This window comes from Phodopus roborovskii, unplaced genomic scaffold (assembly GCF_943737965.1).
Source record: "Phodopus roborovskii unplaced genomic scaffold, PHOROB, whole genome shotgun sequence".
Taxonomy (NCBI): domain Eukaryota; kingdom Metazoa; phylum Chordata; class Mammalia; order Rodentia; family Cricetidae; genus Phodopus; species Phodopus roborovskii.
The window spans coordinates 23,929,359-23,986,558 of NW_026126540.1; the positions used below are offsets into that span (position 1 = coordinate 23,929,359).

General features: G+C 47.8%; 2 protein-coding genes and 1 non-coding gene across 4 annotated transcripts; all 3 read right to left on the bottom strand.

The window, feature by feature from the left end:
- Positions 1-7,414: 7,414 nt before the first annotated feature.
- Positions 7,415-12,166, bottom strand: Slc27a3 (solute carrier family 27 member 3). Its single transcript, XM_051198728.1, has 10 exons — positions 11,380-12,166; positions 10,907-11,116; positions 10,561-10,719; positions 9,730-9,854; positions 9,316-9,510; positions 9,141-9,231; positions 8,821-9,019; positions 8,521-8,618; positions 8,287-8,417; positions 7,415-7,710 (listed from the first exon to the last, which is right to left on the bottom strand). The coding sequence occupies exons 1-10, from the start codon at positions 12,002-12,004 to the stop codon at positions 7,534-7,536; spliced, it is 2,010 nt and encodes a 669-aa protein (XP_051054685.1). The 5' UTR covers positions 12,005-12,166; the 3' UTR covers positions 7,415-7,533.
- A 1,302-nt stretch (positions 12,167-13,468) lies between these two features.
- Ints3 (integrator complex subunit 3) lies at positions 13,469-54,580 on the bottom strand. Of its 2 annotated transcripts, none has more exons than XM_051199410.1 (30): positions 54,424-54,580; positions 46,458-46,541; positions 44,185-44,268; positions 36,041-36,154; positions 35,701-35,785; positions 34,035-34,101; positions 31,528-31,672; positions 30,020-30,149; positions 28,452-28,549; positions 26,369-26,560; positions 24,806-24,893; positions 24,286-24,365; positions 23,806-23,897; positions 23,397-23,503; positions 22,639-22,758; positions 22,218-22,347; positions 21,833-21,887; positions 21,519-21,574; positions 21,111-21,155; positions 20,857-20,976; positions 19,279-19,432; positions 18,208-18,276; positions 17,168-17,243; positions 16,705-16,818; positions 16,364-16,412; positions 15,235-15,402; positions 14,955-15,055; positions 14,690-14,762; positions 14,366-14,522; positions 13,469-14,272 (listed from the first exon to the last, which is right to left on the bottom strand). In XM_051199410.1, exons 1-30 carry the CDS (start codon positions 54,568-54,570, stop codon positions 14,195-14,197), a joined length of 3,078 nt encoding a protein of 1,025 aa, XP_051055367.1. In that variant the 5' UTR covers positions 54,571-54,580; the 3' UTR covers positions 13,469-14,194. The 2 variants fall into 2 exon arrangements, with proteins under 2 accessions (XP_051055367.1, XP_051055366.1); XM_051199409.1 differs by having other exon boundaries at positions 21,519-21,622.
- LOC127233133 (U1 spliceosomal RNA) lies at positions 50,075-50,238 on the bottom strand. The gene has a single exon (XR_007835440.1). It is a non-coding gene; the product is annotated as a U1 spliceosomal RNA (small nuclear RNA).
- Positions 54,581-57,200: the final 2,620 nt, after the last annotated feature.

A 57,200-nucleotide genomic window follows, 5' to 3' on the forward strand; every position in this document is an offset into this window, starting at 1 on the left:
TTCAGCTGAAGTGTCTGGAAAAGTAAACATTACTCGTGACCAAGAAAGTGAACTTGGGAATTGTGAACACACCTAGACAGAAAGTTGATTTGGTTTTTGTTCTAATTCAGGTGGTGTCTGTGACTTTTTTCCTATTGGCTGGGGTCGAGTGAACAATCTTACTCAGTTGACTACTCTGGAAAGAACTAGCAATGAAGGAAATGAAGAAGGAAGAGGAAACAGTCACAACTTCAGGCCATCTGATTCCCAGAACAGAGCAGTTTGCTTTTGAATAAGGGTTTTATTGGGTGGGAAAGGCTAAAACATTTGCATAAAGTCTTACAAGGCAGGGAAGATAAAGATTTTAATTCTTTGTCCTTAACATGGATTTTATAGTATTTGGGAGAAAAGACTTGCCAGGGCTGTTACACAGAGAAACTCTATCTCAACCCCCCCAAAGAAAAAGATTTATTTTATGTATAAGTGTTTTTTCTACATGTATGACTTTATGCCAGAAGAGAGCTTGAGCTATTATAGGTGGTTGTGAGCCACCATGTGGTTGCTGGGAAGGTGAAAGTAGCCACGGCTCTTAACCACTGAGCCCTCTCTCCAGCCCTCAGTCTTTCTTACTTTCTCTTTTTTTTTCTTTTTCTTTTAAAGATTTATTTAGCTAGGTGGTGGTGGCACACACCTTTAATTCCAGCACTAGGGAGGCAGAGGCAGGTGGATATCTGTGAGTTCAAGGCCAGCTTGGTCTACAGAGCAAGTTCCAGGACAGCCAGGAGTGTTCACAGAAAAACCCTGTCTCAAAACTAACCAAAAATTAATGATAAAAAATTTTAAAAGTCTGTTTATTATTGTATATATGGTATTCTGCCTATGTGTATGCCTGCTGCCCAGAAGAGGGTACTAGACCTAATTAAAGATGGTTGTGAGCCACGATGTAGTTGCTGGAAATTGAACTCAGAACCTCTGGAAGAGCAGCCAGGGCTCTTAACCTCTGAGCCATCTCTCCAGCCCTGTCAGTCTACTTTCTAATAGCACCCAGGGCCACCAGCCCAGGGGTGGCATTGTCCACAGTAAGCTGGGTCCCCTACAAGAAATGTGAATCCCAGCACTTAGGGGCCAGAGGCAGGTAGAGATCTCTGTGAGTCTGAGGCCAGCCTGGTCTACAGGGCAAGTTCCAGGACAGCCACAGCTACATAGACAGACCATGTCTCAAAAAAAAAAAAATATTTTGCCTGAATTATGTCTGCATGCCTGGTGTGCACAGACACCAGAAGAGAACACTGGCTCCCCTGGAAATATAGTTACAAATGGTCATGAGCCACCACACCATTAGAATTGAACCCAGCTTCTCTGCAAGGGCAGTCAATGCTTTTAACCGCTGAGGGTTATCCCTCCAGCCCGTACTTAACTGGAATTCTTCTATAAACAAGAACTTTGCAGGTTCAGGGAGATGGCTTGGGCGGTAAGGTGCTTGTCACACAAGCCTGAGAACCTGAACTTGACCTCCAGTGCTCATATAAAAGCACTTATAACTCGGAAATAGGAGTCTATCTGGGACTTGTTGGTCAACCAGTCTAGCAGAATGGGTGACCTCCAGGTTCAGTGAGAAACTATGTTTCCAAAAAAAGAAAAGTGGAGAGAGATTGGAGAATATGCTGTGTTGACCTCTAGCATCCACAACATGTACACACACACACACACACACACACACTCACTCACTCACACTGGAGAACTCGGAAAAAACAGTTGGGCAGTGGTTAATCACAATACTTGGGAGGCAGAGGCAGGTGGATCTCTGAGTTTGAGGCCAGCCTGGTCTAAAGAGGGGGTTCCAGAACAGCCACGACTACACAGAGAAACCCTGTCTTGAAAAACAAAAAAGAAAGAAATGGATAAAAGAAGCCAGGGCCTCTTATCAGCTAGGACAACCTGGTGACTCCCAGAGTTTACAGAGAAGGGACAAAGGCTGTGTTCTTTCTTAGCGTCCTTCTCTCTGTACCTCCCACGTCAGTTTCACTCTCAGAGGACACTCAGTGTTAGTGTTTCCAGTGCCTCCACTAATCAAATGGTCAAACTGGCCTTGGCGGGCCGGCAGGAGCTGTGTTCTTTGCTCTCTTTGTTTTCTGGCTCCTGTTTCCCAGACCTGGGAATCAACCCTTCCTCCAAGGAGCTGAGTTCTCAGAGTGACCTGATTGTCTTCATTGTTGGCCTTCTCAGTGATATTTATGGGGACACCCTGCTACCACCACACATACTTGCTCGGCTAAGCAAGAGTTCTTTTCTCCTTTTTTTTTTTTTTTTTTTTTTTTTTTGTAAAGATTTATTTATTTTGGGGCTGGAGAGATGGCTCAGAAGTTAGGAGCATTGGCTGCTTTTCCAGAGGACCAGGGTTCAATTCCCAGCACCTACATGGCGGCTCACAGCTGTCTGTAACTCCAGTTACAGAGGAACTGACATCTTCACACCAAAGCACATAAAATAAAGTTAAATAAATTTATTTTAAAATAAATAATTTATTTATTTGTATGTCTATGGATGTTCTCCCTACCTGTAGGTCTATGCACTATGTTCACGAGATGCCTACAGAGGAAGGCCTCAGGTCTCTAGTACTGGAATTGCAGATGGTTGTGAGCTACCCTGTGGGTGCTAGGAATTGAACTCAGGTCCTTTAGAAAAGCAGTCAGTGCTCTTAAATAAATAGTTTTATTTAAAGATTTGTTAACTTTTTTTTATATGCTACATGTACTCCTGCATGACAAAAGAAAGATCCCATCATAGATGATTGTGGGCTACCATGTGGTTGTTAGGATTGAACTCAGGTCCTCTGGAAGAGCAGCCAGTGCTCTTAACCACTGAGCCATCTCTCTGCCCCATAATTTATTTTTTTAAATCACATTTCGAAATTATGCTTCAAAGGGCACTTCCAGGCTGGAGGAACAGATCAGTGGTTAAGAACATTGGCTGCTCTTCCAGAGGCCAGGCCCAGGTTTGATTCTCAGCATCCACATGGCTTCTTACAACTGCCTGTAATTCCAGTCCCAGGAGATCCCACACTCCACAGGCTCTAAGCATGCATATGGTGCCCCAAAGTACACTCAGGCAAAACACCATACATGTGAAGATAAATAAATAAAATATAAACAACAAATATTAATGGTTAAGGGGAGAGCATTTCCAAAAGGAGGGTGTGGTGGTGCCTTTAGTACCAGCATCAGGAGGCAGAGGCAGGCAGATCTCTGAGTTCAAGTCTAGCCTTGGTCTACAGGTGAGCTCCAGGACAGCCAGAGCTAGAGAAATCCTGTCTCAAATAAATAAATAAATAAATAAATAAATAAATAAATAAATAAATAGAAATGATAATAACAAGTAAATAAATTAAAATATGCTAAGCGGAAAAAATATAGCTTTCCTGTTGTTCCTCTGAAGGGGCAGGCAGACTTTTTTGTCTTTTCTCTTTCTCTTTTTCACTGCTTGTCTGTCTCTCTCTCTTTTCTCCCCCCTCTCCCTTCTCCCATTCCCTTTCCTTTCCTTCAATAAAGCTTCCCATTTTAAAAAAACAAAACATAAAAGACCACATAGTCTCACTTATATAAAGTGTCTAAGCTGGTGTGCTAGCTGATGCCTATTGCACAGCAGCTTGGGTTACACAGTGACTTCCTGAGTGAGGTTATCCTGTCAATAACTTACTAACTAATTAAAACAAACACAAGTATCTGGAATGCACAAATCTACACAGACTAACAGTAGATGTATGACTTTCAGGGCATCATGAAGGTAAAGTAGGTAATGGCTGGTAATGGATAGGCTGTTCTCTTTAAGATGATGAAAATATTCTGGAGTGCACTTTCTTTATTTTGTTTGGAGATGGGATACCGCTGAGTCCTGGACCTTCCCATTACAGCATCTTGGAGTGGCGAGGACAGATGTGCCACAGTGTCCTACTTGAAGGGTAAACTGTAGCACTGTGAGGCATTCACTGTGCTGGGAACAGGGCTCTGTGAACACTTGTGTACATTCCTGGGACCGGAGGTGCCAACTCACTTCCACAAAGACATGTCTGGTCTGCATCTTTCGTCCCTAAAGACCTAGGCACCAAGTGCTTGGGTCCTGCCCCTCCATTCAGCTCTCAGCTTCAGGGCCAGCTAGCAAGATGATTCCTCCAGCCTTCCTGGCACTGTGTGCTCTGAAGGTTGGACCAGGAGGAGTCTCGGGTGACCAAAATCTTCCTGAGAGAAGAGGCCCAGGAGCTAGGAAAATGTCAAGGCCACTTACTTCCAAATGGTGAAGCTTTGCAGGCCCTGAGGTCTAACTCAAAATTACAAAGTCACGGCCATGCCTTTGCTTAGAGACATTGAAAATCAAACTCCTGGAATCTTACACTTCTTTTGATTTTTCTCAAGCACCTAAAAATATAAAGTGTGTGTGTGTGTGTGTGTGTGTGTGTGTGTGTGTGTGTGTGTGTATTCTGTACAAAAGCAGAGGTCACAGGTTTTGGATTCCTGCCTTGAGATGGAATGCCCTTCCTCCTGGCCTTAAGTGTTCCAGTAAAGACTTCACAGACACACCACTGAGAGACTGGGCAAATTGCTCTAGTGCCTAGCTGGATGACCCAAATTTGATCCCTAAGACCTATATGCTAGAAGGAGAAAACAGAATGGACACCAGCAAGTTGTCTTTTTTTTTTTTTTTCTCTGTATTGCTTTGGAGCCTGTCCTGGAACTCACTCTGTAGACGAGGCTGGCCTCAAACCCACAGAGATCCACCTTGCCTCTGCTTCCTGCAAGCTGTCCTTTGATTTCCGTATGTACACTGTGGCTTTGCTTCCGTCACAGTAAATAATTAAAAAGACAAAAAAAAAAAAAAAAAAAAGACCCCGGAGAACACTGATTCTTCCCACTGTGGCTTCTCAGGGCATCGACATCCCTGATAAAAGAGCACCAGCCAGCACATGTGCAGTTATCTCATAGTTCTACTTAACTTTGTTTCAACTGTCCGTGCCCCCCCCCCCCCAGCCAGGAAAACCTAATTCTTTTGAATTAAGTCAGACTGAGGCAGGGAAGTTTAAAGCCAGCCTGAACTACACAGTGAGTTTAAGGCCAACTGAGTGAAACGTAAGAGTCTATATGGAAGGCCTCTCCCACTAAAAAACAATAAGGCTTACTTGCAAGCTCCACCCCTCCCCGCTTTTGCTTTTGTTTTTCCAGACAGGGCTTTTCTGTGTAACTTTGGAGCCTGTCCTGGGACTCACTCTGTAGACCAGGCTGTCTGCCTGCCTCTGGGACTAAAGGTGTGCACTACCACCACCCGGCCCAACTTCACCCTTTTATCACTATTGCAGCCTCTGAGATAGGGCTAAGCAACAGCCAGTTCCAGGACTCCAGGCCACAGTGCTAGAGTCCACCCCTGGGTCAGGCTTCTGTGCTGAGTCCCCTTCCTCCCAGGCTTGAGTAACCGCAGGCATCCTGAGCTCACAGCTAATGTTTACCTCAGAGAGAGTTTGAAGTCAGCATTTAGGCCAGCACTGTGCAGCAGAAATGTGTGAGCCATAACGAGAAAAACAGTGAATAAACTGAATGATTTGGAAAATGGAGAAAACTCAATCAAACCATGTAATTCTAAAGTAGCAATGCTTTAGCAATGCAATATTAAGGTTTTGACTCCATAAACTTAAGGTTGTATTTCATCATGTAAGCAATATATAATGTAAAAGCATTCTATTCATTTTTTTTGAAGAAGGGTCTTATGTAGCCTAAGCTGGACTTGAACTCACTCTGTAGCCAAGGATGGCTGATTTCCAATCTTGCCTCCACCTCCTGCGTGCTCGGATTATAGGCATGTGCTACCACACCAGGCTTTATGGTTTTATGTGGTGCTGAGCATCAAACCTGGGCTTCCTGCAAGCTAGGCAAGCACTCTACTGACTGAACCACACCCCCAGCCTCCTATTGCTTTTGAGATAGGCTTCTGCTGTTTCCCAAGCTGACCTCAAATTCCTGGGCTCAATTCTCCTCCCAAGGGCTGGGAATACAAGTGTACATCACTTTACTTGACTATAATACAATTACCAGTCTTCTTCATGTGGTATGTATTGCACGTGTCTTTACAGTAGATCCCATTTTGAGTAACCATACGGAGACCTCTCTCTCATGTGGTTTGCAGCTACCCCAGCAAACAGTGCAAATCTGTTTGAGTCAGTGATTCCACAAGGGAGGAGGTGTCCACTCAGTTTCTGGGCTGGGAAGCCCTGGGCAGAGGTTGCATGAGCGCTGTCATAGAGGAGAGGGCTACTGTTAGCCAGCTGGCGTGTCTGCCTACCCCTCCACCCAGCTTACCTCACTGTTGTATTCTTTCTGGGGCAGACTGGAAAAGTGAGCAGCCAGCCAAATTCCTAATGAATCAGTCAGTGTGTGGATGCTGCCTTCTTCTCAGTTAGAGTGGGCTCTACTTTCAGGGAGGCTGAACTGGGCTCGCTGGTGAACATGAGGCCGGATGTAGGCGTTGGATCGAGAGGGCTGGCAGTAGGGACCCAAGCTTTAGAGGTGAGGCCTGTTTCTTCCTTTATAAAAATAACTAAGAAACCCTTCTTATTTGAACTTTATGTGTATATGCCTTCATGTACGTATATGTATAGCATCCGTACAAGCCTGGTGCCCACAAGGGCCAGAAGAGGGTGTTGGTTCCCCTGGAACTGGAGTCACATGAAGTTGATTAAGTTGTGAGCTGCCTGATGAAGGTGCAAGAACTTCTCAGCAATAACAGCAAGAGCTCTCAGCGGCTGAGCCCTCCCCAGCCTTTGGAGGGTGTTTCTGACAGCTCATGCTGGGGAGGGAAGTGGAAGGAGAGAGAAAGCACAAAGGCCACAACCACAGCTCAAAACAGAGAGGTGCCCTGGTTCCTGGAAGACAGTGAGTTTCTAGATTCCTCCTTCAGGAGTCAAGCACGGCCCTCTTCCCTCTTTGCTTCCCACTACCCGTTACTGCACACCTGCAGGGTCTCAAACTCTCCCCTTCTTGTGTGACCATGGTTGGCCAGGGACCCTGGAGTCTTGGGGCTGATGGCTCCCTGCCCCCATGGGCTTCTCTAGATCACTGTATTGCCTTCCTCACCCTGCCCACAGTTTTTCCAGCCACATGTAAGCTGCGGGGAAGTGTGAGCAGCCCACCAGGGCTGGGGAGGGGGTGGGGAAGTGTGTTTCTGAGTGCCTCAGATCTGAGCCAATGCTTTGGGATCCTACAGCTCCTGAGACAGAGCAGTGTAAACATCAGAGCATAAACATCAACCACCAGGGATTCTCCAGGACCAACCAGGGTCAGGTGTGGTTATCAGAGAGGCTCATCCACAGCTCAGGGTCTCACAAAAGGTTAGGATAGGAATGTGGAGCTCGGGCTCCATGGGAAAGCAGCCCACAGATACACCAAGAGCCAGATAAGGTCCAGCTCTTTATTATAAAATGATAATGACTCCAAATACAAAAGATACCCCCAAGCCCCTGGTACAGTCACTGGTGGCCTGTGCCCCCACAGCCCCTCCCTTAAGCAGAGAGTCTCAGATTCTAAGATCTCCAGATAGGACAGCATTGTACCGGCCAGGTGTGAGGGGCAGGTAGGCACCTCTATCCTGGTCCAGAATGTAGAGAGGGTCAGATAGTGCACTGGGGTCAAAGCCCTCATCCGCCATCCTCACCTTCTGCTGTTTAAAGGTCTCTGTAGTGGCCAAAGATTCCTGGGGAGAGACAGAGGTTTTCAAAGAGAGTTGGAGGACATTATCTAAAACTAAGATGAGGCGGCGACGGAGAGGAGTGAGCCAGGCCTAAAGAAGGAGGGGGGGGGGGCAAGAAGGGAGGCAGCAGAGCTTGCAAGAGCCATGCAAGCCTGAAGACCTGGATTCCATCACCAGAACCTATGAAAAATGCTGGGAGAAGGTGGAGATGGGATCTCTGGGATTCACTGGCCAATCTATCCCAACTGATCAGCCGGCAAGCCAGAGAGAGACCCTGCCTCAAAGGAGGTGGCTGGTGTTCCTGAGGATGACACCCAAGGTGGGCCTCTGACCTCCATAATCACACATGCACAGTGCACACATGAGCATGCACACGTTAGTACACATACATACACACACACACACACACACACACACACACACACACACACACACACACGATAAAGGGGAAATGAGGAGCAAGGGGAAGTGTCCTTTCTCATCAGGGAGTGTTCTACCTGGGGTTCCTTTGTGAGGTTTAAGAACCACTAACAGTGGCAGACATATGGGCAATGGGCCGGGGCAGGATTGGCAGGTTACCTGGAGTCTGAGGAATCGAGGTCGGGCATAAGGCGGCAAGTTGTCAGAAACATGGGCGTAGAGCTGCACAAGGTCCAGAGCCTGCGGGGGCCGCAGGGCCAAGGCCGCCATGCCAGCCCTGCCTTCGTGCCCTGGTGGGTGTGGGAGACATCTAAGCCCTTCCAGCCCTTGGGCCTGAGCATTACTTTGTGGGGTAATGTACTAGGTGACTCCCCACCTTCCATGCCTAGGCACCTGGCACAGTGACTCCGTAGACGTTCACCTCCTGAAGGAAGTCCAGGGCCTCGAGGACCTGTGCCACCTCAGTTGTGGCTACGTTCTCTCCCTTCCACCTGTTGGGACAGTAGGCAGAAATGAGACGGGTGAGGGCTTGGAATGCTGCCGACGAGATAAAGAGGTTAGGAAAAAATGTTGCTGGTGAAGCCTGAGGGCGAGAGATGGGGTTGGACATGGGGTGGGAGAGTGTAGAGCTGGGCTTCTGAGGTTTGACTCACTGGCTTTGGAAGTCTGGGAAGATCGGAAAGTTACAGATACCTGAAGGTGTCTCCGGTACGATCATGGAAGCGGAGAAAGCCTCGCTTATCACAGACCAGGAGGTCCCCAGTATTGAAGAAAACATCCCCAGGCTGGAAGACATCCTTCAGCAGCTTCCCCTGGGCCAGTTCTGGAGCCCCAGCATAGCCCAGAAAAGGGGACTGCTGGCTCACTGGGGCCACCAGTAGCCCTGGCTCATCTGGAAGAGTTCTGGGGTTAGGAGTGGGTTACCCAATGTGGCCTGAACCTCTAGGCCTCACCCCACCTCAGCTGCCAGGTCCAACCTTGTCTGCCAGCTTCACCCCAAACCAAATACAAACCTGGAGATGTGGCCACACAATGCCCCTGGGCATTCCGAATAGGCTCCCCTGTCATGACATCATATCGAATCAAGGAGAAGGGGAAGACGTGCTGGGGAAGGGGAGAGCCGCACTTGGGTCACCAGCTTCCAGAGCCCCTCTCTCACTACCCTCTCATGTCCTTCCCACGGCTCACCTTGTAAAGCCAGGAAGCGCGCCCCACAGCACCCTGCTGCCCTGTGTAGTTGAAAGTAGCCACGTTGCCCTCCGTCATTCCATATGTCTCCAGTATCTGCAAAGGTCCAAAGCGCCGCACAAAACGCTCCCAGGTGTCCGGGCGCAGCCCACTGCCCACTGCAAGCCGGACCTTGTGGCCACGTTCTGCCTGGCCCTGAGATGAGGGAGAGAAACGGGGGCTACATCATCAAGCTTCCAGATCCCCACAGTGGAGTTCCGTGCCTCATTCTCCAGAACCTCCTCCCACTGTGCTGTCCTGGGTATAGTAGGCCTGCCTGTCCCGCTGTGGGCTGCTGGCACGGCCGTAGGCCTTCTCCTGGCTCCCTCTCTCCAGCTTCTGGAGGACAGTCTTGGTGTCTCTGTGGCTACTCACCGGGGGCTGGTTGACCAGGTACCGGCACAGCTCCCCAATGTACTGGAACACTGTCACTCCGTGCTGCTGGCAATCTTCCCAGAACTGGCTGGCTGAGAACTTGGGCTTTAGCACCACTGTGGCTCCTGCCAGAAAAGGGAAGAGTCAAGAGGTGATCTTAGCCACCTCTGCTGCCCGAGGAGGACCTGCTGGAGTCCAGCCTTTAGCAGGTTGTGGTGGCTGAATCCTTCCCCCCTTTTGTTTGCTGAGGCTAATATTCCTTTCTGGATCTTCCCTGAAGTCTACAGTCTGTGAACTGTGCAACCTCCACAGTTGCCCAGCCCGTGGTCCTCAGTGGGTAAAGTTTCTCACTATACCAGGAGTATCTCTTTCTTTCTTTCTTTCTTCCTTCCTTCCTTCCTTCCTTCCTTCCTTTTTCTCCCTCTCTCCCTCCCCCCTCCCTTCTTTCCTTTCTGTTCCCAGACAGGATAGCTTTGGTGGTAGGTTGCCCTGGCACTTGCTTTGTACACCAGGCCTCGAACTCACAGAGATCCGCCTGCCTCTGCCTCCCGATGCTGGGATTAAAGGACTCAGGACACCTCCCCAGCAAGGCAGGCATAGAAGGTACTTCAGCACTCACTGAAGCAGTGGTTCTCAACTAGTGGGTTGCAACCTCCTGGGTCACAATCAGATTTTTATATTATGATTCATAAAGGTAGCAAAATTACAGTTACAAAGTAGCAATGGAATAGCTATGGCTGGGGTCACCACAGCACGAGGAACTGTATTAAAGGGTCAGGGCATTAGGAAGGTTGGAACCCTGTGCTGGAGGAATATGTGAAGGAGACTAACCAATGCCCAAGCAGCCCACAATGCCCAGCAGGGAGCCAGACATGTGGTACAGTGGGAGGGCCAGGTAGATCACATCCTCCTGGTGGACTCCACACAGCTGGTAGAACCCCTGGCATTGCAGAACCTTCAGATGACTGATGCGAGCAGCCTTGGGCAGGCCTGAAGGGAGGCAAGAGGGGCACAGTCAGGTGAAGGGACCGAGCTCCCTGTCCTGGAAAAGTGGATAGTTTGGGGAGTGGAAGGAGGGAAGCTGTGCCTGGGATGGTGTCCAGGGTGACCTGAAAGTCTCCCCAGACCTTGCTAGCCTCTGCCTCAGCATCTCAGAAGTATTTTGTCCAGTCCTCACCAGTGGTGCCAGAGGTGAAGATGTACAGGCAGGTGTCCATTATATTCTTGGGGGCAGAGAGGTACCCAGGCACTGGCTCATCCACTTGGGCTGCTGCCTCAGACAGAAAACTGCTGATTCCACCAAGATGAGTTTCAGGGCCCGTCGCCCACAGGCGGAGACCCATGGCTCTTATAGCCGGCAGGTCAGGCTCCAGGGACTCCAGGAACTCTGCAGGGATGGGCAAATTGAATTTCATGGCTCTCCAGCTATTCTAAAGACTTCATCACCCATTAGTTTGCTCTCTGTCCCTGTGCAATGCTCTAGGGTGAGGGTGGCACTATGGGTATCACACCTGGGACATGTAATCCGACGGGCCTGGGAATCCTTTGGGTTCAGAACCATCCCTTTCCAAACCCAGGTCTCTTATTCTCACTTACTTCTGCAACTCTCTCCCAGGACTAGACACGCCCCCTTTGGCGCAGCAGTCTTACCTGGCGCCAGCACGAGCGCGCTTGCTTGGCAGCTGCGGAGGCAGTGTAGCAGGGGTCCTCGGCGTAGGGCGGTGGGCACGAAGGCTGTGCGCAGGCCGGCTTTGGCCAGTCCGAACCAAAGCCAAAGGAATTCCGGGCCCGCGGGGAGGAGCAGTGCCACAGTCGCCCCTGGTACCAGACGGGGAGCGGTCGTGCCTCCTCCAGGCGCCGAGTCTCCGGCCGCAGGGGCCGCCGCGCCTGCGCCTTCCTCGATGCTCCCGGTGCCCAAACCGCCTCGGCCCCCGGCCCAGCCACATGCGAGCAAGAAGGCGCGGGCAGCCCGGTTGCTCTCGCGCTCTGCTTCTGCGTAGCTGAAGCGCCGTTCTCCGTGAATGACGAAGGTGTGTGTGGGACGTTCCCGAGCCAGATGTGCGAGGCGCCAGGCCAGGCTGCAGCCTCCCTCAGGACTCTCCGGGTCTGCGGCCGCTGCGGCCAGCGCGCGATCTCGAAGGGCCCTTTTGCAGCGGATGGCGCGCACTGTGAAGGCCAGGTCCGCCAGCAGCCAGCGCAGCTGAGGCCAGAGGTCCAACTTCAGCAGCAGAGGCAGCAGCAAGAGTAGCGGCGGCAGCAGCAAGAGGACCGCCATGGTGCCCTCTTCCTCTGGTCCACCCCGGCGGCTCGCATACACTCCGGGTGGTCCCTCCTGAAACACTGATCTCGGTCGGGCTCCTGGGAGTGTGGCGCGCGTGCGCTGGCACCCGCCCTTCCCACCCAGCTTCGGTGGTGTGGCGCGGGAGCCAGGAGTGCGAGTGGGGACCAGCCCGGCCCTCCCCACGCCCCAGGCCCCGCCCTAGGCGCACTCCCACTGGAATTTGACTGCTGGTGGCCAGTAGCCTGTCAGGCCTAAAGAGCCTTGCATTTCAGGCAGTCTAAGTAACTGGATGGCTAAAGGAGTCCAGGAGCCAGAGCGTGTCTGTCATTCTTTCCTTTGGTGGTTATCACCCGTGATGGGATGGTACCATTGCTCTTCCCAAGGAGACTGAGGAATTTGGCCCCTAGCCTGTTTGGTTCTGCAAGTCCCGGCAGGACAGCCAAATCCATGTACTGCTTCCAGCTACCAGCAGCAGTAGCAACCCCAGGGAATGGGTGGGGGCCCGAGAGTTAAGTGGGGGAAAGGTGGAGGCAAGACTGCCAGACTTTTGGAGGGAGGCCCTTCATTTTAGGCAAGGATACAATAATTGGGACCAGCCAGCAAATGCTTCCCATTCTGGTTTTAATCAGTGCAGTGGGAACTGGGGACGGGAAGAGGAAGAAAAAGGCCTCTGGTGGTTTAGATTTTTCAAAAGGAGTAGTGAGTTTAGAGGAGCTTGGACTCTCTGAAGAGTCAAATGTCTTGGCTGAATCCAAGGAAGTATATGCACTCATGTCCACATCTCTCCTCAGCAAGGCATTGACTGTCAATGAACAGGGGTTCTCTGCTGCTACATGGTGAGAACAAGCAGCCAGACTGGTATTACAACTTTCATCCTCTGTCCTTTGAAGGCATGCACTTAATAAAGCAGAGGACAAATACTAGCTTTTGGATGGTATGGAGTTAAGTGCATGCAGTATGTCCATGTTTACGTGTGAGTGCACGCGTGTATCATGGGAGTGGAGGCCCAAGGTGGATGTCAGGATCCTCCTAGATCACTCTCCACCTCACTCAATGAGGTGGGCCTCTCAACCAAACCCTGACTCACCAATATTAGTGCAGTTTGCTTTAGCCACCTTACTGCCTTCTGAGCTCTGGGACCACAGGCAGGTGGGTCACAGCCACCTAGCATTTACATGGGTTCTGGTCCTCACGCTTGTATGGCAAGTGCTGGATCTCCCCAGCATCTCCCCAGAACCCTCTGAATGATGAAGTTTCTGAGAAGCAATGGGCAAGACCCGCCTGCAGGGAGATGGTGCCAGCATCGGCTTCTAAGTGGAAAGGTCAGAACCCTGACTCACACTCTTAGTGGGGAAGGGTAGCCAAGTCCATCCTGTGCCCATTGTTGTCGGGGAGGGGGCACAAATGGACGCATCAAATTAAACACAGCCACCTATGTACACAGGATGAACACAGATATCAACTCAGGCACAAAAGATGCTCTGGCTTCTTTCATTATCACTTAAAAACAATTTTAAAACTCGATTATCTTTGCCAAAAGAAAAAGCAAAAACAGAACCACAGAAATCAGGCCATTTGACAGTTCTGAGGAACTTGCCTCTGGGACTCCCCTGGGCTCTGGCTCAGCTTGAAGTGCCAATGTTGGGCCAACACAAGCGTCCCAGGTGCAGCAAGGAGCTCTCACGCCGTCATCAGGTTCTGTTCTGAGAGCTGTGGCATCGGCCCAGACGGGCACTGCCCACACCAGGCCAGGTGCCCATTTCACACTGGTGAACAGACCACCGTCCACAGACTTCAAACGTCTGTTCGGAACAAATGCAGACTGATGGGAGCAGGAAAGAGGCCCATTCACACAGTATCTGCTGTCACCCTGGCTTCTCTGTCCAGCAGCCTTTTTATCACTCCCTTCTCTGGTTCTCTGGAGACTCGGGGAGGAGCCAAGGGCTAAGGACTTCCACCATGATCTGGTTCTGCTCAGCCTCTGGCTGCTGTGAGAACCTGCCAGTGAGAGAGCAGTGGAGAGGGGCAAAAAGAGCTGGAGGCCCTGGGGTGAGGAGGGGTGGGGCTGCATGGAAGGTTTTCAGGCTGGGCCACAGGAAGCAGCTCCATCCTACCCCAAGAGAGGGGGCTAGGAAGGGTCTACCCTTGCATCTCTCAGGCTGGGGCAGCTGGGAATGCCAGGCCTCAGTCACTGTCAGAACCCACAGCAGAGGAGCCTTTTCGTTTTCGTTTGGTGGGCTTAGGCTTCGTATCTTCCTCCTCCTGGAAGAAAAGAGAGGTGCAGAAGGCAATCACTAGCCACACCCACCCGTGCCCATCACTTCCCTCCTCCTGCGCACTGGCTGTGGGTCTCACCGAGGCACTGCTGGAGCCCGACTCTTCTTCAGCATTGGGGGGCTGGGCAGTATTCTTTCGACTCCGAGGGCTGGACAGGGCTGCCTTCCTCCGGCTCTTGGGTGGCTTAGTGGAGGAGTCCTCGTATTCCTCCGCCAGGGAGAAGAGATCGCTGAACCTAAGAGGGACAGGTTCCTGAGAACCCTGTTCAGGCCCCTCCCACTGTGTTCTCAGTACCCAACCTCTGTTTATCAACCCCAGGGTCTTGCTGGCCATTAAATTTATGTCCCCAGCAGACATCTTGTCCCTCTTCTCCCAACATTTCCCAAGTAGAAGGAGGCTCACTTCATCTTGTGGGCTTCATCACAGCTTGCCTGGACATGCTGAAGCGCCTGGAGGATTGGTGTTTGGCTAAAAACTGCAGAGGGAGAGGAGGGAAGCACAGTCAGTGTCAGGAACCCTAGTACACAGCACCAAAGCTGCTGTTTCTGTGGGTTTCAGCAGTGATCTTGGTAGCTCATCCCTGGGCCATGACTACAGGAGATCTGAGCCAGGGTAGCACCTCCCCCAATGGCCCAAGAAGAAGGGAGCAGGAAGGGAGGCAGCATACAGTTCTGCTTGGTGTTGGCCAGGTTGAGTCTTAGGTTGTCCAGGTGCTCCAGGATCTGTTCCAGGGTCAGCTGGGCCAGCTTGCTGCTAGAGCTCCTGAGGCTGTGTGGATAGGCAGAGTCAAATACTCTCCACTTCACCAGGGTCCCTCTTTAGGTCAGAGTCAGTCCTAAAGGACACTGGGCTGGGGAGAGCTACGGGGTTGTGCATTTGTGGGATCCAGGGATGTCGCCCACAAACCAGCCTGCTGCGGCACCCAGGAGGCAGGGACTGTGGCCCACCTCTGCCTCTTGCGGGGAAGGCTGTTGTTCTTGATGAGCAGGGCCTTGATGTGCTCTGCCAGCAGCTCATCGTGCTTCATGCACCAGTGCCTCAGGATGCTGGTGGTGAACTGGTCGTCAGGGTGGCAGGGCCTGCTCAGCACCATCTTCACCATCTCCTCGCTGGGCCTGGGAGGGAAAGCATGCTGGGCGCCACGCACACACAGCTGTCTGGCCCCAGGAACTGCTGCATCTCTGCTGCCTCCTTGCCCCTGTGGCTTCCTACTCTCACATCCCTCTCCCCCTTCTCTTTGGTCCAAGGAATTCCTGGTTTCATTCTCTGCAGAAGCCAGATGAGAAGTGAGAGTCTTCCACTTTTGTGGTGTAGGAGGCATGTGTATGTATGTCGACAATGAGGCCCTGACTTCTCCCCAGTCAGGAGAAGCTCCAGGGAGCAAAGGGACAAAGCATCTTAACAGATGCCCCTTGGTCCCACAGTGATGTAGCCTCAGGTCAGCTTAGCATCCCACCTGAGGGAGGGGCGGGAAGGAGGGTGGGAAGGTACATTTCCCACAGGGCCCTCCCTAACTTTCTACTTTCTCTAGGGTTTCAGGCCAGACAAGATTAAGAAGGCAAGAAGGCTACAACCTTCAGCACTTGGGAGGCAGAGGCAAAAAGCTCAATAGCTAAGTGATCTCTGGCTACAAAACTTTATGTTGAGGCTGGCATGGGCTATGAGAGACCTGGTCTCAAAAACAAACCACAACCAAAACAGACAAAAGAAAAAAGGAAAGGCACACGACTGTTGCCCCACCTGTCCAAGGATGCTGCCAATGATGCAGCTACGATGGGGAGCCCTATTGCCCTCTCTGCCACTACTCTTCCATCAGGCAGTGCAATGGGGTTCTCTGTCAGGATGATAAAGGCAGGTGTGGTCCCTTGCCCCGGCCCTTCCCTTTTGATGAGCCTGTGGCAGTCTGAGGAGTGTAGGAGGGAGGGCAGCCCGGGGAGCTGTTTACTTGTGAGTCATGCAGGGGAGGGCAGGGACAGGCACATGGCCAGGGTAGGCAAACATGGCCAAAGTAGCAAAGCTTGTGCCTCAGTATCTCTCAGAATGTTGGGACCCAGAGCCACCCAGTTTGGAACTCACTTCTCTCTTCGGAGCTGAAGCAGAAGACAGGACAAGGCCTCTGGGTGCTCTGTGGGAGAGGAGAGAGGTTGTTCAGGAGTCAATGTGAGTACATGAGTACCTCTCCTATCCCGCAGCCAACAACTACCCCAACAGAAGGAGCAGCCTTGTTCCAAGAAGCAGGAAGAGCCAGTGTCTCACTAGGTCTGGAGCTGCTGAGGCCTAGTGCTCTGCTCAGAGAAGGCCTGCGGGGCTATCTCCAGAGCACAAGTGCATCTCGGTAGTGCGGAGTGGGACTCTGGGTTACCTCAGAAGCTGGAGGCCTCGCCTTCTTCCAGCCCAGAGCCCACGGTCCTACTCACCCTTGTATTTGAGGTGCTGCAGGATCGGGATAATGGTCTCCAAGGGGATGTTATGGGCCAGAAAGAGCTGCCAGGCACAGTACTGCTCAAAGGTTTCCCAGTCCAGGCTCTGAACTGGAAGAAATAGAAGAAGCCATCTGTCTGTCTGTCACCTTTCACACACACATATATGGTTGATCCATTGACTAGTAGCACCCCAAACAGATGGAGCTAAAATCTGGATCTTTTCTCTTCCCTGGCAACACCGACTACTACTGTCTTTGGAGGACTGCTGCATTCCCAGCAACCTGTGGGCCGGAGGTGAGGGTAAGAAGCCTTTCAAGCTACACAGCAAGACACAGATCAGGTGGCATGGTGCTCTAGCTCTCAGTTTTCTATGCCCAGAACCACTTTGCTGCCACTGTTAAACACACAGCTGATGTCCTTTGCCTCTCCCAGGTAGCTGGAAGAGCTGGTTACTTACTGAGTATGTTGAGGACTGAGTCCTTCCGAAACATGACCAGATTCCCCATCATCACGTGGCATACCAGCTCCTGGAGCTATGGGAAAGGAACATCAGACCCATTAGCTCTACAAGAGGCTAAAGACCAGGAAGGTAAGGCATGACATGAGATTCGGAAGGGTAAAGGGGCTGGGTACAACAGCAACGGCATCAGGCTTGCAGGGGAACAACAGGCCTGTTGTGGAAAAAGTACCCACACCCTGATGTCAAAGGAGAGGAACCACCTCTGTCTGGCCTGAGCTGGGCCTGAGTGAGAAGACCCTGGGAGGCTGGGCTCTGACCTAGTGTGGGCGGGGAAAGGCATAGGAAGACTCAATGCTAAATCCCTTTATGAGTGGGAACTGAGTGGACAAGGGTAGAAATGAGACCCGCCCCATTCAGACATGGACCCTTGCAAAACTGCAATCTCAGCCAGGTGTGGTGGCGCTCGCCTTTAATCCCAGCACTCGGAGGCAGAGGTAGGTGGAGCTCCCTGAGTTCGAGCCCAGTCTGGTCTACAAAGTGAGTTCCAGGACTACCAGGGCTACACAGAGAAACCCTGTCTCAAACAAAAAAACACACACAGGGAGGGGGCAGGGGGCAGCAGCAGCGCAGGGAAGGTACAATCTCTGGGAGTCCTGTGCATGGAGAGGGCCAAGGAGAAATGGCCCAAACATTTTTATTCTAAGCTGAAAAGAAGACCAGGCAGGAGCCATATACACGCACGCATGCGCGGAGAAGCAGGCACGCAAACACACACCTGCCCACCGTCAGCTTTCCCTGTGCAAACAGAGCTTCCAGGGAACACAGAGAAACATCAGAGAGGATGGGCTTGACTCCAGCCTCTCTTAGGCTTTGCTTTCCTTCCTAGTCCTAACGGCATTAAGGACACCCACATGCAGTGGGAGGTAGAGTGCCTGAGGGGTGTGGGCTCTCGTGTACAGGCCTAGAGAGAACACAGAACCTGATTCCCCAGGCCTGCCCTCTAGGCCTCGTTGGAGACGCCAGTGCTCAATGTTCACCTGTGCAGAGTCGATAACAGCCACGATCATGTTCAGCAGCTCCCCACTCCTCAGGGTCTCATCTGGAAACTAGACAGAAAAAGCAAGGTAATTGGGGAGGGATGTGGGCTGGACCCTCAGCTTTCATCCAGCCTGCCCCACCCCTTGTAAACCAGGCTTCTGGTCCTGCACAGAAACAAAGAGCTACAAATCTGGGACGCTTGAGCCTCGTGAGCCCCAGGCTTCTGTGTATGCCCGCCATGAGCACACGGTGTGTGAAAGAAGGAATGGGGACTGGGAGATGAAGGCAGTTCTGGGGGGGGGGGGGAGTGTGATCACACCAACCTCTGCATGCCTGGTGTACAGAACCCAATCTGAGCAGCCTCAGCCACAGAAAAGGTTAGAGAGAGCCTGTGTCTAGGGACGGGTGCGGCACTCATGTAGAGAAGGAGAAGAGGGAAGGGACCGCCTATACCCCCCCCCCTCCGGGTCTGGCTGTGATCAGTTCCTCCTGCCAGGCCCACAACCTAAGCCCTCATTTCCCTCTTCCTGGGAACTTTTGCCAAGAAAAGGAAGAGCTGATCTCTCCTTCTCATCCCAGCTCTGAGAGAAGACTTCAAGTCAACAGGGAAATGAAAGTGAGTCTCTACTACAGAAGCACTGGCCTTTTAGTCATCAAAAAGGAGACAGAACAGGGATCTGTGTGGTTCAGGAGACCTGTCCTGGCCCAGAAGATAAAGCTAAACCTAAGAATCCAAATAAACAGGGAAAGGCTGCAACTCACATTACAGTTGAACCAAAGAATACAAATTTTGGGAGCTCGAGAAAATCTTCAACTTAGAACACAGGTAGAAGACGACAGCTATGTACAGGAAACAGTGACCTTGGGAGGCTGAGGCAGGGGGATTGCCCATTAGTCTAGTCAGCCTGGGCTTCACCGTGAATTTCAAGCTAGCCAAGGCTACAGCATGAGACTGTCTCAAAACAACACCAAGTAAGTGTGTACTGAGGTACGGCCAGCTCCTGTGACCCCTGCACCCTGCTAAGCTGCCACTTCACACCCTACATGGGCCCTGTGGAGGAGGCACTGACCTCTGTGTAGATGGATGGTGTGAGGTGGCAGAGCAGGCGTACATCATCCTCTTGGCAAGCCTTCATGTCCATCATTAGGCAGGTGTGCAGATCACCCAGCTGGGTAGCCTGGGCAAATGACTCGTACAGGTTCATCTTCCCTGCGGCAGCTTTGCTGTAAAACCAGTTGGATCTAAGTCAGGGGTGCAACCCTGCACGGGGGCTTCACACATCCCCAGGGAGGCGCCCATTTCTGCCCCACAAGCTCTATGCTTACGGAACCCACATGGCTCCTCGCCTTCCAGGAGCCCAGCAACTTCAGGGTCAGGAGACACTTTTCTTCGCCCAGTGCTAGCTTTTGTTTGTTTTGTTTTCTTACTTGTTTGAGACAGGGTCCCATTATATAGCCCTGACTGACCTTGAACTTACTGAGATCTACTTGCTACTATGTCCAGCATCCCCAATGCTCTAACCACTAGTAGTGACTGCACTGCCTCTGAGAGTAGAGGGAAGAAAAGTTCCTGTCAAGCTGGAGAAGAAGCAACTAACACCATGGAAAAAGGCTTAAATGTGAGAATTAAAACCATGTGACCCTTAGACAAGAAAATTCATGAAGCTGGGCCTGGAAGCATATGCTTATAATCCCAGCACTAGGAGGATGAGGCAGGAGGGAGGTTCACTTTTGACACCCTGGGTGGAGGTTCTGAGAACCTGTCTCAAAATGAAATCAAATAAACAATAAAAACTCCAGGTAGGCCAGTCAGTACTTGGGAGGTGGGGGAAAGGAGGATCAGGAGTTCAAGGCTACTCTTGGCAAAGCAAGTTTGAGACCAGCTACAACATGTGAGACCATTTTTAAAAACAATAAACTAGCCGGGTGTTGGTGGCGCACACCTTTAGTCCCAGCACTCATGAGGCAGAGGTAGGCGGATCTCTGTGAGTTCCAGGCCAGCCTGGTCTACAGAGCTAGTTCCAGGACAGCCAGGGCTGTTACACAGAGAAACCCTGTAAAAAAAAAAAAAAAAAAAAAAAAAAAAAAAAAGCATCTCACACAGCCAAGGCTGGCTGGAACTCGTCTCCTGCTTCTATCTCCAAAATGCTGAGACTTCGAGAGATTAGACCTCGAGAGAACTGATGGATTCATGATCTGAAGACAAGATCGGGAGGCAGTGGAAATGTCCTGCAGCTTGTGGCTTAGTTGGAGGCACTGGGGCATGTGCTCACAAGATTTGTCCCGGCCCTTCTCTGTAACATTCATTCTCTTCTTGGCTGTCCCTCTGCCACGCACCCATGATGCCCACTGATGCCACGTTCTGTCTGTCATACCACAGGATGGAAAACACAGACCCTGCACCGAGCTATTTGAATCCCAACCAGCATACACCTTTTCTCTAAGTTTCTCTCAGTGTGTCATGGTGATGAAAAACTTTCTAACACAGGATGTATGGGCCCTGGGTTTAACCTCTGGTACCCAAACTAAAAACAAAATGGGATTGTGCTGTGCTGATAGTCAAAAGGGGAGGGAACTGGTGCGCATACCAGAGAAGCTCTCTCTCCAGAATGCCCCAACACCATGTAGAAGGCAGAAACCACACCCACCTTGCCCTCAGATAGTAGAGCAGGTGGTAGCCGATCTTGGGTTGTTTTTGGTACAGCTCAGAGAGAAGGTCCAGAAGCAGTGAGAAGCTGCTGTTGTCCTCCTGCATCTGGCACAGGTTCCTACATGGGTAGAAGAAGGCAGACTCTCCTAAGGGCGGTCTGCCCACAGAACACCTCCTTCTCCCTAGAGGACAGGGACATTTGTGTGCCATCAGAGAAGACGGCAGGCAGACAGACCCTCAGATGAGGCTTACCTAAATATTAGGTAGAGAGGTTTCCCCACAGACTCCTCCAGGGACCTAAAAGAGGAAAGGTACATGTGAGAGACTAATGAATGGAGACTACCTATCTAAAAACAGATAATATGAAATACCAGGCATCTAGCTTGCTCCCTTCCTACCCAAAGGCAAACTTCCTGCTGCCTAGTGGTTTGGTAACAGAAAAACTGGTTCCCCACACAGAAGTATAATCTGAGGATGTCATCCTCACTGAGGGTCAGGGATGCTGGTCCACAGCCCAGTACTCTCAGGGCCCATCACTAAAGCATGGAAATACCACGTGAAGAGGGTTTTTCTCAAGTGCACAGTGGGGTGTGCCTGTAGTCTGGGCTGGAAGGGTACACTCTGGCTTCTGAGGCCCAGGGTGTCAGAGGTGAGCCTTACTCTTCAGTGACCTCTTCAGGCAACACCTCTCCTCGAAAGTGGGCCTTGAAGAGCTCCTGTAGGCAGGAAGCAAGGACAGACAGCTGCTCGGAGTCAAAGTCTTCCTGGTGACAAGACAAGAGAGGGAGGAGACATTATGGCCCAGGTCCAGCCTCACATCCTCTGTGCCCACCCGTGTCTACCTCCCAAATCATCTCACTCTCGTCTGGGGGGAAGGGAAGGTAGGAGTTCGATTCCCAGTGAGGCCTATGCGAGGAGCTGTAAGCTGGAAAGGCTTGGGCTGTTTTCTCCCTGAGGACTTGGGTCCCCCTTACCTCCAGGACCTGGTCCACAATTTCCTGCATGACCTCACACTGGGCCTCGGTGTCGCTGCAGCATAGAAGTGAGAGGAAATTAGGACAGCAGGGGCAGGACGCACCCCAAGCTGTGTGGGAGCTCCCAGATCAGAGGGGAGACTTCTGGGCCCCAAGTCCTGCCCTACTCCAGGCCACAGTGGCTCTTACCTCCAGAGTCCAGAGAGTAGGGCCCAAAGGTGTTAGGGCTCCCCTATTCCCAGCCCACACTCCCCACCATCAGCCAAAGACATTTCTCATGAAGCTTCAAAGGCCCCTCCACACCCCACCATCCGCCCACACCATCTGTGTAGAAGGAAACATCTGGCCTGGACCTCCTAAGCTGGGGAGTAGGGTTTGTACCCACCTTCCCTTCTGTAGCTGCAGCACTTTGTCCCTTAGAGACTCATCTAACTGATCGAGGTAGGGGGTGACATCGACTGGCTCCTCCACAACAGTCTCCTTGATGGGGTGGAAGCGGAACTCTCTCTTCTTCCCTGAGGAAGGGTTAAGACTCCAGCACCACACAGGCCATGAGCACCCGTGCTCTCCTCACAGCCTGTGTACCTGTTTACTCAGGGTGGTGATTCCCAGACTCTACACTTGTCCCAGCTCATACCCACAAATGGGCAGGACCACTTTATCTACCCTCCTGCCTTTAGCACCAAATGCTAAGCTCTGGACTGTTGAGCCTCATCCAATGATAAACAAAGCTCAAGCTCATGGGCAAAGAGGTGGGACAGAAAGACTGCAGACAGGCTGAGAGCACTCCCTGCTGCTAACCTTACCTTTACTATTGAGATCCTCCTCATCATCACTGAAGGCTGCATCTGCATTGTCATAGCAACTCTCCTCCTTATCTGACAGATGGTTGTCCATTTCCATGGAAACAGGCTCTTCAATTTTGACTTGTAAGTAAAGAGAGAAACACTCCGGGTAGCCTCCTGTGTCCCCCAGCCTACCCCATGCTTCTGGGAATGAGACTAGTGGGCTGGTGGGAGAATGCAGTTTGTGCCCCAGATGGCACACTGCTGGAGGGACAAACCTGCCTTCTCAGTTCTCTGTGGCCCACCTAGAAGAAGGGCTATCACAGGACAAGACTTGCACGTCAGCTCAGGGTGCTGAGTGATAAGTGAGGCAGTCTTTTCCTTTCTGAAACTGGGCTTATGTACCCCAGCTGCCCTTGATCTCCAGGTCTTCCTGCTTCCTCCTCCCAAGTACTAAGATTACAGGCATGCACTGCCATGCTCGGCTCTAGGGATATTTATTAATGCTCTTTAATTTAAAACCAATTTGGAAAGTAGTGCTTGGCTTAAGCCTTTATTCCAAAACAAAGAATTGTGGAAGCCAGTCTAGCAGAGGGCAAGCTGAGATCAGGAGCAAAATGAACATGACAGCTCTGATGAGAGCTTGGACTAAGGACTGGGAAGACAGGTGATGGCCAAGTGACAGCTCTGAGGCAAGCATCCCGTGACAACCTTGTGTTTACTGAGAGGTCACCAAGGGAAAAGTGAGAGAGCAAGAGCAACAAGTGGGAAGTCCATACCTTCCACGGGCGGGGAGGGCGAGCTGCAGAACTCTGGGAACTTCTCTCGAAGCATGGCCCGGAGCTCTTTATCCAACTTAGGGTTGTCAAATAGGGGAGCCAAGTGTCTAATAGGGAGCACAAATGAGGAGCAACGTCAGAGCTGCTCACTGCCAACTCAGCATGGACACAGACAGGCCGGCTGGCACAACTGTGCCACTTCAGACCCTTCAGAGACAACAGGGGCAGGAAGGCCTTTGAAGCCTAGGATAACATGATAGCACGTTAGAAATCCCTGAGTCAAGGGACATTAGTCTTTTCTTCCATCAGTAGAGGTGCAACAGTATCTGGATGGCGTCTGATCTAGAGGGCACTGGATCTAATGAAAAATGGGATAGAAGCCCTGACCCCTAACACACAAATTCCTTACGCCAAGACTCGCTTCTCCACAATGTGGTTGAGGGAAGAAAAGACACCTTGCCGCACGTGGCCTTCCAACGGTGGGTAGAAGTTAGGAATGATCTAGAAGGGAAGAAGTGGAGGGAATAACTTCAATGTTTAGCTGGATCAGAACTAAAAAGCTAGTTTAGTTTTAATCAAGTGGCACTGAGACGGTATGGCTGCAGAAAGGGCTACAGTGTCCCTGATTACTCCAGGTTCTGAAGACAGAATCCTTGGACTGGACCTAGCTGTTCCTCAGAGAAACTAGATTCTATCTTGAGTCATCATCTTGCAGTCAAACTTTATGGCAGCAAGGGCCAGTTCCACTGGAGACAGTACTTGCTAATTCAGGTAGGTACAGGACTGCACTGGGAAGACCCAATCATGGGGGTGGGGGAACTCGGAATAGCAAGGAACCAAACACTGCTCATTCGGGACGGGGAAGCAAAGGAAGCATGGTGGCACTTACTCGGCACATGAAGTCCAGGAGCGTGGCAGTGATGGCTGGGTGGGGCTTCATGGAGTGATGCATGACCAGGATGGCCGGCTCTAGAGAGTGTGAGAGAAAAATAAACAGTTCCTCCAACATTGGACAGCATTTCCATGTCTGCTAATAGTTCCTCAATATCAGTGAAGCCCCTGGATAGTGCTATCTATTCCCCCAGCTCTAAACAAGCAAGGGACGCCCCTCTCCAACTGCACTCAGCCCTCATCTCCCTTCTTGTATCACTATTCAGCTCAGAGAAAAGGAGGGAGGGAGGGAGGACTGACTTCTTCTGCCTACACCCTCCCCACTCAGAGCCCAAGGCTATGTGGAAAGGCAGCAGCAACTGGCTGGCGTCATCGAGGCCACTTCCCCTCTAGGTCCAGGGAGAACCGGAGGGACAAGGGAGCTGCTCTTGGCGAAGCCACTTTCACCCCATTCCCTGAGACTGATGACTGCTGTTATCAGGGCCAGCAGTGGGGGCATGCGGGTCCCAGTCACATACCTATGTTCATAATGCTATCCTTGTCTGGACTAAAGAATAGCCAGTCATAAAACAAAGCCAGCTTGGCGTTAGAGGCAGCAACGTTGGACTGGAAAAGAGAAGGGGAAAGGGATAGTTCCACCAATCAGCTCCTATCTTTCCAGATCCTAGGGTAGATTCCAGGGCCCACTTGGCTGTTCTATCTTTGGAATTCAGTTTCCAGTAAGAGCTGGCTTAACTTCACGGAGTGAGGAATGCACAGTCTATGACATGGGAAATGGCCTGGGCTTTTCATGTATGGGGCAGTACCCTGATCAGCCACAAGCTGAGACGATGTTCACAGTAGCCAGCAGCTGCTTTGCTTGCTGAACAACCCAAGCACTTCTCTGGAGACCCCTGGGGAAGGTCCACTGCCTGAACCAGCACATTCCAGGGACACCATAAAATGTGGGAAGAGGTGAGATGCTTAAGAACGGGGTTACCGTAGCACAGAGAAAGTACACTGTGGGGAGACGAAGGCTCCCTTAGAGGTTCTCTGTGTCTGGGGAAAGGAAGTGTCCAAAGCTGATAACAAAGTTGTGGAAATAAGCAACTAAAGCAGTGGTTCTAAATCTTCCCAATGATGCAGCCCTTTAATACAGTTCTCATGTTGTGGTGACCCCAACCATAAAATAATTTCATTGCTGCTTCATAACTGTAATTTTACTACTTTTATGAATCCTAATATAAATATCTGGTATGATATCTATGTGTGACCCCTGTGGAAGGGTCATTCAACCCTCAGTTTGAGAACCACAGATCTAAAGAAAAAAGTCAGGGGAGTGTAATGACTTATGTTTGCAATGACAGCACTTAGGAGGCTGAGACAGGAAGACTGCTCCAAGTTTGAGGCCAACTTAGGCAACACTCCAAGACTTTGTCTCTAGAAATAAAATAAGCTGGAGATAACTCAGTGGTTAAAGAGCTCTCGCAAAGGACTTGGGTTTGATTTCAGCACCAACGTGAGGCACACCCACCTATACCTCTGGTCCCTCCACCAGCACACAGCACACGCAGGCATACACACATACCATCAAGTAAATGAGTAAGTACAATGAAACAGAACAATGAAAACCCTGAATCTGAACAGGAAACAACTCAAGAGAGTAACGATTATTGTTTCTAGAAACAAAGAGGACAAACACAGGGATGCCTAAGAGACCCAGGCCCAGGGGTCCCTCAGGGACCTAGGGAGGGAGGCCTCAAGGATCCAGACTTCTGAGTTGGGCACAGTGGTTGAAGCACACCTAATCCCAGTTCTGAGGGGACTGAGACAGGAAGGTTGTAGCTTAAGGCTAGCCAGAGCTATACAGTGAGATCTCATATCAAACAAACAACAAACAGATGGAGTTGGGGGCTTGGCAGTAAAGAAGATGAGCTTCAGAAGAGGGATGACTCCATTTCTAGAGATAAAGGGAGGGAGGCAAAGAGCCAGAGGAGCTCAGGGGCCACAGTGGAATCAGAAGGATGGAAGGAGCCCAGGAACATGCTAGGAGAGGCACTGGTCACCACCCGGAGTCTCTGCCCCGCTGAGTGGCCCTTTACCGTGCACGTTGTCAGGAGCCAGCCAATGATGGCCCATCGGGGCAAGATGTCTGAACTTAGCACTTCGTTAGAAGGGTGGACTACCCCACAGATGTATCGAATGAGGTCACAGCGCAGAGACTGACTGTCGGGGGTCGAGAGGTACTGACGCTGGAACCAATCCTGGTATCGCTTTTGCTGGCCAAATCGCACCTGGGGGGGAGGAGGAAGAAGTGGACAGGAGGGGGGACTGGTGAGTAGGAGACAGGAATTTCAACTTGGACCACACCCTTCTGACAACTTCAGTGAGCTCTTTGTCTCAAGTGCCCCCTCTTTTTTGGGGAGAGGGGGCATCCTGATCCTAACAACCACAAAGCCCTCCTAGCTTGCCTCAAGGCCACACTGACCTCCACACCGATCAGCCATTCTGGCCGCTAACTCTTGCACTCATCACTGGCTCTCTGGCCAGAAGCCTTACCTTTTCTTTTCTGGACCTACTGAATAGCAAAGAATGTTCCTGGAGAGTAAGAGCTAAGCCTGGCCACCACTCAGCACTGATTGATTCCTGACACAGGATGACCTGCACAGGACTGTTAACCAAGGCGCAGTATCTCCAGACCTGGCCACACAAGTCCTTCCCCAAACACACCTTAAATGTTTATAAACAACAACACTAGAGCCAGATGTGGCAGCCCATACCTGAAACCCCAGCAGTCCAAAAGTTGATGTTGGAGGGTGGTCAATAGTTCAAAGATCAATGGACTACACAGTAAGACCCTGTCTCAAAGCAACCACCAAACAGTAGCACTCCATGGGGCAGATCTGGCATTCTCTACTAGGACCCTCTCAAAAGACATCAAAGTAGATCAAACAGGTTAACAAAATGCTCCCAGGTAGAACTTGTGGAAGCAATTGTGGCTGAGTGCCTGAAACGTAGCAACTGTGGCAAACATACTAAATTTTAACATGTATGTGTGTGATGGCTAGTTTTATGACATAAGCTAGAGTGGTTTTGGAAGATGAAACCATAATTGGCCAGATGTCCCCACCAGACTGGCCTGTGGACAGGGAAAGCTGTGGTTTCTTGATTGATGAATGATTTGGCAGGACCCAGCTCTCTGTGGGTGGTACCATCCTGGGGCTGCTGGTCCTGGACATTACGGAAAGCAGACTGAGCAAGCTGTGCGAGCTAGCAAGTAAGCAGCACCCTCCATGGCTGCTGCTTCAACTCTTACCTCCAAGTTCCTACCCTGTCTGAGTTCCTGTTCTGACTTCCCTCACTGATAGACTGTGTCACCTGGAGGCGTAAGATAAAATGAACTATTCACTTTCTAAGTTGCTTCTGCTCATGGTGTTTTATCACAGTAACAGAAACCTTAACTAACACAATATGTATATACTCTAAATGTGGCCTTTTTAGAGAAACGATGTTGTAGTCCAAGCTAGCCTGGAATTTGAGATGCTCTTGCCTCAGGGTCCCAATCCATTTGCCTTCACATCCCACTGCAATCGCGCTCTCTCTCTCTCTCTCTCTCTCTCTCTCTCTCTCTCTCTCTCTCTCTCTCTCTCTCTCTCTCTCCTCTTTCTTTTGAGACATAGCCTCACTAGGTAACCCTAACTGGCTTTTAGTACATGCCTCCTTCTGCTTCTCAAGTGTTGGGATTACAATGTGAAGTGTATACTACCATGTACAGCATTTTTGATGGTTTTTCTTTTAAAGAAGACAGGGTCTCATGTAATTCAGGCTGTCCTTGAACTTGTAACAGTCCTCCTGCATCACCCTTCTGAGTGCCCGGGTTGGAGGCAAGTGCTTCTGTGCCTCTTTAGTTCACTAAACTTACTTATTTATTCCACAAACATCTTCAGAGAAAGGAAAACCATGGCCTACACGGCAATGGCTGCTTTCAAAAACAGAACTTCAAAAGAGCTGGAATTCTGTCTTGCTTGTTCAATACACAGTGTGTTGTGTGTGTATACTGTGCAATGTGCAGGCATAGACTGAACCAAGAAAAACACCAAAAAAAGTAAGGGACTTAGCCACTACTGTATGGGTCAGTGACAAATCTGCAAGGAGCTCATCTACACTGGACACAGACTGTCTTACCCGAGACGTCATGAAAAGGAGCTTCGTTTCCATGTCTGGAGTTAGACGACAGGCTAGAAATTTTCGGGACGTTCTTGACTGAAGTAGCTGTAAGATACCTGAACCAAGTATAAAAGAAAAGTATGAGACTAGAGAAATGTAAGGCAGGACTGGAGGGAAGGTATGGTTTTGCTCATGACAAGCCCAAGAAGCCCAGCAAAGGCACACAAGGTTGCCACCAGGCACACCAACTGCAGCGCTTCCTCTGCTGGCCTCCCAAAGCACGATACCCCATGTTTTTATAGTTACAAACAGACGGGAAGTTCAGGAGGAAATATGGGAAGTCTTTTTTTGTTTTATTTAGGGTTTCTCTGTGTAATAGTCCTGGCTGTCCTGGAACTCACTCTATAGCCCAGGCAGGCCTCAAACTGACAGAGATCTGCCTGCCTCTGCCTCCCGAGTGCTGAGATTAAAGGCGTGTACCACCACCGTCCAGCTTCTATGGAAAGTCTTAGCCTGCCTTCCTGTTCCTAAGTCCAATGTGATAGAATGGCTTAGTCACAGATGCTATAGTCAGAACGACCCGTATCCAAATCCTGCCTGTCGTTTACTATGTGGCCTTCAGCGAGTGACTTAGTCTTTCTGAACCTCACTTTTCTGTGTGAAGGTGAAACACTCATTTGAAGGGCTGGCACACACCCTGATGAGGAGGGGCCCAGAGCAACCAAGCGCAGCAGCAGCACGCCCCTCTCTTCGCCTCACTTCCCAGGGCCTAGACGACACTTTAGCTTGTGTGTGTGCACGCATTTGTGTTATAGATAGGTGTCGAGGTGTGTGGGGAGGACTCAAAGGGACATGAAAGACCTTGCCAGGGGAAAACAACAAACAACAACAAAAAATCCTAAAGAAGGCTTTGACCAAACTAGATCCTTATAATGAGAGGCAAGGGCCATTTCTTTTCCTTTTCTATAGCTCTAGGAATCACTCGCAGGACACTGTAGCTGCTTTATCACTAAGCTACATCCTGGGTACCATTCTTCTAGGACCAAGAGGAACCTCTGCTGACTCTGCCTAATGAATTGGCCTCTTACTTCCCTGTCAACCACAGTGAAGCTAGAGACTGTTCTTCACCTTGCCAAGGAGCTGTAGCACAGCTTTCTGTCTATGTTTGGGTTTTCAATTTTTATTCCATACATCCATACATACACACATATATGGACTCGGCTGCATCACAGTGGATGTGTGGAGGTCAGAGGATAACTTTGGGGATCGTTCTTTCACCATGTGGGGCCTGGAGATTGAATTCAGGTCATTAGGCTTGGCAGTAACTGCCTTTACCAACTGAGCTATCTTGAGGCCTTCTCTGAATTTTTATTTTTTATTTTTTAATTAGGAGCAATGGCAGCTGGAGCCAGGCAAGTAGGGCCTAGCCAGGAACTGCATGACCTGTTCTGTGGCTCTGCCATTACCACATCCAGTGTGTCCTCTCTCAAGCTATCTCTGACTAAATCTCTCCTGCTGACCAACTTCCACCCCTTCTAATCTACTCAGAACCTACAAGGACGGGGCACACCCAGGGGTTCACTCACCTGTAAACTGAGGACTCAAGGCCTGAGGGTTGTGGATGATATCCTTCCAGAGCAGCTCAAATTCTGGTATCCTAGCAACATTCTGAAGCAATCTTACAAGGTCCCGGCCAATCATCAGACATTCCATGAACTGAAAGGGAGGGTAGAAAACGGAGAGCAGGAGTGAGGATAAAAATATGCACTGCTCTTCTAGAGGGAGGACAGAAGAACAGCATGTTCTGTGAAGGGAGGGAAGATGGCTGAAGGGACCATAACATGACACCTTCTGGAGTCATTTGCTATGTAGCTGTTCAGGGAAGAGAAGCTGAAGCTGGGGACCATAAGAAGGAGGGAAGCCTTGCTGACTCTCATCAATCAAGCACCCTCTCCATTGGGAACTGTTCAGTTCAAGGGAACCACATTCCAAAAGTATAGGACTGGGAAGTAGACCCCACATATCCTAACCCAAAGTTCATTCTGCCCAACAGAAAAGACAATTTGTGATGAAGGAAATGATCTGTGTACCTGTGTGGTTCAAACAACATGAGCAAAAGCATGTGGCTATACAATTATGCAGACGCAGGTTTGGGGGTTTTCAAGACAGTATTTCTCTATGTAGCATTGGCTCTCCTAAAACCTGCTCAAACTCACAGATATCTGCCTGCCTCTGCCTCCCACAGTACTGGGAATAAAGGTGTGCACCACCACTAACTGGCTTTGAAGTTGTCTCACTTTTTTTTTTTTTTTTTTAATATTCACTCATTATTAAAGGTGTGCACCACCACGCCTGGCAAGATTTATTCTTACATTATGTGTATCATAGGCCATCAGAGAAGACTGGATCCCCTGGAACTGGAATTACATATGGTTATGACCCACCACATAGATGCTGGGAACCAAATCCAGGTCCTCTGCAAGAGCAGCATCTGCTTTAACTACTAAACTTAAATTTTATCTGATATTGCTTTTAACTTAAACTTTCCTATGTGGCCAGTGACCTCATAGCAGCTTAGATTTAAGATATCTCTCTTGGGAGAAAATACAATAAAGAATTTTGTTGTTGTTGATTTTTCAAGACAGGGTTTCTCTGTAGCTATGGAGGCTGGCCTCAAACTCACAGAGATCTGCCCACTTCTGCCTCCTAGGTGCTGGCAATTAAGGGCATGTGCCAACACCACCCAGCCAGTAAATAATTCATAACCCACACAAGTAAATGTCATTTTCTTGTGGGATAGGTGGGGGTTGATGGAACATTGGGCACAAGAATAGCTGCTATCTGTTGTACAACAATGTAAATCAAAACTGACCAGAAGAACACTGGATGCCAGCACTGTGTGACATTTCTAGGATCAAGGGGTATTCCAGGCTGATCCCCTGTCCTTTGGTCCTGAGCTATCTAGGGAAAATACCACATCTGAACCACCTGTACCTCTAACAAGTTGTCCCTGGCCCCATAGTTGCATAAAGGCCACAGGGACACCACATCTAGGTATCACTTCCTCACACTTGATCTTGTCCTGTTCCCTTACCCTTTCCCGAAGCAAGGAGATACAGAAGTCAACTTCCTTCTGCCGAAGGGTCTGGAGCTGGGCAGTCCCATGGTGGTCCACGATAAGTCGGAGGTATGTGTACACGGCCATGGCAATGAGGATGCTGCTCTTCAGGACCCACTCCCTGCAGGAAGGGAAGACACTGCACCTACCTCCTGCCTAGACCTCCTCACCCTACCAGCCTGCACCTCAAACTCCTTTGATGACCACACACTGAGAATGGCTTCTGTCCTGTGAGGGGTTTGCTCAGGGTGCTAACATCTAACGAGTTGACTACGATAAAGGTAACTAATTTTCTTTACTAGATAGATGCCCAACAAAGTTAGGTGCTGAATGACATCAACCTCTTTTTTTTTTTTTTTATTTAATTCTTTTTTATTTAATTTATTATAGACATCAACCTCTTATAAGCACTTCCACAGCTGCCAATAAAGTAACTGTGCTTGTTGGCGCAGTCCACCACCATGGCCCATCATATGTGAAATGGTTTATGTGAGGCACCAGGAGCATGGGCAAGCTACATTTCCCCTGCTCAGCTATGGGAAACGTTCGTTTTCTGTGTCAGGAGCTCTCTGAAGATCGACGCAAGGACTTCTGGGGATTTCCAGGACCCTTTCAGGACATGGAGTTCTCAGAACACATTGTGCTAGCCCTCTATCAAGCTTATTATAGTCAACCATGCCACAAACTTTTCCCTGGTTCTAGCCACCAACCCCACCCTCAGATAATGAGTCACCTGCCCTAAGCCCTAACCCAAAATCTGGGTGCATGTTGCTGGTTGGGGATGGGGTATGGGTGTGTGACACCTGAATTTAGATGGTAAAGCCCATTTCCTAGGGGGTTTAGATTTTTCCCTGGAAAACAATGAAGAAAGCATCATCTATCCAAAAGGAACAAAAGGAAAGACACAGTGGGGAGGTTCCCACCACTTTAATGCTGCCTGCAAGTGCCAAGTAGTTTATAATTGCGTTGACACCCCTGCTGAAAGACACAGCACTGGAGGAAGAGTTTAATTAGTATGACCAGGCAACATCCTGAGTCCGGAAAGTAATCAAGCCACTTAATTAACTAAAAGGCTATATGGCCTTTTCTTTTGAAGTCTTCTCTTTCTTCGTGTGTGTGTGTGTGTGTGTGTGTGTGTGTGTGTGTGTGTGTGTGTGTGCGCGTGCGCGTGCGCACGCGCATCATTTCTGTTTTTTGAGACAGGGTCTTGTTATAGCCCAGGCTAGACTTCATTCATACTAATCTTCCTGCCTCAGCCTCCCAGGACTAGGATTACAGGCATGCACTACGATGCCCAGCACCCTCCTTTTGTTTTCACAAAATGGAAATGCTAGCCAAGGACACATACTTCCTTTTGCCCCCACATCCCGAAAGATACTTGGAAAGGTTAGGTAAACAGGATGGCAAGCTAGAACACAGTTTAAAATGCCAAGTTATTCACTTTCACCAAAACCACGAAGGGGCTGAGCAGCAAGGTGGCTGCTATGTGACACAGTATGGGAAATTCAGCTTTAAGGGTTGACAGGAACAGAATGAGAAAATCACTTTTGAGGAAGATAACTAGCAGAGGGGAAGCACAAATCTGACCGCTAGGCTGGCACAATGAAGAGGAGGAGAGGGAGATGGAAGTAAGGCTGTCTAGCCAGAAGTGGCAGAGAAACAAGAGGTGTAAAGAGAAGCAGAGGTCTAGTAAGAAACTGCTAGGAAGTCCCATTGCTAGTGAGATGATGCCAGCCCCAGGGCAGCTGCATAACTGAGCTCAGGGCACTAGGTGGCGCTGCACGGCCGGCCTGGGCAGAGCACAGCTTTGATTATGAAGAGACCCATTCTCTTACATTGAAACAGATATGGACAATATTAGGCCTGCCAGTCATTTGGCTACTTGATGTTCTTACTCTGAAAGAGTCACTAAAATGAAGTGATGCAGAAATTGGGAATATGGGGTCACGGTGAAATTTACATAATAGATCAGCTCTCACACCATTTCTAGTCCTTTGCTTTGATGGGGAGAGGAGCAAGAAAGACAACCGCACCCCATGTCACCTTCTAGCAGGATTCTCTATTCTATTGCTCCTTTGCCCACACTGCCCTGTGCCATTCCAAAAAAGAGTATGTGCTGGACTGAGAAGCTTGGAAGAGAGGCAAGGTACCTGCCAGGCTCATATGGCTGGCTGGTCCCCTCTACTGAGCTCATTTCCCCCTCAACTCCCCCAAAATATAAACATTCCAAGGAGGCCTGGGTCAAAAATAAACCCTTATCAGATGAAACCAGTTTTCCCTGGGCTCTGAGATATTTTAGCAAGGTCCTTCTTTACCACTCTCATCCCTTGGGACACACAGTGGCATTAATTCTTTCGTCTGCCACCTTCTCATTGCATCGGAGTACTCTACAGCCATGAGCCTTTCTTCCCCATGTCCCATACTCACACCCCTCGTATCTGGTCGTATCTGGCTCTTGCCCCACCCTTCACGGTAGACTCTACCTCTGCTCCGTCAGGATATCCAGAACACTTTCTGCCAACCAGATATTTTTGGCTGTAACATCGCCACCTGATTGCAAGGGGACGGGAAGGGGGAGAATCAGAATACAGTAGCTCTAATTAGCAACTCAGCTAATCAAAAGCATCCTCACTCATCCTGCCGGCCCACCCAGCTATCCCTTCACCACTGCCCTGAATGCTAGAATAACCTTTCTCTCTTCTTTAGACCTTAAAGTTTTCCCCTTTGCCTTGAGAGAGAAAGGGAAAGACTGCTCTGCTCTAGAACCGCTACTTTACCAGAGCCGACATTTTTCTGTCCACCAGGAAATTCAGGGGAATGCTTTGTCCTTGAAAAGTAATGTCTGAGACAAACAGAAGCCCCAGTTGAAAAGCAAAGATGGTGTCTGGACTAGGGTCTAAGAGATGTGAGTAGCTGGCATGGCTGGCAGTCTACTGTCTGGATGTCAGGGTGGGATTCAGGATCCTGACAGGCTATGGGGGTTCTTTCTAAACACTAGTCTTTGGATCTTGCTACTGAACTTTCTGGAGCAGAATTAATATGCAGTGTTGCAAGACAAAAATATTGGGATGAGAAGTTGGGCCAGGAGTGTCAAACAGAAAAGGAAGTGCCAAGAAAGAGTAAAAATATACAGCACATCAATGCTACACACTGCCCTGGATCTCAGTGAAAAATTCCATGTTCACATAGTCACATCACAAAGATTAGGGGCCATACACACTAAGCAGGGATATCGGTGTTAGAGGAAACCCTAAAGAAAGGGCAAAGCACAGCCAGGTGTGATGGTGCATGCCTGTACCATCAGTTCCGAAGAAACTGACACAGGAGGATTGTGAATTTGAGGCCAGCCCAGGCCAGCAAGACTTTTTTCATTTAAAAAGGGGGACAGGAAGGGTGGAATGGAGCTAGGCATTATACATTTTAGTGGTAGAGCACTTGCCTAAACATGAGGCCTTAGGTTCAATTCTCACCACTATAGGAAACAAAACAAAAAAACAGGTACCAACAGGCAATGGTGAAGCGGAGCTACAGGGTCAGCCTCATTTTTATTTACTATTTATTTTATTAATACTTTGTTTCCTTTCTTCTTTTTAACAGGAAAACAAAATACAAGCGATCTCAAAAGCAGAAGGGATGGCGTGGGCAGACTTTTCCATATTCAATATTTCAGACAGATGTCACAGATGCCAAGATTAAAAAACCCTAAATGTCAGGGACTATTCTGTGACACTGTCACTCAGACTGGCCCCAGTTAGTTGCCAAAATTACTAGGGAGCCAGTGTTTAGAACAGAGGTGGAGCCAGGGAAAGCAGAAGGGCAGGGCAGAGCAAATGGCTTCCCTTGTTTTTCCCTTCCCCCTACTCCAGATCTAACATGCTCCACCACACAGTGGTAACTGGCTAACACAGGCCAAACACCTGGTCAGGTCTTAATTTAGCAGGAAAGAAATTGAGGCAAGATTCATTGATTCAAAAGCCCCCTGTGATTTTTCAATCCGTTTTTTCCCTGCAACATATGTGGCCAGAAGATATCTACATCAAGGTCCAAGAACCCATTAATTAAGTTCCCCAGGTACTCAAGCATCCTTCATTGCCTAGGCTTATCTCTGGGTTCCTTCCCTTTCTTCACAGGCTCTGCCAACAAGCTTACCTGCAATCTGCTTCATAAATGTCATGCAAACACCGTCAGCTCCCAGAACGCCACTCTTGACCAGTTCCCGAACCAACCACACCAACTAAAGGAGAGGAAAAGACACACAGAGCAGAGTTGTGAGTTTGAAAAGGGAGCTAACTCGTCACCTACAATTTAGGTGCATGTAACAGCTGCAGCCCACACCCTCTCCCTTATGAGGGCCCACCTCCAGCCTATGCCAATGAGCTCCTTTCCTTTCTTGTTTGGGGTAGGGGCCTGAACCCTTCCTTGTGCATGCTAAACATATGCTCTAACCCTGAGTTCCATTCTAGCCTTCCTCTCTCTTTTCTAGCCTTACCTGAGTACGACATGTATCTTGCAACTTCAAATACTTCTCCATAAGTATCTGGTTGATTTTATTCAGGACAATGTTCATACCATCACGACTCACCAGAGCCAAATCCCGGTAACACTGTGAGAAGTAAGGTTTGTGAGCAGCCAGTAAGCTAAGACCTTGACCCCAAAGTCACCCATGCAACTTCAACCCCCATCTCTTAAATAACAGCAGCAAGGTACCGAGTGGCAACAGAACACATTGCATTCTGAATTCTTTCTTCTACAGGGCTCCTCCATTCCAAACCCTCTGCTCTCCATACCCTCTGCTCTGCCTCTTGAGGTAGGGAAAGGACTAAAAGATTCTCTAATAAGGCAAGAGAGTCTGCTGGGCAAAGCTCCTAGTGCTGTCCCTGTCCCCCAACCTCCCTTTTCAGGAAGTGTCGTACTGTTTGATGCCACAGGCTGAGCAAACCCAGGTGGAAGCCATCTGCGTTCCATCTGCCAGTAAAAGGTCACTGAAAAATGGGTTTGGGTGAAAGTCAGAAAGAAAGCCAGAGGTTTTTAGACTTGCTGTAGCCTAGCCAGATGCAGCAAAGGGAATACTAAGCGACCAGGGTCTGGGAGAAAGAACAAAATAAAACTGCACTTTCTTAGCTTGATACAGTGGCACATGCCTATAACCCCAGCATTTGGAAATTAAGGGGGAGAAATCACAAGTTCAAGGCCCGACTGAGCCATAAAGTGAGACTCTTGTTTAAAACCAAAATCAAACATATCCTTGTTTGTTTGAGACAGAGCCTTACATTGTAGGTCAGGCTGTCCTGAAACTCATTATGTATGGCAATCCTCCTGTCTCAGCCTCCTGAGACTGCAGGTATGTGCTATTATAGCCACTCAAAGGTAGATGGAAGGGCACACTTTTTAAAAAGTATTTATTTTTATTTTATGTGAACTGGTGTTTTGCTTACATGTTATGTCTGTGTGAGGGCACAGGGTTGTCCAGAACTGGAATAACATAGCTGTGAGCCACCATGTGGGTGCTGGGAACTGAACCCAGGACCTCCGAAGAACAGCCAGTGCTCTTAACCTCTGAGCCATCTTTCCAGCCCCAGTGGTGCACAACTTTAATTCTAGCTCTCAGGAGATAGAGGCAGGTGAATCTCTGTGAAGCCAGCCTGGTCCACCTAATGAGTTCCAGGCCAGTCAGGACTACAAAGAGAAACCTTGTCTCAGGAAAACAAACAAACAAACAAACAAACCAAACCCCAAAATTTCTCTCTCTCTCTTTCCTTCCTTCCTTCCCTCCCTCCCTCTCTCTCTCTCTCTCTGCTTTGCTCTCTCTCTCTGTGTGTCTGTGCAGGTCATAGGAAAACTCTATGGAACCAATCCCTTCTACTGTCACTTACATTCTAGAGCCTGAACTCTGAACTTGTCTGAGATAGACAAGTTATCAGGCTTGTGTGGCAAGTGCTTTTGCCCACTCAGTCATCTTGCTGGTTCCCAAACATGAACTTTATTAGCTAAACATCTTTCTTCTTTTCTCCTGAATGCCAAGTACTGAAGGGGGATGAGGAGGGGTGTGGGGGAGCCCTTCAGCATCCTCAGCCCTGACGGGGATAAGGAAATGTAGACGCTTCAAGTTTCTTCTGAGTCATTGCTTGCCTTTTCCTTAGAGCTTTTCCTACCCTGCTTCTTCATCAATGAGGTCAGGCCTTAGGGAACCTCATTAGTTGCCTCCTGTACCTACCGAGTTCTATACTGTCATGGTCTCAGCCAAAGGGCAAAACTTCAGTATACAGCCTCTTAGATGGATAGAAACCTCAGAAGGCTGGTGCAGAGCATCAAGATTAACAATGACCCAGTGGTGGTGGTGGCACACACCTTTAATCCCAGCGCTTGGAAGGCAGAGGCATGTGGATGGATCTCAGTGAGTTCGAGGCCAGCCAGTGTTGCACAGAAAAACCTTGCCTCAAAACCAAAACAAAACAAAAAACAAAACAAAAACCTATCACCACCAAAGGATAACGATAAACTGGGGTGTGCCTGTAATTTCAGTACTTGGTCAGGAAGGAGGATCAGGAGTTCAAGGCCATCCTCAACTACACAGTAAGTTTGAGTACATTCTGAGTCACATGAGACCCAGCCAAGAAAGGAAGGGAAGGAGGGAGACAGAGAGAGAAGAAAAAATACATCATAATAGTGATACAGGGCCCTACTCCTACTCAAAAAGCTATTTGCACACCTGGAGTTCCAGGACCAACAGGCCACACAGAGAAATCATATCTCGAAAAACCAAAATCAAAACAACAGGTTCCATGCTTTTTTTGTGGGGTGTTTTGTTTCATTTTGTTTTGTCTTGGTGATTTTTTTTTTGTTTGTTTGATTTTCATTGTGTATGGGTTTTTTTGTTTTGTTTTTTTTGTTTGTTTGTTTATTTGTCTGTTTTCCAAGACGAAGTTTCTCATGCAGCAGCCCTAGCTGTCCTGGACCTCAATCTGTAGACTAGGCTGGCCCTGAACTCAGAGATCAGCCTGCCTCTTGTTTTTCAAGCTCTTAAAGGCATGCACCACCACTGCCCTACTTGTTTGTGTGTGTGTGTGTGTGTGTGTGTGTGTGTGTGTGTGTGTGTGTGTATGTGTATTTGAAACAGGGTCTCTCTCTATAGTCCTGGCTGGCCTCTAACTCATAGAGATCTACCTGTCTTTGCCTCCCAGCCATCATTTTTTTAGTTTGTTTTTATTTTAGAGAGAGAGAGCATGCAATCTTGCGCCCAGCAGTGGTATCATGTCTTTAATCCCAGTAGGGACATGTGGATCTGTCAATTCAATGTTAGCCTAGTTTTATAGAGTGAGTTCCAGGACAGCCAGAGGGCTGTTATACAGAGAAACCCTGTCTTGAAAGACAGAGAACACATAAAGTTAGGTGGATAGGGAGGTGGCGAGTACCTGGAAGGAGTTGGAGGAGGGGGAAGAAAAAAAAATCAAAAAACTCTTTGAAAGAAAAAATTAGCAACAATAATAATAGCTAACATTCGCTGACCTCATCACAAAGTTTGTCTACATGTTACTGCACTTGCTAAACCTAAAACCTCTTTGAAACAGGTGTTACTATTATCTGCGTTTGTTCAGGTGAGGAAGTAGGCACAGGAAGGGGGAGAGAGGTGAGGGAAGAACAGGACATGACAGGACAGGGGAGGGGGGAGAAGGGAGGGATAACATAGGTGATTGGAGAAAAACCAGCATTAAATCCAGGCAGTGACTCACATCTATAATCCCAGACCAGCCACAGATACAGTATGAGAGCCCAACACAAAAGAGACAGACCCAGGCAATCTAATTTCAAATTCCATATTTAATCACCTCACACAGCTCTGGAAATGAACTAAGGGAGACAAGACTGCCAGGGACAGAGGGAAGAATTATGACAGGCCTGAAGTTACATTTGTCAACTCTCTTGCTCTACACATTCTAAAGTGTGGCCCTGGGGACCAGCAGCTCTTTGGCCTTAGTGAGATGTAGGGCTCTAACAAGATTTGTTCTTATCACTCTTCTGCCTCTTCTGTCCTCAAGTCTAAAAGATCTGATGAAAACACCAAGAAATCCTTGATGTGACACAATTTTCTCCTACCAAAGGAGAATGTATCCTGTGACTCTGTCTAGGGTAGGGGGTAGATTGTGGAAAAGATTAAAAACAAAACAAAAACTACCATGAGGGAATAAGCATAAGACAGGGGACCTAGCTCTGCTGACGTGCCGGTCATCAACCTGGGAAAGTATATTGTGAAGGTTCCCCAAAGGTAAGTCACAGAATGTCCCAGAGGAAAAGGGAGTTAGAGGAAGGAAGAAAACCCAGGCTGAGCTAACCACATAAGAACCCTGTCTGCTCAAATGAAAGAACAGACACCAGAAATGTAGCACAGTCTCAGGACAGGGAAGGAGGGCGAGTTTTTCAGGTGGTATGAGGCCAGATGAAGAGCAGTGATACTGTCTGCCTAGTTCCAAGTTCCACTAGGGATATTTATCAGTTGTAACCAGTGATAACATGGCAGCTAGGTACCAGCAGTATCATATGCCCAACACTGCAGCTGCCCAACCTCTCTGTGCCAGTTTGCTGACTGCTTAGGAAGAGAAGCAGATGGGAGGGAAAACACAAACAAAACAGGGAGAACAGACAAGAACAGAGGATCTCAAATAAAAGAAAAGGGAAAGGGTGCTAGAGAGGCAGCTGCTAGCCTGACTCTGCTCACTACAGTGACAACAGCAGCATTTGGTCACACAGCTCCAGCCTTCTTCCAGGCCACCTGCAAGGAGAGCCTAAACCAAAAAAGGCCTAGGACTCAGTCTAGAACATTTGATGGAGAGAGACTTAGGCTAGAACCTGCCTGCAGAGTTGAGATCCCAGTTCAGCCACCGTTCATCACAGTAGCCCTTATTCCAGAAACTTAGTTCAGACACCAAACAGGAAGTAAGTAAATGCAAAGGCTATAGAGCATCCCAGAAGAGTTGCCAGAGGAAGGCGTAATTGGGACTAAGCCCACAGATGCCTACTGTACTCTCGGCCGATACCTTACCTGCACTCTGTTTTAAAAAACCATTATCTGTGTGTATGTACCATGCTGTGCATGCATAGGTCAGAGGACAACTTTCTGGAACCCTTTCCCCTTTGATTCTGGGGACCAAACTCAGGTCACCAGGTTTGCAAAGCAAACAAGTTTAGCTGTTAAGCCATCTTTCCAGTCACCTGTTTAACCCACCCTAGTCCACCTATTGACAAGTTCCTAAGAGTTGTTCCTAACTCCTGAGCTTGTTTCCTACCATTCCAGGCTGAGGAAGAACCCAACAGGGATTCTTTGCATTGCTTTGTAGCAGGTCCTGGAACTAGCTTTGTAGACCAAGCTGGCCTTGAACTCACAGAGATCTATCTGCCTGCCTCTGCTGGCATTTAAGGCATGCACCACCAATGCCCGCTCCCACCCAAGATTCTTGATTCAGTTTCCATAACTATCTTTACCATCCATACTTCATACCTCAATGCCTATGAGACTCAGGAACAAACAAACCTTAAGTCCACCCTGGATTTCTGCCCAAAGGCAGAATTAACCCCAAATATACTTAGAAAACAGTCCTCTTGACTGGGCAGTGGTGGTGCACACCTTTAATGCTAGCAGAGGCAGGAAGGTCTCAGTGACTTTGAGATTAGCCTGGTCTACAAAGAAAGTTCCAGGACAGCCAGAGCTGTTACACAGAGAAACCCTGTCTTGAAAAACAACAACAAAAAAAGCAAACAGTCCTCCTGTCCTCTTGCTTAAAGCTAAAGTCTAAGACAACACATTAAGATCAGTCCTTATCAGCAACTCCTGTCAGGAACTTAGAATGGGCAGACTTATCACTAACTCCTCCACCAGTCTGACCCAGTTCAAGTCTCCAATGACTCACTACCTGATAGGTCCTCCCTCATCTAAAACTATGCTCCTCCTAACTATAACATGCTTGCTTGCCTAAAGAGGTCTGAGCTAGGGACTCATAGGTCGAAGGTTTATTAGAAACCTTTAGCAATGAATGTGAACCTGATGCAGCTGTCTCAGTTTTGAAACCCAAAGGGAGATGGCTCAACTCCCTTGGGAGAGCAAGCCTGCCACAGCGCAAAAGGAATACAACATTCTAGCCCTTACTAGACTCTGGCCAAACTCATGGCACAACATACACTTACGATGTAGACCCCCGTGGCCTCTCATTGCCAAGCCAGGCAAGAAAACAGAGGCAGCAGACAAGGCCTGCTACCCACACAGAGGCTCACTGACTTATCCTGGCAGACTTAGATCTCACCTGAAACAATCTGTTCCAGAAGACAAGGCTAATTTGCATTGAGATGACATCAACTTCATTGTTTTGTCTGTTTGTTGTTGGTAAGGTCTTACTTGGTAATGCAGGCTGGCCTGGAGTTTCTTATTTCTTTATTTGTATGCATGTATGAGTTTATGTACACTATGTGTGTGCTCTCCCTTAGAGGCCAATAAGGGTTTCAGATTCCCTGGAACTGGAGTTACAGGCAGCTGTGAGCTGTGATAGGAATTCTGGGAACTGAAGCTGGATCTTCTGTAAGAGCAGTATATGCTGTTAACCACTGAGCCATCTCTCCAGCCATTTTTTTTTATCTTATTTATTTATTTATTTATTTATTTGTTTTGTTTTGAGGCAGAGTTTCTTTGTGTATCCCTGGCTGGCCTAGAATTTTTTACGTAGACCAGGCTGGCCTCAAATTCCCAGAGACCCGCTTGCCTCTGCCTCCTAAGTACTGGGAATAAAGGTATGTGCCACAATCTCCAAGTGGCTGCCTGTTTTGTTTTTTAAGAATTTTTATCTTTAAAGATTTACTTTTACTTATTTTCTTACTGTCTTGTTACTTGATATGTAGCTCTAACTGGCCTTGAACTCAAGGCAACCCACCCATCTTAACTTCCCAACTAGATCTTACAGGCATCTATCGACATACCCAGTTTTGTGGAGGGTCTCACACTTCTACAAAGCACTAGCACTGAACTACATCCAATCAGATTTTTTTTTTTTTAAAGATTTTATGTAGTATGTAATTGGTGTGTGTGTGTGTGTGTGTGTGTGTGTGTGTGTGTGTGTACGCGTGAGAGAGACAGAGACAGAGAGAGACAGAGAAAGAGAGAGAACTGGACACCTTTTGGGAGTCTGTCCTCTCCCTCTATCATAGGTTATGAGGATTAAACTCAGGTCATCAGGCCTAAGTGGCAAGTACATCTACCAGCTGAGTCATCTTACTGGCCCTTAAACCAGATTTTAATTATAATACCTATAACATAAAGAGGAAATAAAATCAGAGCCCTCAATTTTCTAACTTAGTCTTTGCCAGAATGTCTTTAAAACCAGTGAGCCCATATTACTGCTCACCATCACCAAATCAATGTCATCATTTATTTCTAAAAATTCAGTGTGAGATGAAATTGCAGCACTTGAGAGGCTGAGGGAAGGAATTCTAGGTCAGCCTGAAACATGCCTCAAATGGAGAAAGAAGAGAAAGGTTAAAAAAAGCACAAACAGAATTCTACCTAACAAAGTTCAAAATGGCTAGTCTTTCTGGGAAAGCAAGACTATGTGGAGAAATGCTGTCCTAGCCCTTCATTTTCATGGGCTCCCCAAGCTGGCATCAGAGAAGCACAAACACAGCAGGCTCCCACATCCACAAATACTTCACTGATATAAGCATCTCTGTCAGGGTACCAGGAGCATCCTGTCTGTATCCCTTAGAATGCATTTCCTTTGCTTATCACTGAACAAATGACAACAGAGCTAAGTTCCAAAGCACCTCATGGAAGAACTGCAGACTAGAGGGAGGGAGAAAGTTACAAAAGCCATACAGGTTTCAGACACATGAAATGAGATAGATCAATTAACAGAGCAGAACACAACAGTAGGCAAAGAGCACATGTGTTTCTTTCCACACCAGCTGTGCTCAGTGAAAGGACAAGAACCAAAACCCCTCATTGTCAGATGGTTCCAGCCAGATTTAAACTGGCTCATTATGTCAAGACTCAAAAGATACAAAGTTGCTGGAAAGTGGCTATCTGGAGAAAGGAAAGATTTAATTTTGTAAAAAGAAGAGAATCCAGAGAAACTATCCTGACTAGTACTGAGCCTCATGGAAGCCTCTTCTGTTTATGAAAAGGCCAGACTGGTTTCCGGAAACACTCATTAGGAAGTCAGACGCCACTGCACTCCACTATTTTCTTAATCATTACACTAACTTATTTAATCTAAAGGTTACATGTTACAATTTTAAGCCTGTTTCCTATCTGTTCTTCTGGGTAAGAACTCTCACGGGCTTGGCTGTCCTTTACCTCTTCCATCCCCCCAAATTAAACTGTCAACCTTTGAGCTTCGTGTTTTACACCTGACACAACATTCATGTTATACTTAATTCTCCTGGCTGCTTTGTCTTGCCTTACAGCTTTAGAACCTGGGGATAGAAAGGACTTCAGCCAGAGACTCATGAATTCACGGAGAATAAGAAGTGACTTGAGATCACATTTGGAGAACAAAGTGATTCAGCTCTTGTCAAGAGTGTGATACAACTCCAGATAAAGGGTAAAGGTCCCACCATAGATTCCTAAGGATCCAGGGAAGAAAGCAAGCACCTTACCTTCTGGGCTTGGGCAGGTTCAGTGAGGACAAGAGTAAACAGGCCTAGGCAGATCTCCTCATGCTGGGGGGGCCCTTTGCATACCTGGGAGGTAAGAGAGAAAGAACAGTTAGTTATCACTCACACATAGAAGTGCAAGCACAATTTCTCCTAGAATTCTTGGGACTCTTGAATAACATGTAAATGGGGGAAATCAACTCTCAAATGATGATTTCCTTCTCTTAAAAGGAATGAGGCACCTACTTCAGGAGGTAAGAAAAGGGAAAATTTTACTGCTTTCTCTGACCACCTAAAGCTAGAGCCAGAAAATACAAGAATGCTAATGGTGGGAAAAGCACAGGGATTGTGAGGTCCTGCAGTGGAGACATATCCACACCAGTTGTGACCACAAGCAACCTTAGGACCTCTGAGACTTCATTTGCAAGTAATACCTAAATATTTCCTCTATAAGATTCCTCTAATTTTTAAGTATTACTTATTTTAAATTTATTAAAACCTTATTTTTAGTTAACATAGAAAGTTAAAGGATTCACTACAGTATTTTCACACATACTTCATTATTTAATTTTTTTAGTATTACCTTATATGTATATGTGTATAATACATATGTGAGTTGTATGCATATGTTCAAGGAGGCCCAGGGTAGATGCTGGGTATCTTCCTCACTTAAACTCTACCTTTAGCTTTTGAAATAGGGCTTCTCACTAAACCTGGAGCTCATGGATTTGGCTACGCTAGCCAGCCAACGAGCTACAGGGATCCAGCTGTCCCTACCACATCTCACTCCTAGGCTATGGTTACCTGCATGCACAGCCACTCTTTTAAGAGGTTACCAGGGACCCAAATTCAGGCCTCAATGGCTACTCAGCACACACTTTACTGCCTGAGCCATCAACCTACCTACATTACCTAAATTCTTCATTACTTAATTAATTTCTGTGGTGTGTCACAGTATGGCTATGGAGGTCACAGGACAACTTGTAGTAGTTGATTCTCCCTTCTTCTATGTGGGTCTCAAGGACTGAACTTGGGCAGTCAACTTGAAAGCAGACATCCTTACCCAGTGAGCCATCTTGTCAATTGCTATTATAGAAATCCCTTATATGTACCATTTAAAATTATTTTAACTACACAGACTAGTAGAAATTTAAAAGATAAAATGTATGTACAAATGTTCTGCAAAGAAATATAAAACAAGCATTTGTTTATTTAATAATGTGTGTGTATGCATGTGTGTGCGTGTGCGTGCACGTGCGCGCGCGCGCGCACACACACATACACAGGATGTTGCTTGTGGAGGTTAGAGGATAACTTGCTAGACTGACTTCTCACCTTCCACCATGTGGGCCCCAGGGAACAAACACACTGTCATATTATCTATTGAGCCATATTGTTGGTCCCATGACTTAATATTTTTTTCAACCTTGGAAAAAATTTTTGTCAGGTATGGTGGCACATGCCCTTACTTTTAGAAACAGGTTTTCCTCTGTGTAGCTCTGGCTCATTCACAAAGATTCTACTGCCTCTGCCTCCCCAACCCCTGAGTGCTGGAACTAAAAAGTGTACCACCACTACCTGGGTTTTTTAGCACTAGAGAAACAGATACAAGCAGATCTCTGTAAGTTCAGCCAGCACAATCTATACATAAAGTTCCAGGTCAGCCAGGGCTCATACCAGGTCTAAATAAATACAAGTTTATAAATTGTCAAAGAAAGTCAGAGGACAACTCTTGGGAGTCAGTCCTTTCTTGCTGTACTATGGAAACCAAGAATGAGAACTCAAGGCTGTAGGGACTGTGTGCAAACCCTTTGACCTACTGAGCCACCTGGCCAGCCAATAACTGAGCTTTTAAGTTGTTATATAAAACAGGCAAAATGGCACAAGGTTATGGATACAACACCTGGGAAACTGAGGCAGAAGGACCTTGAGTATGATGCTAGCCCGGACTCTATATTAATTTCAAGGGTAATATGCATCACATACTAAGATGTGGGCTCAGAAAAAAGATAAGAAATAGACTTAGCCAGGCGGGGGTGGCACATGCCTTTAATCCCAGCACTTATGAGGCAGAGGCAGGAGGACCTCTGTGAGTTCGAGGCCAGCTTGATCTACAGAGTGAGTTACAGGACAGGCTCTACAGAGAAACCCTGTCTTGAAAAACAAACAAATAACCAAAACAAACAAAAACCACTCTAATAATAAGAGTAAAACTTCTGTCTCAACCTCAGAAGCTTCCCCAAGTAGAATGGATGTAAGGAGGACATGGTACTTACATATGCGTTGAGGGCATCATTGGCTTCTCTCTCAGAGACACCTGTTGTCATCGATGTCACAATACTCATACATCTTTCCAACCTCTGGGGTGGGGAGGAATGGGAAGAAATGGAGAATATGTCATAACACTGCCTATGCAGTACTTTTGGCCTCAAAACATTTTAAAACTTCAAGCTTAGTCACCCTTCTACTGTGCTTTAAAAAGAAAGAAAAAAAGAAAAGACTGCAAGTAGAATGGCCACTAACAAATGTGGGACGAGCAGCAGCAATAGCAGCTGATTCTGGCCAATAGCAACCATGTGTACTATAGCTAGAAGGTAACACCTTCAGGAAGGGTGGTCATAAAACTCACAATGCCAACTACCTTCACAGGAAAACTACAAACGGAATACAGCATGGAGGATGTCATCAAAGCCACAGTAAGGCAAAATGACACCATTTGCCTCTGACACTAGAAAAGTCGGGTGTAGTGGCGCCCACTGTAGCCCCAGATAATTAGGAGCCTGGGATGGAAGGATTACTTGAACCCAGGAGGCAGAACCATGTAACACAGTATGGTCAGAGTCTGTCCAGAAATAAATGGACAAACATGAAGGCACACACATGTTATCTGGGCACTCTAGAAGCTGAGGCAGGGGGATTTTGAGTTCAAAGTCAGCCTAGGCTGCATAGTAAAACTTTGCATAATTTTTCTTTAAATTTTAAATACAAAGTTAAAACTAAAAAAACTAAGAATCTCAACAGTTAAGCATAAGATATAGATCTTACTTTCATTTCTGACATGAGCACACTAACTTTATATAAAGAATTTTTTAAGATACAATCCCAGTACTCAGGAGGCAAAGGTAGGTAGATCTCTATGAGTTCAAGGCCAGCCTAATCGGTAAGTTCCAGGACAGCCAAGGGCTACATAATGAGATACTGTCTCAAAAGAAAAAGAAAACAGATAGATATGAAGTACTGAGTAAATCAAGGAATTACTATTATGTTTTATAAGTTAAAATTAAGAAGTAAGAAAAGGGGAGAGAGAGATGGTCCAGCAGTTAAGAGTACTTGTTGCTCTTGTGGAGGACCCAGGCTGGACTTTCACCATGGACATGGTGACTCTCAACTGTGCTAACTCCAGTTCCAGAAGATTCTATGCAAGTGCACAGACAGACATAAGGACAAAACACCCATATGGGAGAACTGGCTCAGTGGTTGAAAGCACTGGCTGCTAGCCAGGCGGTGGTGGTGTACGCCTTTAATCTTAGTAATTGGGAGGTAGAGGCAGGTGGATCTCTGTGAGTTTAAGATCAGCCTGGTCTAAAGAGCGAGTTCCAGGACAGCTAGTTTTTACAGATAAACCCTGTCTCGAAAAATCAAAACCAACCAACCAAACAAAAAACAATCCTAACATATTTGAAGCTTTGTGCTTGAGACCTAGTACTGCAAAAATAAAAACCAATCCATAATAATAACAATGACCCTGCTGGCAACATTTTGAGGCAATGGCAAATAAGTACAATGTGAAAGGTACGAGCAGAAAACCAAACGTGCTTCTCCTTTGACCATCATCCAGAGGTTATCTGTGTCCACCTGGTGAGAGCCCAAAGTGATGGGACTGAAGAGCCGGCTCAGCAGTTTAGCAAACTGGCTGCTCTTGGTGAGGACAAAGGCTCAGTTCCCAGTACCTACATAGTGCAGACAGTCATGAAGGCAAAACACACACATGAAGTAAAAATAAATCTTAAGTTCCAGGATAACCTGTTCTATAAAGTGAGACCCTGACTCAAAAGCAAAATAATAATAATCAGTCTTTTGTTGTGTTGTTGTTGCTTTTGGTTTTTTTGAGACAGGTTTTCTGTGTAGTCTTAGCTGTCCTGGAACTCACACTATGTAGACAAGGCTGGCCTTGAACTCACAGATCCACTTGTCTCTGCCTCCTGAGTGCTGGGATTAACAGTGTTAACCACCATGCACAGCAATAATAATAAATCTTAAAAAAAAAAAAAAAAAAAAAAAAGTTTAAGGTAGCAGAAGGTAGATTTGTGTTGTGAGAGGAGGCTCTAATGGGTCTACAACCTTAACCCCAAACCACCCAAAAGCTGCTTGGGTGTGACATTTACAACTTTACCTCCAACAGGAGGTCTAGCTTCAAATTAGAGCAGATGAGCAGGTTCAGCCTTAATAAATAGCAAATGCATACTTGTGAAAAGGAACTGTGTGAACACATGAAAGCTGAGCTGCGACTCTCATGACCTGTGAGTTCTGGGAGCCATTATCACCTATCTTAGCTCCTGTATAAAAAGGTGTGGGAAGGAAAACCTGAGGCTGGGTTTTCTTTCTTTTAAAACCTTGTCCCTTTCTACTGAAGACATAGGACTGGAGAGTGACCTATTCCAATGACTAGGTCTCGCTGGCACTCTGTATCCAGCCTAAGTTAACTGGCCGCTTCAGAGTGAAAAGGTAAACAAGCAGCAGTACCCTAAAACTCTACACAGTGTTCACATCAAAGAAAGCAGCATCTTTGCTGAGAACCATCTCAGAGGAAAGCCAAGCAGAAGGCAGACAACAGAGGCCCCCTGGAAGCAAGTGTGGCCAGAACTGGTCCTGAGATTCATTTTAGCTAAGTTATTTAGCCTCTGCAAACTCTTGCTTGTTTGTTTGTTTTTTGGGGGGAGGCAACAAGAAAGAACAAGAAGAATGAGAGATTACCCATGTATCACAAGGCTGCACCATGCACAGTCTGAGCTAATTAGAATCTGTACACCGGTGAAGCTCAGCAGTTGCACAAATATAACCCTTGTAAGTCACGCTTATTTACTTGTATGTGGGGTGTGTGTGGGCACAGTATCTGGACCAGAAGACAGCTCATGGGAGTCAGGAGTCTTCCACCATTAGGTGGTCGTGGTTGGCAGCAAGTAACTTTACTCCCTATCAGCCATCTTGCCGACTTTCCTGGAATGTCCTTAAAGGTTCCTGAAAACTAAACACCCCACCCCCCCACCCCGAGAGCCACAGGACATGGATAAATTCCCAACTAGTGAAAGGCTTCTTCTCTTATTTTTGTCTTTAAGAGAGCATAGGAAAGGCTGGGGAGTGGCGTTGCACACTTTTATCCCAGCACTGGGGAGGCAGAGGCAGGTGGATCATAGAGTATGAGGCTAGCCTGGTCCACAGAGCAAGTCTCAGAACAACCAGGGTTAAAAGAGAAACCCTAGTTTAAACACACACACACACACACACACACACACACACACACACACACACACACACACACCAGAGAGAGAGAGAGCATAGGAAAAGAAAGGGAGGAGGAGGCCTGACTAATGGACTCAGAATCAGAGTCTGCAAATCCTGCTCCAAGATTCTATGAGCTAAGTATCTTGGTGTAGTTTAACATTCATGAGGCTCAGGGTTGAGTAAAGTTTCTCTAGGCTCCTCCCCAATGTTCTAAACTCTGATCAGAGGCCTGAGTCAACATTATGGGACGATGCCCAGTCAAGAAGTGTGACCTCTTGAAACAGGGAGGCTCTATGAAGGATGTACAAAGTAGAGTTCAGAATTTGAATGAGTGGACAAATACAATGAGAAAAGATACGTAAGGACATTCTTTTTTTTTTTTTTTTCCTTTCAGGGGAGAGCTCTAATGCAGTCCCCCACTACCACAAATTATACAGTAGAGTTTCCTGCATTTGGGGAAATGGCAGGGGTCAGCACACCCCAAGTGCAATGGATAAGCCTAGGCCTGAGGAAACCACCTTTGTGATCATGGTATCTTCCCTGCCAGGTATGTACAGATAACAGAAGTACAGAAGAAACACCTTTTTCTGGATAGAAAAGGTACTTATCTAAAACATATCTATAACCTCAGCATTTGGGAAGTGGAGGCAGAAAGATCAGGAGTTCAAAGCCAGCCTACCTAAAACAAACCAAAGACAAACAAAAAAGAAATAATCAGGAATCATTCAGAATGACAAAAGAATCACTTTCCTCAGCTGGGTATGGTGGCACACACGCCTTTAATTTCAGTATTCAGGAGGCAGAGACAGAGGCAGGGGGATCTCTTGAGTTTGAGGCCAGCCTGAGCTACAGAGTTCCAGGATAGCCAGGGCTACACAGAGAAACCTTGTCTCAAAAAAACAAAACAAAAAAGGTTCATTCTCCTCAAAGTCCACAGGAAAGCAGATGTGTAATTGGGTAACAGTACCCTTTCCCTGAAATCTCTGAAGGTCCTCAGGAAAGATGAAATCACACACACAGCTGCCAGAAATTGCTGGCAGGATGGCTCTGTTCAGAATAAGCTCTCTATGACAGCACCTCAGAGAGCTGAGTAAATATTTATCATCTCCAGGAGCTCTGGAACTCATTTTTCTTGTACTGAAACTACCTGACAACAACAGTGGATGGCATGGGGATGTGTGTGTGTGGTGGGGGAGCCTTCCAGCTTCTCAGTATATATCTGAAGCGGGAAGACAGAAATTAGAAATGCAAATCATAAGAACCCTCTAAGCACCCCATTTCCTCTCCCTGTGAATATACACCCTTATAGGAGGAGGGCAGCCTTGAAACACCCATTCTACTGTCTTCAGAAAAGGGAAATGTGATCCAAGAACCTACCAATAAGAAGTGATTGACCATGTTGGGTTCCAAGCATAGCCAGCCTTGCCTATTGCTGTATCAGAGAGAAGATGGACACTGGTATCCTCTGAGAGACCTAGGGCAAACACCTTGCAGATTTCAAGGAATTCCTATGTTCTAAAATCAAGAATATGTGAAATTACAATTTAAGGGGAAAAAATTAAAAATAACTCAAAGGTCATCTCTTGGAAATTTCTCAGAGAGGTTGAGTTATCTCTTAGAGTAAATATGGTGGGAACACATGTCTATCTTGCCAGACATAATTCTGAGACCTATCTTAAAGATATTCTGATTTCTTTGGGCCACAGTTCCTGCTTTTGGCCTGACTTCAAAGTGACTGGTTCTTCCCTGACAAAGGGATATCCAGGACTGTGAAGCCTCATGAGACTAGGAACTACATGTTCTAAACTCCTCCAATCTCTGGCACTATTTTTATCTCATTCACTCCCCAAATTAGGATGGAGATGGGCAAGAATACTTCAGTCTTCAAAGGGAGGAACAAGGCCAAAGAGAAGAAAGGATACAACAAACACTCCCCAGGGTAGAAGAGTCACAGCCCCTGCCCAGGATGATCCTGAGGAGTGCATCCAGCTCCAAGACTGTAAGGGGCCTTTGCTAATTATATTCAAATATGTCCACATCTTCACTACCCTCATCTATTTTTTCAGGACTTCTTGGGCCATGATACCATGTCCTTAGGATAAACTTCTGGGTGGCACACCTTACATCCTTCTCCTATTTTCCAATCAGACTCAACTCACTTGAATCACACAGTGTCAAAGAGCTGACCTATTTTCCTGGGCCACTGGTGGGCCGATGATGGAAAATTACCAAGTAGTGAGCAGAGGTCAGTTGGTCAACAACAGGTGTTTATAGCTTCTGTGAGCAAAGATCTGTAGGGAGGCACAGAGGAAGAAGAGGCCAGCAAGCCTGGCCCTCAGACTCAATGGCCTGGCCAGGATAACAGAGCCACACCCATGGGGGGAAGGCTAGTGTAGCAAGACTTTCTGGAAAATTAAGATGCAAAGGACAAAGGGCAAAGTAAAATATGGAGTTTGAGGAACAAACAAACCCTTAGGAAGCTGATTAAGTTCATTCTCAGAGTCTAAGAAGGCAAGAACATAAAGGCTTCCTCTCCCATGATCTAACCAGTCATATCACTTACTGTCCAGAAAAGGTTGCTGTACAAGAGTCCTGGAGGAATCTGGGTGAGATCAACAGACTGTTATCCAACCTTGAAATCCTTTCCCTTGCATCTGCTCTGATGGAGTGATCAATGGTGGTCTGTCACCTGTGACTTTCTATCCCCCTAAAGCTCCAGTGCTGGAATGCCATGCTCAATACTTGACAATCAAAATGGTCACAGTAAGTTCCAGACCCAGCCACCCAGCCAGGCAGTGGTGGTGCACACCTTTAGTCCCAGCACTCGGGAGGCAGAGGGAGGAGGATCTCTGTGAGTTCAAGGCCAGCCTGGTCTACAGAGCGAGTTCCAGGACAGCCAGGGCTACACAGAGAAACCCTGTCTTGAAAAACCAAAAGTCAAAAGAAAGGAAGGAAAACCCAGGGAGGACTACATATTCCCATATTATCTGAAAAAATAAAACAGGTCCAGGGAGAGACTCAGCAGACGAAGAAGCTTGCAGTGCAAGCACGGCAAACAAACGGGAGAGAGAACCAACTTCCCCTGACTTCTACACCCACATTTCAGCATGCACACCCCCGACACACACACTTTTTAACTGAATCAGGAAAATACAAAAAAATGAAAAGCCCAAAATGTAGCAGAGGATGGTAATTAGCAGGGCATGGTGACACAGGCTGGCCTTGAACCTACAATCATCTTGCCTCAGCCTCTTTGGAGTGCTGGAATTACAAACCTGAGCAACCATGCTTGGTTTAGAAGTAATGTTTACATTCCTAATCATACCTATCTTAGTTGATTAAAAAAAAAAAAAAACAGAAATAACAAACTTTTTCTAAATGCCCACAGAACTATACAGTGAAAGTATAACTCACTTCGGGCAGACATCTGCTGGTGGATAAGCCACAAAGTTCCTATGAGGCCACTTTGATTCAAGTTCACCTCTTTTTTCTGAGACAGGGTCTGTCTATGATAGTTCTGGCTGTCCTAAAGCTTGTGTAGACCAGGCTGACCTTGAACTCAGAGATCTTCCTCTTTGCCTCCAGTGCCAGGGCCATGAAGTTCACTTTTTGTTCCATATCTTGTGACCTAACATATTTTCTTTTTTTTCTGTCTTTCTGTTTCTGGAGGCACGATCTTGTTAATGATGCCCCAGCTAGCCTAGAACTCACCACACAAACACACACACACACACACACACACACACACACACACACACACTCACACACACACCTTCCTGATTCTATCTTTCAAATGCTAGGATTCCAGGCATGAACCACCATACCCGGCAATCTCACATTTTTTAGCTCTGAGTTTACCCTGCCCACTCTGGCATCTGGTAAAGTAATACACTGCAGTGTCAGGGAAACAGCCTGTGGACAGGGCCTGTTCATTTCCCCCTCCTATCGATGGATACACACTGAATTGAATGCATTAGGCTTTACAAACAGTTCAGCAATCATGCCCTCAGCTCAGTCACACTTCCTAAGTAAGTCTTCCTGTGTGTAAGCAGTAGAAGGGGTTACACTGATCATCTCATTTTAGTCAAGGCCAGGGTGAGAACAAGTAAGGTAAAGGGAGGGGGACATGACTTCTCATTCGTGTTCTTGCTCTCTCCTTTTTTTGTGTGTACTCGATGGTTCTGAAGAAAACAATCCCCTACATCCGGGCTCACCCCACAGCTATGGCTGAATGTACCAAACTAGATACTACTTACTTGTAAGTCTTCACTCACTCTAAATGCCCGGTTAAAATCACTGACAACTGTCTGTATCCACACACAGTCAATGATACCATCTAAGAAGAGGGGCCAAGTCTGTAGGAAGTTGCCAATCCTCAGACACCTGCCTGTAAACACATATATACTTTTCAACTTAACACACTCAAATAGGGTGGATATTTTACATAGCTATTGGTGTGTATGTGGGAAGGAATGAAAATAATTTGGGTAAATATGGATGCTACATCCCTTCTGTAACCAACGCCCCTCACACCCATTTTCATAACAGCGGCAGTTGTTACTAGGGCAACCTGTCCAGGAAATTGACCCACACTTCTTCCTCCAGAAGCAGGAAGCCAGAGCAATATTTCTGCCTTGGAAAAAACTTGAAGGCCTCTTCTCCCCACCCCCACCCTGTATCCGCTCAAGCATCCCTCCTCAACCCAATTCCTTAACTCCCTTCCCCACCCCCCACACCTACCTCCTCTAACTCATCCTTGGCATCCAAACTGGTTGAAAGTAGCAGCCTCCCCCCTCCTGGGGCTCCTGCTCCCGCTCCTCCTCCTCCACCTCCCGCTGCTCCTGATGCAGCAGCTGCTACGGTCCCCTTTCCCTTCTGTAACTCCATGGCTGCAGCCAGGAGACCGGAAGAGGTCAAGGGAGTGGACGAGTGTTAAGTCCTAGAAATGGAGAACACTGGCTTGCCAAGGACGAGGAGCAAGAGGAACAAGTGGGAAGGAGGCCACAGGCCCGGCTTTCCGCACTCTTGCCTCCTCTCCTGCGGAGTGGGAAGGCGCGGGTTCTCTAGAGGCTTCCCTGTGGAGTGGCGGTGCAGGGGCAAAGCCTTAGCGCACAAGTACGGTGGACTAAGGGTCTGTGTCCTGCAGGGAGGTGAGAAAGGCTGCCACCCTTGCAGAAGTGGAGCGGGAACCCTCTGGCTTCTTATCCTGAAAGGAGGGGAAACCCTAAGTTTGCCTCTCGGCGTGTAGGAAGGAATCCTGGCCCTGAAGTGGGGGTGGGAAACCTTCCTGGCGGGGTTGGGAAACGCGGTTCCTTGGAATCCGGCCCCTAGCGGGTGAGGATGCGGCAGGAGCGCTATGGGAGGACCAGCTTCTCCCCACACCACACAGAGGCGGCCATGGTGGAAGGGCGGGGGAGGCTGAGAGCGCCCGAGCGGGCAGAGTCGTCGCCGGCGCCGGAAGTGAGCAGTCGCGGTCCCGGGCGTCCGCCAATAGCGGCTTCCGCGGTGGCGCCAGGTCTCTAAGGAGTAAGCCGCCGCCGACGGACTGGCCTTTTCCCGGGCTGCCAATTGTAGGGAGAAGAATTGAGCCTGCTCTGATGGGCAACAAGTGTGCCCTATCGCATCCTTCCTCTGCATCAGGAGGCGGGACGGGAGGTACGGAGTAGGTGCGAGTGCTGGGCGATCCGGAAAAAGCCGGGCTGCGCCTGCGCGCACCAACACGCATGCGCGACGTTTCCCTCTTGCCCCACTCCCTACAGGTGTTCGGAACGTTGTCCTTGGGTAGGCTCGGAGACAGGGCACCCACCCCCTAAAAGGCTGTGCGGAGGGGAAGAGCGGAGGAACCCCCAACCCTTAAGCAGTTCCATAGCAAACGCCCTCACGGTCTGAAGCTGCTTCCTCAACTGCGAGTGCTACACGCAGCCAAGTGTGTGAACTCTTGGTGTGCAATTAGCAGTAAGACTTTGAAAACAAAAAAAGTGGGTTGATCCACTATTGCAAACCAAATAATTAGAATCGCGCCCGCGCTAGCTTTAAGACAATGTACTAAATGATGGCACCGCTTCGTCCTTTGAGGCCCAGGGACTGACTAACGTCACTTGTATTTAAATACACAATTCATGTGTTATTGAATGTTATTGTTTGTTGCGATCATAGCAGAGCTTGATTGTATGATAGTCCATTTCTTCCTTATTTTAATGTGCGTCTCAATAGAACCTTTCACTTTTTTTTTTTTTAGGAATATGAACCCATTGCTGTATACAGTTCCAAGTCGAGCATGGTGTATATGCCTGCAATCCCAACACTTGGGAGGCTGAGCCATCCAATGTATGTTTCCCTCCCCTCCCCCGTCCTTAAGTATAATTCTTCTGTATTACTCTCCTGGACTGGCTGATCTCCAAATACACTTCCGACACTTATTACTCTTCAATCCTCCTGCGTATGCTTTGGATTCCTTCTAAGTGTGAGGGGTTGTTTTAGCCTCTGAAATACAAACAAGTCATTACAATAGAGTTATGTACTTGGGACAATATATTAGATGAAAAGGGGGAAAAAGGATGTACACTGCTTCATTGTAAGCGCCCATTTGTTTGAAGTGTTCTGGGTTTGTTTGTTTTTCAGCACTGAAGATTGATCCTAGGAATTCAAACTAGGCAAATGCTCTGCAGTGAGCTTCCCAACCCCTTTTGAACTTTTAAAAATTCATTTATTGGTTTTCTGAGACACTTGCTTCTCAAAGTGTAGGTAAGGATGACTTTGAATTCCTGATCCTCCTGCATCAGCCTCCCAAGAGTTAGGACTGCAGGTGTACACAACTGACTGCCTTGTAACTTTGTTAAATAAGCTCTATATAGAAGTTAGTGGTATAGCTGGAATTGGAGGTGGGGTGCTTGCCTTCCATCTGCAAAGCTGTACTCAATCCTCAGCACCCTCAAATGAATAATAAGCACCATGCAGATATTTTAAAGGTGTATACTTTTGGTTTTTCCTTTTTTTATTTAAATTTAAAACAAGGTTGTTTTACATGTTAATCCTGTTCCCTCAGAGATCCAACTACTTCTGCCTCCTAAATGCTGGGATTAAAGGTGTGCACCATCACCAAGGTGTGTATTTTAAAAAAGAGAGAGGTTAAATAAAAACTAAACAAAAACTCCTGTCTGAGTTAAAAAGGTTTTTATTTTATTTTTTTTAAATTTATTTATTATTTTTTGGGTTTTTTTGAGACAGGGTTTCTTAGTTAACGGCTCTGACTGTCCTGAAACTCACTCTTTAGACCAGGATGTTCTTGAATTCACTGAGATCTGCCTGCCTCTGCCTCCCGAGTATGGGCATTAAAGGTGTGTGCCACGAGCACCTGGCCTTTTTTTTTCCTAATGTGCATTTGTTGTTTTGCTTGTATGAATGTGAAGGTGTCAGATCACCTGGAACTGGAGTTACAGATAGTTGTGAGCTGCCATGTGGGTATTAGGTGCTGAAAATGGAATTCCAGTCCACTGGAAGAACAGCCAATACTCTTA

Coding starts and splice junctions, on each gene's coding strand:
- Slc27a3 (XM_051198728.1), bottom strand. CDS start 12,004: ATGGCGGTCCTCTTGCTGCTGCCGCCGCTACTCTTGCTGCTGCCTCTG. Junction 9,511..9,729: donor ACCTGGTCAACCAGCCCCCG/GTGAGTAGCCAC, acceptor CCCTCATCTCAG/GGCCAGGCAGAACGTGGCCA. Junction 7,711..8,286: donor CTCGATTCCTCAGACTCCAG/GTAACCTGCCAA, acceptor GTCTCTCCCCAG/GAATCTTTGGCCACTACAGA.
- Ints3 (XM_051199409.1), bottom strand. CDS start 54,570: ATGGAGTTACAGAAGGGAAAGGGGACCGTAGCAGCTGCTGCATCAGGA. Junction 35,786..36,040: donor AAGATACATGTCGTACTCAG/GTAAGGCTAGAA, acceptor CCTCTCCTTTAG/TTGGTGTGGTTGGTTCGGGA. Junction 21,888..22,217: donor CTGCAGCTACAGAAGGGAAG/GTGGGTACAAAC, acceptor TCTATGCTGCAG/CGACACCGAGGCCCAGTGTG.